Source organism: Camellia sinensis, chromosome 3 (assembly GCF_055761805.1).
Source record: "Camellia sinensis isolate YWXY chromosome 3, ASM5576180v1, whole genome shotgun sequence".
NCBI lineage: Eukaryota > Viridiplantae > Streptophyta > Magnoliopsida > Ericales > Theaceae > Camellia > Camellia sinensis.
Genome location: NC_138963.1, coordinates 29,196,342 through 29,257,954, shown reverse-complemented (window position 1 = coordinate 29,257,954; position 61,613 = coordinate 29,196,342). Strand labels below are relative to the sequence as shown.

The 61,613-nt window shown below is 37.6% G+C and overlaps 2 non-coding genes across 2 annotated transcripts; one reads left to right on the top strand and one right to left on the bottom strand.

Annotated features, from left to right (window-relative positions):
• Positions 1–1,675: 1,675 nt before the first annotated feature.
• On the bottom strand, positions 1,676–1,790 carry LOC114316547 (U5 spliceosomal RNA). The gene has a single exon (XR_003648228.2). It is a non-coding gene; the product is annotated as a U5 spliceosomal RNA (small nuclear RNA).
• A 22,962-nt stretch (positions 1,791–24,752) lies between these two features.
• Positions 24,753–29,623, top strand: LOC114283178 (uncharacterized). Its single transcript, XR_014363679.1, has 3 exons — positions 24,753–25,162; positions 25,266–26,081; positions 29,227–29,623. It is a non-coding gene; the product is annotated as an uncharacterized LOC114283178 (transcript).
• Positions 29,624–61,613: the final 31,990 nt, after the last annotated feature.

Here is a 61,613-nt window from a genome sequence, read left to right as displayed (position 1 = left end):
ATTTTTTCTGATCTTCCCACATGAACCCTACAAATTCTTCCCTCCTGCTATAGCACTAATAAGATCATGTGAAACCTTAAGAGATATTCCAGCCTCATCAACTATACCAAAATTCATACCCTGAGCATCACGTACATTTCTTCTGAGATGGCATCAAATGGGTACACTAAGGAAGATACAAATGGTGGTTGTTATCAAACTTTAAAACAATCCACTTTGACAAGTCCCACTTAAAATATATATGCATGAATGCATTACAATTTGTTCTTGTCTCACTTCGATTATTTTTTATCATCGTGTGCCATTTATATTTTCCCCTCTCTCCCTCCTTACAACAATCAAACTTTCTACTAGTCATAACATCATCTTTCTTTCTTTTGTTACAGTAATCTTTTCTAATGCTAAACCCCACAATTCTTCTATATTCATTGTAAAACTCATTTGCAGCTTCTTCTGATGGAAACTCCATACCAAAATATGGCGATTTATCCTTGGCCAACTCTTTTATTTCTTCGATGCATCTCTCAGGTCCACCATCATCAATTATAGCATCCTCCATTTCAACACTACCAAATATGAAGGGAAAAAAAATGAAACAAGAATTTGAGCAAAAAGCCATTAATTAATTTCAAATGCTGAGTAATTAAACAATTCAATGAAATCTAATAAATCAATTAATAATGTAAATTAATTAAAAGGGTAGCGGAGAGGGGGGAGAAATCTAGTACAGTGGCATTGGAAATTCATTGTGTCTAACTAGATTATAATATACAATTGCAAAATTATATTAGAATTAGTATATTATATGATATAGGGAACCCTTTGGTAGACACCCTTAACAATGTGAACCATATGCCCCCTTATTATATAATTTTTTGTATTTTTGTCACAAATGTAATGTTATTTTTTGTTGAGTTATGACAATTTATGATTAAAAAATTAAGTTCGTATTTTGTGGTAAGGTTATATTTTTTTTATTGAAACTTTTTTGAAACCATTAAATGCGTAACATCACCACAAAAATACATAATATTGTTGTAAAAATTTGTAATATTTCTACAAAAATACATAACATTGCTACAAAAAAATTTATTTATGAATTCCAAATTATTGTTACTCTTTAAAAAAATTATATAATATTTATACAAAAATACCTAAACATGTACAAACAAAAAAAATTACACAACAAATAAATTTTCTTATAATATACAATTGTGTTTCTCAATCCACTTACAGAAAAACAAACCAACCATTATACTTGTTGAACCACTAACACACTGTACAAAATAAAATAGGAAGCACATATATATATATATATATATATATATATATATATATATATATATATTTATATCTCTATATATATAGATACACATACCAGTTTGTTGAACAATAATGGTCCCTAAATCTGGCAAAAGGACGGTAAATCGAAGATGGAGAATACCGTTCAATCCGTTTAAGAGATGACAAAAATGTATAAAAATAAAAATAAATAACTAGTTGTTCAACTTCAACATACTGTAAAGCGGTGACCTTTTGCTTAAGGGGGACGATGGCCGATAGCTAGATTGTTTTGTTATAATAAAATAAGAATCAATGTAACCCTAAAAAAAAAATACAAAAACAGAAAAATGGTGTCGTTTCAATGGCATAGCGGACATAGCAGGGAGGGAATGATTACAGTGACCTCTCATCCCCACATATTAGCATATGCCACTAAATGCAGTGAGCACACAGTATTCTTGAGTAAAAGGCGAAAGAATAATACGCTTTGTGCTCATTGTGTGGTTACGTGCCTTCAATGTATTGCTTCAAAGGCTTCATATTGCAGCTCTTGCAGGGTGAGTCTTTCTTTCTCAATCGATGTGGGATTTTTTTATAATTATTTATTCAAATTACGTTTTATCAATATTTAAGTGCCCCATTGCACTTTGGAATTAATCTTTGACCCCGTTTGTTTTAGGAAATAGAGGTGGGACCCACTATATGTTGTGTTTGTTTTGGGAGATAGAGAGGGGATTCACAATCCCATGGGATTAAAGTGGGTCTTGGTGTTGGGATTGAGATGGAGGAGGTGGATATGGTATTAGGAAATTAGTCCCATGGGATTAGGTTTTTTTATTTTTATTTTTTTTACATGTTGGGAATTTTTTTTTAACATTAAAGTTTAATGTTTTTGTATTTTTTGTTAAGTAAAAATCATAATTTTATTTGTTTTAATATTTTATATTTCTTTTATGGGGTAATAATTTAACAATCCCCACATTAACAACTACCATCAAAACAAATACAATTTTACTTAATCCCCTCACTAACAATTCCCTCACTATCAATCAACTCACTATTAATCTGCCCAGGCCATGTTTGTTTGGCGGACTGGATTAGGTTGGATTAGCATTCCCATGACTAATAGTCCTAGGATTACGAATCCCTTTGGATTGTATATCATATCCTATGTTTGGATTGAGTTAGGATTATAAGGAGGGCCTAATAGTCTAAACTTTGGCTTAGTCGTCCAATTTATATCCCACCCCCCTCTCTGAGATTGAATAATCCATCGTATGTGAAATACCATATCCGGATGAATTTAATTGTTTAACCTAACATCGGATTAATAATTTTATTTAACTATTAGTCCAATCCCAAGCTCATGTCTACCCAAACAAACATGGCCTCACTACCAATTCCCTTCATTCTACTTCTGAAAACAAATAGGACCTTTATTAATTCCCATCTTGACTTGGCCCATTCTAGTGGGACAACTCCTCTGAGTACTAACATACACATTTTTTTTTTAGCCTGTAAGGTTCTCTATGTTTAGGATTAGTACTTTGTGATATTCAAAAAAAAAAAAAAAAAAAGAAAAGGATTAGTACTTTGTGTTCATCAAAGTTTCCAATTATCAATACTAAGTTTGATTAGTTCAACCCTAGTTAGCATAATTATCATCTAATTGATATTTAAACTAACAATTCAACCATCTCTATGACATTGTTTTGTTGTCGATTTTTCTTATGAAACTAATGCAAATTAATTTAGTTGGCTAATTTATATATATGTCAAATACACTCTGAAGACCAAATATATTTACTACTTCAAATTAAAAGACCTCTTGTTGCTACAATCCCCCTCGTTTATGACTTGTACATTTTGATGCGTCATCTATGAAATAATAAAAGTGATACATTTGTATAGTTGAGATCAAAATGTATAGGATTATAGATAAAAGGATAAAGTGATATTCACTAATAGTTAAAAATGTGAAAATGCATCAAAAGAATAAAGAATAGTTCCATTTGTACTGATCGTTTAACTGCATGCCTTGATACATTACTCGAGGGACATCTTATACCTTGAGCACTGCTCCTGTGGGAATTTATATGACCATTTACACTTCAACTCCCAATTATAGTTCAAATGAATGTGATCTCTATTTCTTAATCCCAAATGTTGGGCATTTTTTTTTCTTTAAATGAACCTAAATGAAGTTTTTTTTTTTTTCAATTATTAAAATGCAATAATGAGCAAGAACGCTTCACATAGCCCCCTGAAGACCAAGCTGCCTTTTTTTTTTTTTTGTCTTTCTAAATTTATAGTAAAGAATGCCATAAGTAAGTCAAAAATTCTATCTCCTAAGTTAAGCTAAGAAAATTTTATAATATAACTATAGGAGATCATCCAATTTTGGATGAAACCCTTCAAAAATTAAAGTATGCCACTAATCGCAATGAGCACACAGTGTTCTTAGTAAAGGTAAAAGAATAGTTCGTCTCTACAAGCATATAGTAATAGATCCCACATCAAGGTCCAACATACATTATTTAGAACTCATACCCACTTAAAAGCTTAAGCTTGTAAGTAGAGAATCCATCTAATATATATTAAGACATATCTCCTTTTACTCTTTATTCGATATAGGATTCTACCTTCACACACGCTCCAACATTTTTGATATATTGCTTCAAAGGCTCCATAATGTAGTTCATGCAGTGAGTTTTTCCTTCTTTGCCAATGTGGGATACTTTTTTTTTTTTTTAATCATTTATTCAGATTTTTTTTTCCATCTGTATTCAAGTGCTCCATTGGACTTTGGTATTAACACCATGTATCTTAATTAAATCCCAACTTGAGATTTGACCCCTAGTAGTACTTTTGTTCATCAATATTACCAATTATCAAATACTAAAGTTTAATTAGTTCAATATTAGTTAACATCATTATCATCTAATCAATATTATAAATTTACAGTTCAACCACTACAAGAAAATGCACCTTTGGCAACCAAAATTGGCGACTAGAAAAATTGGAAATGTGTTTTTCAAAGTTCCGATTTTTTCTTTAAAGTTTATGTTATCTGCATAGAATTTTACCAAGGCATGGATGTTAAGCATCCATAATGATGGGATTGTGTCAATTAAAATAGTGTGAGTGAGTTGTTTGATAGTTATAATGGAAGATGAACTCGATTACACATATCTACCCTTCAATATAAAAGTAAACCCTAGTAAGTATTGAAATTAAATTTTAACAATAACTCTCATATTATCATTTTTAAAAATCTGACAATAACTCTAAATAAATTGTATTTTTAATTTTTAAACATCTCTTAAAAAGCCATTTACTGAAATTAATCTTTTAATAATCAATTACATTCTAAAACATTTTTATAAGGAAATTTTATCTTTTGGCCCTGTATCACTGTTTGATCATCTGTGTGTAAATGTAATATATATATATATATATATATAGAGAGAGAGAGAGAGAGAGAAAGGGAATGAGGGGATGAGGGAGGAGATCAATCTTGATTGGGTTAGGGCTGGTTATGGTATTGGGAATTGCTGTGCACTTGAGGCTTTGGTAATTTTATATTGAATTTTGACTTTAACCTCTGTTTCATTTCATTTGTTCTCTTATTGAAGGGTTTTAATGCTTTGGTCTGCCTATTACTACAAATAATGAAGGAAACAGGGTTTGACCTAATATAAACTATGAAATCCTCACATTTCAATTAGGAATCCTTCAATTTCAGCAATTTTGTGTTGTGTTGTGTTCTTGCTAAATCGAGCCAGATAATTTAGACTTTATGACTTCTCAGTGAAAATTGACTTTTGTTGTGTATCTTCTTCAATTAAGCACCACTACATTGCAGCACAAAATGGATTGTAAAGACATGAGCTATAAAATATTTCAAAAACTTTTTGAATTTTTTTTTTTCTGTCTCTATTTTTGTGGATTTGAATCCATGTCATATGGATCATAGAAATAAAAGATCAAAATAATGTGGGAAGTTGTTGAGGCACGTCTCTCTCTTTCTCTCTCCCCTATTTGTGTTTGGCTATTAGTTACAAATCACATTCTTTTCTTTGACCTTTTTGAAATTCATTTTCTCATATTACATAAAAATATATATTTCTTTTATGTTTCTTAATATACATTCAAGGTCTGTTTCATGCCTTCTAGTAGTAAGTGATGTTTCTGTTTGCCAGCTTCTTGTAGAAGACAGTTTGATCTTGCTAACAGAGAGGCTATGGAGGAATCTGCAGAGTGGAGATTCAAATATGATGAGGAGATCAAGAAGGCTACCAAGTGTGCTCAGGAACTAAATGAGGTAATCACATGAGGTAATCACATTTCATGAAAGGTTCAATCCCTAAATCTCTGTTTCGAATCCCACATTTGGATACTGTTTGCCGACTAAACGTTTTGTAGCCAAAAAAAATGGGGAAAAAAAAAACCTTTTGCTACTAAAAGTTTTGTAGCCAAAAGAAAATCAAACATTTGGCTACTAAATTTTTTGTAGCCAAAAGAAAAACAACCATTTGGCTACTAAATGTTTTGTAGCCAAAAGAAAATTAAACCTTTGGCGACTAAAATCTTTCGTAGCTAAAAACAAAAGCTGAAGAATAAAAAATACTTTTGCTGACTAAAAATTTAGTAGCCAAAAATGTGGGAGTTTAGGCGACTAAATTTTTAGTAGCCAAAAATGTGGAAGTTTAGGCGACTAAATTTTTAGTAGCCAAAAGAAATACTATTAGCCGGCTAAAATTTTAGTAGCCAAAAAAGATTGACTTTAGGCGACTAAAATTTTAGTAGCCAAAACACCAATATTTGCTTTAGGCGACTAAAAAATTTAGTAGCTAAAAATTTTTCCCCGACTAAATTATTCGCTTTTGGCGACAAAAAAAATAGTCGGCAAAAATGTATTATTTAATTAATTTTCCAACCTGTTGGCGACTAAATGAAGTTTAGTCACCAATTAGCTTTGCCGACTACTCTTTGGCTACTAATTTTCCGACAAAAAAATTTAGTCGCTAAAGACTATAGGCGACTAAAAATTGACTCAAAAGTGAAAATTCTTGTAGTGAACCATATGTATGACATTGTCATATGTCGTCTGTTTTTCTTATGAAACTATTGCAAATTAAAAAATGATACCTACATTTGAGTCATTAATGATGGTTACATTGAGTAGTAATTAATACCTATAATTGAAGACGAATCTAATCATAACAATGGATGCAATGATAGACTTATAGAGGGCAAGAGGAGGCGATTGCCCTTCCTACGATTTCAAAAACTTTTGTTATTATTGTAATATTAATTATAATTGTCTCCCAATTATAGAAGTTCGCTCCCTCTAATTGTTTTTTTTTTTTTACAAATTTTAAGTGGTCATCCTCTCTTCATTTTTTAAAAAATTTAAGTGGTTGCTTTTCTATTTCTATAAAACATTGGATTAAAAAAAATTTAAAACATACAAAATATAATAAAATTAATAATTTACCATTGATAACAAGCCCTATTTCTAGATTTAAAAAAATGCTTATTTGTATACGTTTTCATCTTATTTTTGCTTTCTATGTATTGGTAGGAAATTGATATTGCAATTCATACTTCTTATTTAAAATTTTTGTTAATATGTATATTTTTGCCCCTTATGTGAAAACCCCGGGTCTGTTCCTGAATGGATGGGAACCAATATTATTTTGGGGCACAACATCATAATAATAAGATGGGTGAATCATGCTAACGGTCCTTATAATTTGGGACTCGTGTCACTTTATTCCCTAACCTTTTAATTGTAATACATTTGACCTTGAATTTGGAATCTCGTTTCAAATAAGGACAATTGAAGACACTATTGCTCTATTTTAACGGCAAAGTAGTCAATTTGATAAAATATAACTAATTTGACAAAAATAAGTATAAAAAAATAATTTTTGAATTTTTAAAAATTATTTCTGCCTACCAAAAATAAAATTATGTAAAAATAATAAATCTTTTATATTTTTATATTTTTTATTTTTTTATTAAATTAATCCTTAATATGTATTTGGATGATGATCATATAATGGGTTGTTGTTTTTGTTGATATTTTCGGATGGTTGTATTTTTTGTTAACAGATATTTTTTTATAATTATCATGTAATAGATTATTATTATGATTTTAATGTGTAATCGATATGTTTAATATATGAAATGTTTTTAGTTTTGAATTTTTTGATTTAATGGATTGGTTTAATAATGACATGAAAGTTGTCGCCATATTTGACTTTCAAAAAAATTGAAACTAATTTAATGAAAATAAATATCAAAAACATTTATTTTAAAAAATTATTTCAACCCTCCCAAAAGATAAAATTATATAAAAATAACGTGTTTTTTATTTTTTTTTCACCAATTTAATTTTTAATTCTTAGAATTTTTTTCTAAAAATAGATTCTAAAAATAAAATAAAAGAAAATTTTATAATAAAAGAAAATTCAGCATTATTCATTAAAAAAATGTTATTACATTTCAAATAATATACAAGTTAACCATACAAGTTAACTACTGGTTGAACTGCTAACCCCACCCCTTTCTTCTGTGGGCAAACCGAAACCCTGTGGCCCAGCAGACCACATCTGAAACAAATGATGCCCCTCTGCTTATTTTCCCCCGAACCCAAATCTGACACTGGAAGGGCAGTTCTAGCCCGTCCTTCCTGTTGCGAGTTTAAAACCCTCTGCCTCTTAAAAGGCCTACCAACACCCTGAGTCACAGGAGTCGCCGAGATGGCTTCCTCCCCACTCTGCCCCATTGCTAGCACTGCAGCCTCTACATGGGCGGCCGCCTCAACAAGCGCCCTATATCTTTTATGCCAAGACCCCGCTATCCTTACACGGATGTCGTCACGCAGCTTACTCTCAAACTCGAAACAACGTAAGTACTCCGTCTCCACCAATTCTGGAGCAAACCTCGACAGATTAGCAAACCATCTTTCGAACCGCACCAAAGGTGTAGTACCTTGGCGTAATTCCACAAATTGTTTCCGCAGCTCTTCCTGAGCGGAAGGAGGGAAATCGCAACTTCCTCGCCTAGGCATCCTAGTAAAAGTAACGGAGACACGTTAGCACACTCATACATGTGCCGAAGCTAAACACTTACATCCTAACACATGGATAACTGTAATTCACTCCACATAAGCACATAAACATGTAAGCACTTACGAATTTCATTTCCAGATAATGATAGTCCCGAGGCGTTACTAGAGTTCCGATCAGAAACAGCATTGATCAAGTGCCTTTCCAACAGGACTCCCAGAAACCCAAGGATCCAATCAACATCCAAGAAACTACATTCCATACCCAAATAGTCACATAAACATGTTATCACAAAAGTACATAACATTACGTCTAAGTCTCTAACAAGCGAGAGAAACCCATTGTGATACTAATCACTTCCCACGTACCCAAAGTATTCGAACCCGGTACGCTCTGATACCAAGTTGTAACGCCCTCAAAATAATAGCTTTAAACCCATTAAATAAGACATGCATTGATATTCAAAAGCTCCACATTCTTTCACTTAACAGAGTTTCATTACAAAAAGTATTACATGTTAACAACAAAAGCAAATGCCCTATGGGCTTACAGCTTTCCAAGTTAACACTTGGTTACAACAAAAGAGTACTAACTCGTTTACACATTAAGCCCTTGGCTTGAAGTTACATGTAATACATCAAAAGTAAAACAACTACACTATGTCCGCCTCTAGCCTCCCAAACTATGTCCTTGGAGGTGGCATGCTTCCTGTACCTGAAAATGATATTCCCATATAGGGTGAGCCACAGCCCAGTAGAAATACACTAAACCAACCATGAACAATGACTAAAAGATTAGCAACTGAGAGACGGTCAACACTGACACTTCCATTTACATCTCCCTACGTTTCCATGACAGCCAAGTCTATGTTACAATTCACTTTTCGTTTTTGTTCAACTTTGAGTTTGAAAACAAGGCTCAGTACTCTGACCAGAACATTTGATGAGATTATAGTTCATCACTAGAACACTTTCGAAATCCAAGGTGGATACACATTATTTTGTTGTATCAATAACACATAAACTACTCCCATACTTCGCAAACAATGATGATATACATTTTAGTGCTATATCAAATCAAACAAACTTTTCAATAGATAAGCATATGAGCTATATCACTACTACAACAGATAAGCATATGAGCTGTATCAACATTCCGATAGATAAGCATATGAGCTGTATCAACACTTCAACCGATAAGCATATGAGCTATATCAACATTCCAACAACCGGTTTAGAGGTACATCCCCCATCTTCCCCTAAACCATTAACCGGTTTAGAGGTACATCCCCCATCTTCCCCTAAACCGTGGAGTACATCCCCTATCTCCTCCCATACACAAGTAATGCATATAAACACAGAATCACATATGCAATCAATCAATACATAAAATTAATGTATTCTATCAACCGACATGCTCTATGACACATCCAATTGATTAGTTTTAGTTTGCCTAATCATCAAGCATTGTCTACAACAATCAACACTACCCTCCACCGGTAGCCCAAAGCAATTATTTCTAAGCAGGAAATAAATGCACAATGGATATTCAATCGACATTTCAATTCGGTGAGTGATAAATAATTCAACTACACCCTTTAACCCCATGCACTCCCAATCTCAGCAATTCCATTTCATTTCCTCATTTCCCACAATTAATTATCTCAATTAATTAAACAATGTAATTAGGTCATTTTCCATAATTACCATTACCACCCTTAGGTCCCATTTTCATCAATGATTCAACATTTATTCCATTTCTCTATACCAAACATGCATCTAGGTTTATTACAAATAAAAAAAAACCTAACTTTTGTAAAATAACACAAATGGCCCAAACTTTCACAATATTACCAAACCAACCCCAACATCTCAAATTACCAAAATTTAAAGACAAAATCCATAGAGAGGAGTAGGATATCCCTACCTCAAATTCAGAGCTCCAAGGGAGAAGATGAGTAAAAACTCAGAAGTGCTCCAAATCCCAAATTTCTCAGATCTCAACAAAGCCCTCGACGATCAACACACTTCTTACAAAGGCCCAAGGTGAGGAAAACACTCTAGGTAGATCAATCCTAAGAGAGAAGTTCGGTTTTAGAGTGAGGTGCTCTCCAATGGAGGTTTTGAAAAAGTAAGAGAGAGAAAGGAAATCAAAAAGTGATCAAAAAGGTGGTTTCACGAACTGATATAAAAGCAGGTCCGCTCGAGCGTACAACACCCCGCTCGAGCGTACAGACACAAGTTCACGCTCGAGCGTCCAAAGATCCGCTCGAGCGCCGGGTGCACTCTCCCAGAATTTTCTGCAGACGACCAAGATGCTGAGAGAAGGAAATTCACGCTCGAGCGTCCAAACTGACGCTCGAGCGGAGAGGCAACAACAAAATCCCGCTCGAGCGTCAAATCGCCGCTCGAGCGGAGAGACCAAATCCTGGGCAAAATTTCTAAGTTTTAAAACACGACCCACTTATTCCCAACCTGCCCAACACAACCCAAAATTCTAATTAAAAGAGTAAGGGATAGAAATGAGGATAAGATAACAACGAATCTACGGAACCGAGTCCGGATTATAGTTAAACAACAACAGGAAATACCGGGATCGCTATAACCTCCCCCCCTTAAAGAATTTCGTCCTCGAAATTAAAGATACATCAAAACACAAGGCCAAATGATCATAGAGCATTCAACAACCGAACCCCAAGGAAAGAAATTACTTTCAAAACAAGCCTCCGACTCACTCTACCAAGGGAAAGACCAACCAAGGGAACACATTCTAAATAACACCACCTTAGGTGCGCAAGTCTCAACAAACCAAACCTCCCCCGAAACAATTCATCAAAAACCGACTAGTGCTCCAAGCTTAGTCACTACTCAACAACACGACTAAAGCAAATCTTAAAGTAGATAATAAGAAAATATTTTCTTGTTCAAGAGGCATTTCCCAAAGATGTTTAAATTTTCAACGTTAACGTTCCAGGATAAATCTTGCATTTTCCATACGAAAACTCAAAAGCTTTGTAAACATTTTTCACAAATACGCTGTTACCCAAAACGCAGAGTTATCCACAATTTATTTGCCCAAAAGAGTAATCTGGAATTCTTAAAAAGAAAATCCTTGAATTAAATCAACTTTTCAACAACGCATTTAGATGACCCCAAACACTAGGAAAATTTTGTTTTCCATTTCTTTCCAAATTAACACTATCAACAACCATCACTCACGTAGTGATGACACAACCAACACGGAACACAACATTTCTATAATGATAATTAATAGAAATAACAACCGTACCATCAACACATAAGGTATAAGAAATTCATGGTTTTGCAATTTTATCCCGCCTCCCTTTACTTAACCACTTTATAATCATAAACACGGCTCAGAAATACACAAATGATACACATTATAGTGCTGTATCAACATCAAACTAGACACCATACATTCACAATGTATAAAAAGCCAGTCATTCACAATGATCAATCAATACATATATTAGATGTATTATTCCAACCGTCAGACTCAATGACAAAACATGTTCGATTAATTTCAGTTTTCCTTAATCAACATACGGAGTCTACAACGAACGAGACTAAACTCAAGGTGACCAATGCCACCCCAACACCCGATACCGACAAGCTGACTAGTCAACTCAATAAACTCTACACTCAGTAATCTACACACTGATGTGTTACTCAGACCACTAACCCCAACCACAGAGTTCTCTACACGAACCACAAATTTTGGAATCTCATCGGATTTCCTAAAATTTAACCGCCTCAACATTGCGTCTAAGGGAATCACCATCCCCCGCCATGGTTATCTAGCAAGCCTGCTCACTTCCTTGACCGAAGACCGACATGGTCAACCTCAATCACAACATCCCGAATACGAAGGACTACTTTGACCCACGCTATACTCATTACTTTAGAACACGAATTGCTCTTAATTCAAAGAATGCTGGCAGCATCCACTCATAACCCACACCCAACAATGGATAACCAATCACAATATGAACACTACCCCTATACAACCAAGGGGGTCACCACGGACTCACTATCTAGCAAGGCCCAACACACGAACCAGCATACAGGTACCATTCCCACTAACTCGAGATACAAATCTCACGTTCCCTCGAACATTCTCATATAGTCTTGCCAACACCGCGCAACTCTCGAAACCATCCCATCTAACACATTCAACCGTACTAGGCAAAACCTCCTTATTTTGCAAGCCCTCTTACTCCTACACCGAATCCTCCAATAACTCATAGGGTCCACTCGTTACTCCATATCTTACTTGTCACTCATCTCGAGAGTACCATCAAGAGGCCCGGCCTCCGTGCTAAACCACTAGTCCACACTACCGCTAGGCAACCATCATGAACCAAACCCCGACACTGTCACAAGTCGCCGATAGGGCTTCCAAAGATTCACTCTTCTAACTTTCCAGAGGGGTAAAAGTCCTCGCCTCCCTCGTCATTAACCCACATCTTCATTCGCAAACACCATACCACTGTGACTCCACCCACGGGTCACACTCTAACCATGGGCTATATACCCAATTAACGCTTCTGATAATATCCTCTGACTTGACCAGTGCTAAGGTACGAACTTATCACATTCAATCCAAATAAAGAAATTTGAAAACTTAGGGAGACATCCATTATACTACAGCCCGAGGTATAGTACCAGCTACTCACAACACATCGCTCTCGATACAACAATCACAACCTTATATAGGGATTGACATCCCTTCACTTGAAACGGCCAATCAGTACACCTGCAATCTTGACAACGTTACTTACCACGAAGGTACGAGTCCAACCTTGACAAAATTATGTGCCATGCCCCCGTAGGACACCATATTAAATACGTGTTACATCTAGTATTAATCGTACACTTCACATCCTCTCAAGTTCACTCGACAGTAGACCAAAAGCTATACCACGCACAAAACTTTAAATGGGTAGTACCCATGTAATTCCACACACTCGGCAAGTAAAACAGTTCTCGCTCCAATATTACCTTGGCTAGGACACGTACCCCTCGGTGGTTCTTCCAAATTTTGAAAACATGGCTCTCTAGCCCTCATCCTCCCCAAATCAAATCACAAGCATAAATTTTTTTTTTATAGCAACTTTATACATTAATAAAATTTTAGAGCTACGACATGCTCCAATTCACCCACTCTAGGGAAATTAACAAACAAAGCATATATGTATATATATAGATAAACAAACAGTTTAGATGTTTCAACCTTCCCAAAACACATTGGTTACACAACGGAACCCAATGATCACAAAACAATAATCCACTGATTACAAAACGGATTAGTCAAAACAAAACCATCCCATCAGTATTACTACTACTACCGTCCCTTGTTGGACCGCCGAAGTTGGTCATCCCCGAACATAAGGCAACCTACGAGCTTACAAGTCACGGACAAGAACCACTGGTATGCCCCCTCTGCCTACACCTGGAACAACTACAAACTTCCCTAGCTGGGGCTTGGGAACTCGACTCTACTGAGGCCCTCGCAATCTGGCCTGCTAGTCCCCCAAAACGATATTGTTCCTGCCCAGTCGAAAGAAACTGAGCCTGGCTAGGTTGCAAAACCCCTAAAGAAGCTCCCGACTGAGTACAAAAACGTCGAATATGACCCGGCTGATTACACACCCAACAGGCAGGCGGTGCCTGAGCACGAGATTGGTTCAGAATCTGGGCTGATGAAGACCCCAACAACTGCCTCCCCACTGAGCATTTAATCGGTCCAAAACCCGGCTGGTTGGATGATCCTGGTGGTACAACTACTGGTTGAACTGCTAACCCCACCCCTTTCTTCTGTGGGCAAACCGAAACCCTGTGGCCCAGCAGACCACATCTGAAACAAATGATGCCCCTCTGCTTATTTTCCCCCGAACCCAAATCTGACACTGGAAGGGCAGTTCTAGCCCGTCCTTCCTGTTGCGAGTTTAAAACCCTCTGCCTCTTAAAAGGCCTACCAACACCCTGAGTCACAGGAGTCGCCGAGATGGCTTCCTCCCCACTCTGCCCCATTGCTAGCACTGCAGCCTCTACATGGGCGGCCGCCTCAACAAGCGCCCTATATCTTTTATGCCAAGACCCCGCTATCCTTACACGGATGTCGTCACGCAGCTTACTCTCAAACTCGAAACAACGTAAGTACTCCGTCTCCACCAATTCTGGAGCAAACCTCGACAGATTAGCAAACCATCTTTCGAACCGCACCAAAGGTGTAGTACCTTGGCGTAATTCCACAAATTGTTTCCGCAGCTCTTCCTGAGCGGAAGGAGGGAAATCGCAACTTCCTCGCCTAGGCATCCTAGTAAAAGTAACGGAGACACGTTAGCACACTCATACATGTGCCGAAGCTAAACACTTACATCCTAACACATGGATAACTGTAATTCACTCCACATAAGCACATAAACATGTAAGCACTTACGAATTTCATTTCCAGATAATGATAGTCCCGAGGCGTTACTAGAGTTCCGATCAGAAACAGCATTGATCAAGTGCCTTTCCAACAGGACTCCCAGAAACCCAAGGATCCAATCAACATCCAAGAAACTACATTCCATACCCAAATAGTCACATAAACATGTTATCACAAAAGTACATAACATTACGTCTAAGTCTCTAACAAGCGAGAGAAACCCATTGTGATACTAATCACTTCCCACGTACCCAAAGTATTCGAACCCGGTACGCTCTGATACCAAGTTGTAACGCCCTCAAAATAATAGCTTTAAACCCATTAAATAAGACATGCATTGATATTCAAAAGCTCCACATTCTTTCACTTAACAGAGTTTCATTACAAAAAGTATTACATGTTAACAACAAAAGCAAATGCCCTATGGGCTTACAGCTTTCCAAGTTAACACTTGGTTACAACAAAAGAGTACTAACTCGTTTACACATTAAGCCCTTGGCTTGAAGTTACATGTAATACATCAAAAGTAAAACAACTACACTATGTCCGCCTCTAGCCTCCCAAACTATGTCCTTGGAGGTGGCATGCTTCCTGTACCTGAAAATGATATTCCCATATAGGGTGAGCCACAGCCCAGTAGAAATACACTAAACCAACCATGAACAATGACTAAAAGATTAGCAACTGATAGACGGTCAACACTGACACTTCCATTTACATCTCCCTACGTTTCCATGACAGCCAAGTCTATGTTACAATTCACTTTTCGTTTTTGTTCAAATTTGAGTTTGAAAACAAGGCTCAGTACTCTGACCAGAACATTTGATGAGATTATAGTTCATCACTAGAACACTTTCGAAATCCAAGGTGGATACACATTATTTTGTTGTATCAATAACACATAAACTACTCCCATACTTCGCAAACAATGATGATATACATTTTAGTGCTATATCAAATCAAACAAACTTTTCAATAGATAAGCATATGAGCTATATCACTACTACAACAGATAAGCATATGAGCTGTATCAACATTCCGATAGATAAGCATATGAGCTGTATCAACACTTCAACCGATAAGCATATGAGCTATATCAACATTCCAACAACCGGTTTAGAGGTACATCCCCCATCTTCCCCTAAACCATTAACCGGTTTAGAGGTACATCCCCCATCTTCCCCTAAACCGTGGAGTACATCCCCTATCTCCTCCCATACACAAGTAATGCATATAAACACAGAATCACATATGCAATCAATCAATACATAAAATTAATGTATTCTATCAACCGACATGCTCTATGACACATCCAATTGATTAGTTTTAGTTTGCCTAATCATCAAGCATTGTCTACAACAATCAACACTACCCTCCACCGGTAGCCCAAAGCAATTATTTCTAAGCAGGAAATAAATGCACAATGGATATTCAATCGACATTTCAATTCGGTGAGTGATAAATAATTCAACTACACCCTTTAACCCCATGCACTCCCAATCTCAGCAATTCCATTTCATTTCCTCATTTCCCACAATTAATTATCTCAATTAATTAAACAATGTAATTAGGTCATTTTCCATAATTACCATTACCACCCTTAGGTCCCATTTTCATCAATGATTCAACATTTATTCCATTTCTCTATACCAAACATGCATCTAGGTTTATTACAAATAAAAAAAAACCTAACTTTTGTAAAATAACACAAATGGCCCAAACTTTCACAATATTACCAAACCAACCCCAACATCTCAAATTACCAAAATTTAAAGACAAAATCCATAGAGAGGAGTAGGATATCCCTACCTCAAATTCAGAGCTCCAAGGGAGAAGATGAGTAAAAACTCAGAAGTGCTCCAAATCCCAAATTTCTCAGATCTCAACAAAGCCCTCGACGATCAACACACTTCTTACAAAGGCCCAAGGTGAGGAAAACACTCTAGGTAGATCAATCCTAAGAGAGAAGTTCGGTTTTAGAGTGAGGTGCTCTCCAATGGAGGTTTTGAAAAAGTAAGAGAGAGAAAGGAAATCAAAAAGTGATCAAAAAGGTGGTTTCACGAACTGATATAAAAGCAGGTCCGCTCGAGCGTACAACACCCCGCTCGAGCGTACAGACACAAGTTCACGCTCGAGCGTCCAAAGATCCGCTCGAGCGCCGGGTGCACTCTCCCAGAATTTTCTGCAGACGACCAAGATGCTGAGAGAAGGAAATTCACGCTCGAGCGTCCAAACTGACGCTCGAGCGGAGAGGCAACAACAAAATCCCGCTCGAGCATCAAATCGCCGCTCGAGCGGAGAGACCAAATCCTGGGCAAAATTTCTAAGTTTTAAAACACGACCCACTTATTCCCAACCTGCCCAACACAACCCAAAATTCTAATTAAAAGAGTAAGGGATAGAAATGAGGATAAGATAACAACGAATCTACGGAACCGAGTCCGGATTATAGTTAAACAACAACAGGAAATACCGGGATCGCTATAGGGGGGGTTTGGGGTTTAAATCTTTAGAAATCTGGAATAAAGCTGCCATTGCCAAGCACATATTGTTTCTCTTTTGTGGGGGTGAACAATCCATGTGGTGTCAATGGGTCAAATCTTACTTGCTCAAAGGCAAGAGCTTTTGGATGGTAAAAATGCCTAGTGCTCCATCATGGGTTTGGAGGAAAATTCTTTCCCTTAGACCTATCATTTACCCTCTAATTAAGCACTGTGTTGGAGATGGGGATAAGATTTTCTTGTGATTTGATAAGTGGCATCCCCTTGGGTCTCTGTGGGCTAAGCTTGGAGACCATATTATTTAGGGCGAATTACACTAACAATCCCTATAGTTTGGGATTCGTGTCACTTTGATCCCTAACTTTTTAATTGTGGCATATTTGACACTGAATTTTGAATCTTGTTCCAAATAAGGACAATTAAAGATATCATTGATAAATTTCAAGGGCAAAGTCATCAATTTGATAAAATATAAATTAATTTGACAAAAATAAATGTCAAAAGGATATTTTTGAATTTTTAAAAATTATTTATACTCACCAAAGATAAAATTATATAAAATTGATAAATCTTTTACACATTTATTTATTTATTTATTTATTTATTTTACTAAATTAATTTTTATTATTTTTTTGGATGATAATCATGTAATAGGTGGTTGTTTTTATTTTCATTAAATTAGTTTATATTTTTCTAAAAGTCAAATAGGGCAACAACTTTGATATCATTATTAAAACCAATCTATTAAATAAAAAAATCCAAAACTAAAAACATTTCATATATTAAATATATCGATTACACATTAAAAGTCTAACAACCACCCATTACATGATTATCATCTAAACACATAATAAAAATTAATTTGATAAAATAAATAATAAATAAATGTGTAAAAGATTTATCAATTTTACATAATTTTATCTTTGGTTGGTCAAAATAATTTTTAAAAATTCAAAAATAGTTTTTTGACATTTATTTTTGTCAAATTCGTTTATATTTTATCAAATTGACGATTCTACCCTTAAAATTAGGCAATGATATATTCAATTGTCCTTATTTGGAATAAGATTCAAAATTCAAGGTCAAATGTGTCACAATTGAAAAGTCATGGACCAAAGTGACACAAGTCCTAAACTATAGGGACCGTTAGTGTAATTCGCCCTATTATTTATGACTATGCCCTTGGCATGGAGTCTAAGGTCAAAGATATTGTTGATAATACTAGTTAGAGATGGCATGTTGCTTCTTCTTGGGAATTAAAGGAATTGATTAAGAGCACTCCTTCTACTCTTCATCCCAATAGTAGCCTAGATTCTGTTAGATGGCTTCCCTCTTCTGATGGGAAATTTTCTACAACTTTAACTTGGAATTATTTGAGAAAGTCTGGGGATAGAATGTCTTGAGCTACCATTCTTTGGGGGGCCCATAATATCCCTAAGGCTAGTTTTGTAACCTGAATGGCAATCCTTGGTAGATTGAATACTGGGGAATAGACTGAGATTGTTTGGCATTTCCCAATCTGCTGAATGTATATTTTGTAAGGACTCTTGTGAAAATCACAATCATCTGTTTTTGGATTGCCTCTTCTCTTTTAAAATTTGGACTTGTATTCAATCTAAGTTGAATGTCTCTTAGCTTGTTATTCAATGGCTGGGTATTACTCAACATGTGGCAAAATCTGCTAAAGGTAAATCTATTAGAGCTATTATTGTTAAGCTAGCTTTCACTTGTACTGTGTATCAACTGTGGATTGCTAGGAATAATAGAATTTTCATAAAAGAGATCATTCCTGAGGAGGTTGTTATTAAATGCATTGTGGATATTATTAGATTTCGTATGATGTCTATGACTAATATTACAAGGCATTCAAGTGACAACTGGTTCTTGAATTCTTGGAGGCTTCCCCATACCATTCTGAAGACCACACAACCATTGAGTGATAGGAGTTTAGTACCTGTGGGTTGAGTGAAAGAGCGCATAAAACTGAGGGATTATCTAATTTTGTTCATTTTTGCAGGAAATTGAGCTACTATATGTCTGCATTGAGAGTGTGAAATTACCTTAATTGAGGGTTGAGTGTTTGTGAGCAATATACACTTCTTGACCAACATTCATGACCACGTTGAGTGCTAAAAATTATATTTTCCTGTTGCTCTGTTTCTTTGCAGGTTGCATGGAAAGGATAATTTTTTAGTGTTGTGAGATCCTATATAGTGGGCTGAGTGTAGTGAGAATATATATTGTGTGTTTGTGCAAATATACAGTAACTGTCGTGTATTATCTGATGTCGTATAGCTGACACTTCTGGAACACATGTAACTGTCTATCTTGGACAGGGTCTGCTAAATTCTCGGAGCTGGTAGCAAGGAGGGTTGGTTGCTTTAGGCGCCACAAGTGTGAAGAAAACCTTCACTTAATTTGTATATATATGTTGAATTCGATATACTATGGTACTGTTGTTTCGGTGGATATTTTGAAAATCTTTTGTTGGCCAAATCTTACGGGCTACGTAAGGGATAGTCCTTTTTTGTCTCCTTTTTTGTATTAGATTTTTGAGATTATGAAATATGTTCATGGTCCACATACAGTTTGTAAGGGGAGCCTGAACACATTTAAGGAATCAAAATTTGTTTTGGAGTATGAGTTTAGTCTGCCTATTTGTGTTATAATTCTAAGTTATTTAATTGTTTGGTATATCTTTATCCATCCAGTTAACAGCTTTTGATTTTCCAGGTTCTATATTTATCTTGGTCTTGTTAGTTGAAGTTGCTTTTTGTCTCATCTTGTTCTCTTTTTGGAATGCCTTTTTAGGCTTTTTTTAGGCTGGTTGTTCTTGCTTGTGTAGTTGGGGTCAGGGCCTGGGGCATGCCCCTTGTATTTGTGTATATTTTTTGTTTTTAATTTATGACTTATTCATCCCAAGAAAAAAACAAAAAGACAAAAAAAAAAAAAAAAACATGCAAATTAACCAATACAAAATAAGTTGTATCACGACTTTGCCCTTGAAATGGACCATTTACAAAGAAAACATCTTTGATTGTCCTTATTTAGAATAAGATTCAAAAGTTAAGGTCAAATGTATCACAATTGAAAAGTTATGGACCAAAGTGACACAAGACTCAAATTACATAAACTATTAGTGTAATTCACCCTAATAAAATGTAACAAACTTTAATTTAATAATATTACTGGCTTCATTTTCACAATAACTCATAACTAAACACTACAAAAGTTAAAATTAAAAGACCTCTTGCTAGTCCTATTTATCCACTAATTAATGCTTGAATATTTAAAAACTTAATAATGGTTTACTTAATTAACATCCTAATATTGTTCCACGTGTCGAAGTTTTGAGCTACAAATTGGAGGTACTTACAATGGTGTCTAAACTAGGATTGATATTTCAACTGGTTCTGTCTTTTTCTTTTTTTCTATTTTTCAGGTACATTGGAAGGCTGGGAGAGTCAAACCCGTACAAGGTTATAACCACTGAGCTAATCTCGGTGACTAATTCAACTGGTTTGTCATTAATCAATAGAAAATCACTGAAAGTTTGAATTTTTTTGGTGTCAAAAACCGATTGAGCTGTTGCATTGTAATTGGATTATAATAAAATAGGCCCATCATTGTCCGATTAAACATTGCCAATCCATTTGGTTCTGGACCAAGATTCATTCTAAAAGATATAAATGCCAGAGGTGCATAAAATAAAACATTAAAAAGTGCAAGTCAACTAAGGCCGGCCATGGCCCGTTATTGATTTCATCTCTGTAAAAAATGTACAAGAAGTTAGTTGTTATGGTGATTTCACTAGAATGCTAGAGAGAGAGAGAGAGTTCTTACAATGGTGCATCCTAGGAGGGTGGAAGAAGGATTTGGACACACACCACTTGATATAGAAATGTATCATGATCATGATAGTTATCATCACAAGAATGAAGAAGCTAGGATTGATGATGTAGACCATGGCATGGGCAATACGAAAGAGAAGACGATCATAACTCAAGATGATCAGACAGTGGAGGAGGGGAAGAAGGATGAGCAACCACCACCAGGGACGATCATAAAGCCCAAGAGCAAGAGGGTTGCCACCTTAGATGCATTTAGAGGCCTCACCATAGTGGTAAGCCTGTTTGCTTGTGTGTGTGTGTGTTTTTTTTTTTTTTTTTTTTTTTTTTGGCCGGGGGGGGGGGGTTTATTATCATCTACATTTCTATTTTCAAGAGAAGAAAAAAAATGAAAGTTATACTCGTCATTTTTATTTATGTGTGAAAATTGTTTTCAATAGTTTAAAGATGACATTTTTTTTTTTATTGATACTGGGATATCCAGATTAAAACTTGACTTCTTTTTTTTTGTTTTTTCAATAGTTTAAAGGTTGTATCTTTTTTTATACATAAATTATATTTGCATGACATTACCATTCTTTAAAATGATTTGTTTTTGGAAAAACATTTTTCAAAAACAATGTCAAGAGAATGAAAACACAACCAAACACAAACGTGAACTTCTAGTATAAATGATTGATGGAATTACATATACAAACTCTTTATGATTGATGTTAAAACATGTTGGTTCATCCTAAAAAATAAAAAACGTAAATTCGATGGTAATTCTGTATTTTGACTCTTGCGTCATTTTAGTTTTGTTAGTCTTTGTAATTTTAATTAACTTAATTTTGGCCTTGAATTTCTGACATTATGTCAATTTGATCCAATTTATTACAACTCTTTCACTTTTTTTATAAAAAATATACACATAAGTATCATGTGTCATATTTTTAAAGAAAAAATGGGTAAATTACATTTACCTCCACTGAGGTTTCTGACAAATATAGGGACCTCCCCTGTGGTTTGAATAATTACAGTAACCTCTCCTGCTTTACTTGACAATGTCAAGATTCTCCCCTTCTGTCAAATTGTTCCAAACGGTGTTACTTTTTCTATAGTAAATTACCGTATTGCCCTTCCTTTTAAAATATTAAAAAATATTTTTGGGTTGGAGGGCAGGTTTGGAAGAAACAAACAATGTTTAGAATAGTATTTTTGGATTTATTTTTTAAAACTATTAAAAAATGTTTTAAAAAAATTATTTTTTTATTTTAAATATATAATTTTTATTTAAATATTTTAAAATTATTTTGTAAATATTTTAATTTTTTTAATTTTAATATTTTAAACTCAAAACACAACTTCTTACTCAAATTGTAACCAAACACATAACTCAAAACTTACTTCAAAATTATTTTCAAACCTCATAACCAAACACATAACTCGACACTCCATACTACTTTCAAAACTCTACACTCAAATCGTAACCAAACGCATATCAAAAAAAATTAAAATATTTAAAAATATATTTACAAAATAAAATAAAATATTTAAAATAAAAATTATATATTTAAAATAAAAAATAAAAATTTTAAAAATTTTTTTAGTATTTAAAAAATATATTTAACATAAGTTTGTATTTTTTTAAGTTTGTGTTTGGTTATGAGTACGTTTTGAAAATAATTTTTGAAATGAATTTTGAGTTGTGTATTTGGTTAAGACTATGAGTTTTGAAAAGATTTTTGAAAATTTCTAATTGGAATTGTGATTTTAAAAGAGAACCAAACATGTTTCTAAAAAAAATTCTTTTTTCGGAACATATTTTTACTCAAAACTCAATTCAAAAATTATTTTCAAAACTGATAACTAAACACAAACTTAAAACTCAATTCAAAACTCAAAACCAAACTTTTTCAAAAACTCTATTTTAAAAAAAAATTCAAAAAAAAATTATTTTATTTTTTAAAATTATTTTTAGAATCATGATTTGAGTGTGGAGTTGTATTTTTAGTTTTATGTTTTGAAAAGAAAAAATTTGTTTGGTTATAAATTTTGAAATTTTTTGAATTTATTTTTTTAGGGTAAATATTTTATATTTTAAATATTTATTTATTTATTTTAATGTGCATTGTATTCATACATCTATGTGTTGTATGGTTTTTTTAATATTTTAAATATATTTTTTAAATATTAAAAAATTTAAAAAATTTTATTTTTTATTTTAAATATATAGTTTTTATTTTAAATATTTTATTTTATAAATATATTTTTAAATATTTTAAATTTTTTTTGTTATGTGTTTGGCTACGATTTGAGTGTAGAGTTTTGAAAGTAATGTGGAGTGTCAAGTTATGTGTTTGGTTATGAGGTTTGAAAATAATTTTTGAATTGAGTTTTAAGTTATATGTTTGGTTACGATTTGAGTGTGAAATTATGTTTTGAGTTTAAAATATTAAAATTAAAAAAATTAAAATATTTACAAAATAAAATAAAATATTTAAATAAAAATTATATATTTAAAATAAAAAAATAATTTTTTTTAAACATTTTTTAATATTTTAAAAAAATAAATCCAAAAATACTATTCCAAATACTGTTCCTTTCTTCCAAACTTATCCTTCAATTCAAAAATATTTTTTAATATTAGGGCAATGCTGCAGATCCCCAGTTGGGGCAGACTCCCACCACCCCCACATACACGTGGGGGTCAGGGAGAAGATGAAAAAAAAAATAAAAATAAAAATTGGGCCAATTAGCACCTAGTGGGGGTGCTGGAGGTCTCCCCCAGTGGGGGTCTCCCCCATTTTCCATTTTAAAAGGAAGGGCAATAAGGTAATTTACTATAGAAAAAGTAACACCGTCTGGAACAATTTGACAAAAGGGGGGAATCTTGATATTGTCAGATAAAGCAAGGGAGGTTACTGTAATTATTCAAACCACAGGGGAGGTGGAGGTCTCCCCCAGTGGACTATTTGTGACGGTAAATAACCCATCGCAAACAAATATTGGTAAAACGGCGTCATTTTGATTGGTAATGTGTGGCATTTGTGACGGTTGAAATATGCCGTCGCAGTTTGTGTCCCGCTCGTTTGTATCCCATTCGCGGTCAAGTGTGCCCCAAAATCCTCAAAATCTGAAACCAAAATCCCTAAAATTCTGAAACCAAAATCCTCAAAATCCCTACTCGCATTCAGCATTGCCAGAGTGAATGAGGGTGAACGACGGCCTTCGCCGGAGCGACGAGTAGCAGTGACTATGAACGATGAGTGATGAGGGTGAACGACAGCCTTTGCCGGAGTGACGAGCAGCAGCGAGTTTCGTGCTCCAGATCTCACTCCACTCTCAACTCCCTTGATTTATGTCTCGCTTGACTTGAATCTCGATATAAAATGTCCAAGTTGGATGCTCGAAGGGACACCTCTCCACGGGACAAAAGGTAAGAAAGAAAAAAATAGTTCCATATACACTCCAATTTCTCTTCCCAAATTCCTAATTTACATGATCAATTTTTGATAAAATCCAGTAATTTTGTCACAGATTTAAGCCTTATCCAAAGCTCATGTGAATTGGGTTTCTGTTTTTTTTTTTTATATAAAAAAACTTTGTCCGAATTTGGGTTTCCAATTTAGGGTTTCTTGACCACTTTGTCTGTTGATGTTCTTGATAGATCATTTTACTCGTAGTGGAAAAGTGGTTTTGGGGTTAAAAGATTTGTGGGTTTTTTTGGGTACCAGTTTTACTGTTAACGTAAAAGAAGATAATCAGACATCTGGGTAAGGTCTGTGCAAAAATAATAATAAAATAAAATATGGGTAAGGGTTAGATCTGTTGAATCTGATTCTCAAACTTTGTAATTTGTTAAATAAATTGTTGTGAGTTACAGATCTGGGATTTTTTGGTTTTTATGTTCTGGATTTACTGAATTTTGTTGTTTTCTTCAACATCAGGATGTGGTGAATGGAGTTTTGAGCAGCTTTAGGTCAATAGACAGCTCAGATTCTTGGATCAAGATTATGTAAGTCTTTTTTTTCTTGGATCAATTCCGGTTGTATTCTTTTTTCACACACACACACACACAGAGTAAGATTATAATAAACTTTTTATCTAAGAGACTTGAGGCTGGAGAAGCTAAAGGTGAATCAAGATTCATTCTGGACGGTTTTCCTCAAACAATAAGACAAGCGGTGAGCACATTTTTTGTTAGAAATGATTTGTTTTCAAACTTTATTTCTTTTGCATTGATATGCTTTTCACATCATGTGTCTCTGTTTAGCAGTATGAGAGAAGGCAAAATGTGAAAAATATTTTGGGACCACTTGCTGTTTTTCTTTTTCCCGCAAAATTTGAAAAATGTATTATACATTTTTGATGTTTCATCTATACCACTTCAAAATGATTTTAAAACGACCTTTCAAGAAATGGAATAGATGTACCAGCTTATCAAAATCTTGTTATGTAACTTCTTAAAATTATAGCTTGATATTCCCACAATAATTACTGCAAAAACCTCATATAGTTGCTTTGATTACTCCTTTTTTTTATTTCGCTTTCAACAGACTTTTTAGAAGGTACACAGTTTAATGATTTGCTCACCAATAAATGGGTTTTTGTTCCACTTCTGTTGTTCAATGGAGTTGGGTTTACAATACCTGTATGTTTTCTCACAGGTATGATTCCAGAAATTCCATTTTAGAGTGGTCCATACTTCTCACTGATAACTCAAACCGCAGGTCAACATATGATGATGTTTCTTTTATTTAAAAACTAAAATTTATTGTGCATTCTACAATTTGTAGTGCTTGTTTGGTTTCTAACTTCATTTTGGAACACTTGGCAGTGGATCTATGGATTTTGTTGTCCCTCTAGTAGATGCATCAGTCTTTTTCCCGATGTCTGTGCGTTTTACTGCTGCAAGCACATTCAGTGAACTAAAGGTTTACTTCTCTTTTTCCATTTATAGTTGATTCATTCAATTCTCATCCAATAATAATGGCGTTGGTGTTGTACTTAATTTTGGTTGACATTTATATGCATTTATAATGCCTGCAGCATAGAAAAGGTTTCCTTCTCTTTTTCCATTTATAGTTGCTTCGTTCAATTTCCTCAGCCAATAATAATGGTGTTTGTGTTGTACTTAATTTCGATTGACATTTATATGTGTCACGACCCAAACCCGCCCCTATGGGTTTAGCACCGCAACCAGCCAGTAATCCGCGATTACCGAAGGCCTGCTTAACAGTTAAGACAGCAATATAGAGTATAGGGGCTGGCGGAAGCCAAAATAGTAAATAAAAGATTGCTAATGAGCTGTGACATTCTGAATGCAAAAAGACTTTTATGAACATATTCACATTCATAAGCAAAACATATATACACCATATGTACAAACATCCAGGTTAGGGACCAAATCCGTAATTAGCACAGTACAGTACAAGTCTTAAACAGTATTACAGAACAGAAGCAAAAGGGGGAACTGAGACACCCCAAAAAGCCCTGGCTTGGACTGACATGGAACCTCGAAGTGAGGCACGATGGTTGGCTTGACAAAAAGGGAGCTAACCCAACGCTCTTAACTCCGATCCGGTGCCTGGAAGCTAAAGCCCAGTGAATAACAGTTGTGTAAAGAGGTTAAGAATGAATGTCCTTTCAATCATTAAACAGTCATATCAGTCATTTAGTAACCATAGCAGTTATATGTGGTACATCCAATAACAAAACAGTACAGTAGGTCTTAACAGACCAAACAATCAGTTGATGGCCATCATAACAGTAACAGTAGTGGTTCCAAACTTAGGAACCGACAGAGATCTCTGTGACAGTAGCAGTAACAGTACAGTAACAGTAAGTTGCTAAGGATGCCACGAATATAGTTTACAAATAGGAAAAGCATTCATTCATTAAACAATAACATTTCAGTAAACAGAACAGTTGATCATTTAGAAAATATTCATAATTGAACATATCTTTACAATATTGTTACTCACAGAGCACTGGGCTATAAGCAGCTAATGAGCGTCCTCGGATGCCAACCCTACAGTTACAGAATGAACACACACTAAGTTATACACTTGGGTTTAATAACTTAACCCCTAACTTGACTCGGTGTGGTTCTACATCAATATCCTCATTAAGATGCCTTAAACATGGCCTAGGAATGCCTAGGATGGAAACAAGATGCAAAGATGCACTTTAAAACACTTTTCGAAATTTGCTGAAACAGGGGTCCATGCTCAAGTGTGGCTTCCTACACTCGAGCGGACATGCAGACAAAGGAGCTCCGCTTGAGCGTGACTTTCCTCGCTCGAGCGGACTAAAAACTCAAGCAAAAGTACTGAATGCACAAAAATCACGCTCGATGGGCGCTCGATCCACGCTCGAGCGTGAGACTCAGGTCCTCACTCGAGCGTGAACTCTCTCGCTCGAGCGGACTGCAAAACAAATGAACTTCTGGGTACACGCATTTCACGCTCGAGTGGAAGTACAAGACTCAGAGTGTACGCTCGTGCGTGAAGTCCTACGCTCGAGCGTGGGTCCAAAATCTGGAATTTCCAGATTGAACCTCCAAGCACAAACTCAACTTTTCAAACATCAAATCCGATCCTTTTGGGCTAATTTTCTACAAAACACTTTAAAACCCATAATATGACATCTTTCAAAGATCAATTTTGTAAAATCAAGCCCAAAGGTAAGTCAATTAATCACAAACTTCAACTCAAAATTCAAGCACATGAAGAACAATGCAAGACTCATACATGCATGAGTTCCCATGAACTCTTATGCTCTAAGACATGATAAAATGCAAGTTTGAGCTCAAGAATATGATTAATTCATGGATCAAAACCAAAATAGAAACATGCATATGAGAACTTCATGAAAATGACTTCAAAATTCAAGAATATGTACATCCATGCATGGATTAAGCCTCAATTTAACACTTCAAACCATAATTTGACTCTAACCTCTAATAATCCCATGAACCATGCAAGAACAACTCAAATGTACAAATGAGAGGATGAAATCTCTACCTTAGGTCTTGAATTCAAGGTATAGAGGCTCAAGTTTGCAAATGCTCTTCAAGTCTTCTAATTTTCCAAGCCAATCTAGGTGAACTCAATTTCTTCCAACTCTCTAGCTCACTCTCACGTTTTTGGTCTCTAGAGGAAATGAAGATGATGCAAATTGACATATAATCAAGTCTCAAGATGATTTATGAAAGTGGCCCACCAATGGCATTTTGGTAATTTACGTGAACTAATGTGATTTACATTATTTAATCTAATTTAATCATTCCAAATCAAATTTAAGTTAAAACTACCATAAAATCACATAAATTCTAATTAACATAAAATACCAATCGATTTTTGATTCGGTCGCTAATAAGACCTTCAATTCGCAATTCAAAAACAAAACACGAACAGATCATTTAGTAGTCAAACAGATAGAAATGCGTTTATAGACAATACACTCATGCAATCAGTTTAGGATTTCCTCCTAATCAATTACTTATCATATTCAGTCACAGTTTAGCAGTAATCAGAGGTGAGGGTTGTCACAATATGCATCTATAACGTCTGCAACATAGACTTTTAATAAGAATTAAATGCACCTTTCTTGAATGGTGAACTTGTATTAGAGTAGATCAGAAGGTAGCTGCAAAGTTGCACTAATTTAAAGCGAAGAACTCTTTAAATGTTTATTCTGATTTATGACTTCAATTGATGTTTAATTCAGTTTCATTTTGCATGAAACTAGTTCAAATTTCCAACTCATCCGGAAATGGTAGTCAGCAGAAATTGGAGAAATCGTCTTGTTTGCCATTATATGACAGATCTACAACATGCCTGGAATAGGGATTATTTGCCATGTTCTATAGCACGTCTGCTTGTGAAGTCATCTTGTTTAACCAACTAACTTTGTTTTGTTAAAAGATCTTGAAGAACATCTAAATGTGTGCTTTTCTTTCTTGGGTTCCACTTACCAGTTTGTTAGATTTTTGTGGAATAATTGTCCCTGTTTAGGGTTGATTTTGAAGCACGTTTATGACATATTTGTGCATGATGGAGCATAAATCTTTGGCAGGTGCTTAATGTCTTGCCGTTGAGAGGTGGACCATCGCCAAGGTTCGCTCAGAGAACACTTTTATCCACAGAGAATTACCAAGTGGTGTGACTTGTGTTTTAATATATAGGAAAATTGGTTGAGAAAGTTTTTAATACGATTTTGAAGACGTTTTCTTTTGGAGCTTGTGCTACTAATGAGACTACCATTAACTTCTTATTTTTTGGTTCCCTGTTTCTTTATTGCTCAAATTTTTGGGACATTGTGATACTGTGTAGTATTGGTCCATAGATATACTTTTCTGAATATGTAGCACAATGTGTTTCAAAGCTCATCACTCGGTCTAATGATACTGAAGTTGTAGTACAGGAACGACTCCGCATTTACAATGAAAAGGTAGTGCTTCATTCTCCCAAAATGTTCTTCACAAATGACACTAATATTGTCACAGTTTTCCTATTGTTGGAAAAGTAAACATCCATTTATGTCTTTGTTGCTAGAAAAATGTGAAGACACCTAACATTTTTGCAGGTGTGATTTTTCTTGTGTTAGTTTGAAGTTATGCTTCGGTAGAAATAAGAACCATAATAGTTGATTTGATGCAAGGATTTCTAATGGCTGCAAAGTGGGGTTCTCACTTGTACTAAACTTATTCCTGTTTTCCATTTTGGTTTATGGCTCACAAAAGTTCATTTATATTAAAGGTCTCTATGATGGGGATTTATTACATGCTGCTCAAAAAAGTTCAATAATATGAATACTGTGTGTGGAAATTATTGACTAATGGGTCTATAGTTATTACTTTTAAATACTTAAGGAAGTTAAGATGGATGAAAACACTTATGAGATTGTGTTTGTTGAAAATTGAAACTATAATTTTGTGATTTCAACTGATAATATCAATCTTGTTACAGATGAGTATGCTGAAAAGGAAATGAGGAAGTATATCAAAGCCTCACTCCCAGTTATAGAATACATAGATAAGCTGTATGTTTCAAGGAATATCAGCTTAGATTGGTAACTTTTTATCCATTCTGGAGAACTGTTAGATGAGAGGCTGACCTCTTGTGTGCACAACAGCTGCCAAGTTCTAGATTCATCCTTAAGAAACTTGAATTCAAGGTGTTGACGCCCAAAATCACCAAACGGCGTCGATTTAGCACGAAACTTGGCACACATGACCGCCTAGGCACAAGAGACTTGTGGGAGATTGTGCGTAGAAAAATGTAAACGGTAATTCTTATTCTATGAAATTTTATAAACAACACAAGCAGACACACCTTACTTAGTTTCTATGAAATCTGGTTCAAACTTTCTCAAATATCAAATGAAATAAAGTTTGTTATTCCCTTGAACTTGCTCATAGCACTTGTTTCCTCATATATGTCTCCTTGTCCGTGGCTTCCAAATGATATTACAAATCTAGAGAAAGGTGTTCTCTCATTTGGATCCCAAAGAAGAAAGGTTATTTTTTAATATGGAGTTGTAAGATATGGTATTGAAATTAAGGATATGGTATTGAAATTAAGGCATATAAGATTATTACTTCGGATCAAGGGTTAACATTCAGCATGTCACAGTTGGGGTTGTGGGCTCAAAGTTAAGGTCAGACACTTAGTGCAAATAATGCAAAAAGTTAAGTCTGTACCCAATCTACCCGCCCCTAACATCCAATGGGTACTGAACTGGGCGTACGTTTTTTACTTTGGTTGAAAGGTTTGTTTTGGGGTTTTAAATGTAGCCCCGATATTTTTCATGGTGAATGATCGCTGATAAGTATGGTATGGGAGTTTAAACTTTGCACTTGGACTTCTTGTTATCCTCCAAATCTTATTCATATGATAGATTGTTTAAATTGTTTTTAATTAACTCTGTTTGATTGCCCATTAACTATGTTCCAGTCATTTTCCATTTTGTGGTCTTTTTGTCAACAGTAGATTATCTAAGAAAAAGAATACCTATATTATTTTTCCCTTCTATCTACAATTAAATGAGATATAAGGAGATTATTAGAATTCTTTGATGCATAAGCTGTTTTGTAACACCCTCAAAATAAAAGCATTAAACCCATCAATTAAGAGATTCATTAACATATGAAATAACCATATTCTTCCATTTCTTCAGAGTCTTATTACATAAGTATTACATGTTAACAACAAAAGCAAAATGCCCTACGGGCTTACAGCTTTCCAAGTTAACACTTGGTTACACAAAAAGGAGTACTAACTCATACACTTAAAGCCCTTGGCTTGTATTTACATGTAATACATCAAAAAGTAAAATGACAACATTATGTCCGCCTCTAGCCTCCCAAGCTATGTCCTTGGAGGTGGCATGCTTCCTGCACCTGAAAATGATATTCCCATATAGGGTGAGCCACAGCCCAGTAGAAATACACTAAACCAACCATGAACAATGACTAAAAATATTAGCAATTGATAGATGGCCAACACTGATACAATCACATAAATCACATATTTATGTCATACGACTTATGAGTCCAAGTTCCCTTTCATTTTCCCTTTTTCAATGGATAGGCATATAAGCACTAACCACATTATCAACAGATATGTATAACAACAATATCCACATTCTCAGATAAGCAAATAAGCTATATCCACATTCTACAACAGATATGTATAACTACAATGTCCACAGATAAGCATATAAACTATATCCACACATCACAAAGATAAGCATATAAGCTCTATCTTCACTTCTCTAGACAAGCATATGAGCTGTATCTACGGAGTTCATCCCCTATCTTCTCCCAACACTATCCGGTTTAGAGGTACATCCCCTATCTTCCCCTAAACCGCGGAGTACATCCCTCATCTCCTCCTCTACACATAACGTATACAAACACAATGGTTCTATATACAATCACTCAATACATATAGTTAATGTATTCTATCAACCGTCAAGTTCCATGACACACTTCATTGATTAGTTTCAGTTTGCCTAATCATCATGCATTGTCTACAACAATCACGACTATCCTCCACCGATAGCCCAAAGCAGTTATTTCTATACAGAAAATAAATTCACAATGGATATTCAATCAACATTTCATTTCCTCATTCCTCACAATTAATTATCCCAATTAATTAAACAATGTAATTAGGTCAATTTCCATAATTAACATTTCAACCCTTAGGTCCCATTTTCATCAATGATTTAACATTCATTCCATTTCTCTATGCCAAACATGCATCTAGGTTTATTATGAATAAAACCCCAACTTTTGTAAAATTACACAAAAGCCCCAAACTTTCACAAAATTACCAAACCAACCCCAACATCTCAAAATACCAAAATTTAAAGACAAAACTCATAGAGAGGAGTAGGATATCCCTACCTCGAAGTTTGAGCCAAAAAGGAGATGAAGACTCGAAGACCAACGTGCTCCAAATCCAAACTTTTTCAGATTAAAACAAAGCTCTCAACGCCCTCTATCTTTTTAACAAAGGCCCTAGGTTAGATTCACACTCTAGGGAGATCAATTCTTAGAGAGAATGTAAGTGTAGAGAGAGAGGGTCTCGGATCTAGGGTTTGATCAAAAAGAAAAGGTGAAAAAGTGATGTTTAAAACGCTACTGTCCGCTGATATAAAACACGCTCGCTCGAGCGAAGCCTTCGTCGCCCGAGCGACCAGACACAGAAAACTCTCGCTCGAGCCAAGAAGCTCTTGCTCGAGCCAAAAACTCAAAAGTGCGCTCGAGCGAAAGAATACTCGCTCGAGCCAACAACTCAAACCCTCAGGTCTGTAACCACAAGCACGCTCGAGCGACAGACCTCTCGCTCGAGCGAAGAACAAACCAGACCGCTCGAGCCAAGAAAAGCTCGCTCGAGCCAAGAAACACAACTCTCAGGTCCAGAACCAGACGCCATCGCTCGCTCGAGCGAAGCCACTCTGGCTCGACCCACCAGACACAAACTCAACTCTCGCTCGAGCGACAAACTCTTGGCTCGAGCGAAGGGCCAAAAATCTGGGCAGCAACACTAGGCTCCCAAACACAACCAACCTGAAACAAACCTGCCCAACACATCCTATAACTCAATACGAAGTAAAAAGGATGCAAACAAGATAATAAACAACTACCAACATCCACAGACACATGTCCGGATCACTGTACAACAAGGGTAAACCCGGGATCGCTATATGTTTGGTAATTGATATACTTAATTTTGAAGTCATTATTTAAGATTACCTAGATTTCCCTTGCAGGTAAACAAACCATCAGTAATTTTTATTGATGAAATTGATGCATTAGCTACAAGGTATGGGTGTTCCTGTCAGTATCTTCTACATTTCTTGTGCTTTTTACTCGTGCTTTTTACTTATATGAAGGTCAGTGCATTTCTTCTCATTCCATCTCTTGTTTTAACTGTTGTGCAAAATAATTTATCTTCCTCTTCCATGTTTGGTTGTTGCAAATTTAAACAGTGGGAAAATCTTAATGGCTTGATGATTTTCCTTCTTTATTTTTATTTTGTTTTTTCTTTCTTTTGAACTTGCACAGTAGCTAAAGGAAAAATAAAAGTGAATGCATTGAAAAATAGACTTATGTTAGAAAATTGGTAGACCAAATCAACGGAGAAAACTATGCTACAGGTAATATTTGATACTTCCGTTTGGAACTCGAAGACAAAAGCACTCCTCACACAAAATGAATGAGGCTCTCTAAACTATTCAGGACCCGATTTCTCCTTTACATCAACAACCATACCAATGCACTTTCTTTGCCATTTTCTTCTAGTTAATGAACCCACCAGAAAACCTAAATTAAGGAAATGAGAAGTACATGATTCACTTTAGTATAAATAGAATCAAGGAGTACTTCATAACTACACTCCTTTGCTGCATATTAGGGGAAGTACATGATTCTCTTCAATTCATTCTATATTACTCTTTTCAAAATTTTGTTGAAGTGGCTTCAAACCAATAGATCATGGAGTTATTTACTTACTTATTGGAGCCGTTTCTTATAGACCAAGGCAAATTAAAAACCAAATGCATGAATGGTCATTTATGTAAATGGTATTTCAAATGTAAAACTAAGTACTACAATTTCAAGCACTAAGTCTTTGTTGATGGTACCATTTGGCTTGTCTATTATCATTTGGCTACTGAACCCATGAGTAAATATGTATTACAATATCTCTCCCATTTCTTTACTGAAAATTGCTCTTGAAGTAGAAATAATCCATTTTTATAATATCAGATAAACTGTTAGCGAAAGAGTTGCAGTGGGGTTTTATTAATTGGAGCATGTGAATCCATAGAATAATACCAATTAAGTTTTCAAACTTGATATTATCATTTTAAAGGGAATTTTTTATTAGAATCAGTACAATTATTTAGCCACATAGGAGAATAGAGAATGAATTTTATTTTATACTTGCTCGTTTTACAATCTTGCATATTATCATTCCCAATGTCATCATTGCCTTCTTTGCCTTTGAGGGATATTCTAATTTTAGAGACGGATTGGCACGAAACTTGGCATACACGACCACCTAGACACGAGAGACTTGTGGGAGAAGACGGGACTCCAATCGGGTTCCCAGTTTGGGAGTTAGAGCCGTATTTCGGTCTAGGCAAACTAGTTCCTTAAGAAACTTGAATTCGAGGTGTTGACGCCCCAAAGTCACCAAACGGGGTCGGATTGGCACGAAACTTGGCACACATGACCACCTAGGCACGAGAGACTTGTGGGAGAAGACGAGACTCCAATTAGGTTCCCGGTTTGGGAGTTAGAACCGTATTTCGGTCTAGGCAAACTAGTTCCTTAAGAAACTTGAATTCGAGGTGTTAATGCCCCAAAATCACCAAAAGGGGTCAGTTTAGCATGAGACTTGGCACACACGACCGCCTAGGCACGAGAGACTTGTGGGAGAAGACGGGACTCCTATTATGTTCCCGGTTTGGGAGTTAGAGTTGTATTTCGATCTAGGCAAACTAGTTACTTAAGAAACTTGAATTCGAGGTGTTGACGCTCCAAAACGACCAAACGGGGTCGGATTGGCACGAAGCTTGGTACACACGACCGCCTAGGCACGAGAGACTTGTGGGAGAAGACGGGACTCAAATCAGGTTCCCGATTTGGGAGTTAGGGTTGGATTTTTGTCTAGCCAAAATTATTTACTTAACTATGTTTGTAATTATATATTAGTTAATTTTTTATGTTTTTTTGTAATTAAAATATGAACACATAATTATATTGTCATTAATTATTTTTATTTTTTATTTTCAGATATTTTCTGAGTAGTAGTTTGGTTCTTGTGGAATGCAGGCGTGTGAAGATTGCGACAAACTTTTGTTTTTGTAACCCACGGAAGAATCATGACGAAAACTTTTATTTTTTATTTACGTTATTTAGATTTGTGAACAACATTATGTATGTATTATGCAACATTATGTGGTGGGATAATTTTGATGATGTGTTGTTATAAATGGAAGAATACTTTAATTATGGATGAATTTTTATTTATATACAGAAATTTTTATATTATCATATAATTATCGGTTTTTTTTTTTAGTTATTTTCATTTAATACAGGTAATTTTCATATTTTTAATAATTTTATTGCAGTTTTTTTTTTTTTTTTTTGAGACGGCACCATACTATCTCAAAAACATTTAGAACCAGGTTTTTTGCGACGGTAGTATAGCCATTGCCAAAGATATTGGCATTATTAATTAGTTGAAACAAAAGGGATTTAGAGACAGTATTCTTCACCGTCGCAAATAATGTTTTTAGAGACGGTATTTTTATCGTCGCAAATAACCATTTTAGCGACGGTATATTTGCTGTCTCAAATAAATATTTTTTGCGACGATATAAACCCCGTCACAAATAGCCATTTTAGCGACGGTACCACAGTGTCGTCTCAAAAACTTGAAATTTCTACACATTAATGGCGACAGTATTTTGCCGTCCCTAAAAGGCATTTTTGCCGTCGCCTATATTTTGCGACGGCGTCACACCGTCGCTAAAGGCCTTTAGCAACCCCCTTTGTTGCGACCCCCCTCTTACCGTCGCTAAAAGCCATATGCCGTCGCAAAAAAGCTTTTGCAACGGGGTTTTGGGAATTTGCGACGGTATTTTACCGTCGCAAAAAAGTAAATTTTTTGTAGTGTGAAGATAATAATCTAAAGCCTTGTTTGGCAACATCACTTTTTAGCTTAAAATTCAAAAAGTCACTAAAAAAATAAAAAAGTCAACAACTTACCAAAAAGTCAAAGATTCTCTTTTCTCTCTACTTTTTGCAAATCTTTTCGTAAAAAGCTAAAAGTCATCCCAAACATATTTATTTATTTTTTTACCTCATATTTTAGCTAAAAAATCAAAAAGTTATTAAAATAGTATGTTCCCCAACGAGGCATAAGTAGATTACATATTTGACTTATTTTGTATCTTAAATTTAAGTAGATTACATATGAGCTTGTAGTAGAGTAACTCTGCAGCGCCTACAATGATTAATATTAAGCGTTTTGTTTATCTTATGACTTCATTAAGTTATTAATTTCATGATATTTTGGAAACTTATTGAGCATTTTATATAATGCATATTACTCATTACTATGACATAACTATGTAACCAAGTCAACTTTACAGTCCAATTCAACTTTGAACCATGATGCTACTACAATCTAGTCAATCAGTCAACTTCACAGTTCAATTCAACTTTGAACCATGATGCTACAACAATCAAGTCAATGCCCAATTATAAGGGTTTGATTGGCATAGAGAACTAATACATGGATACTAATCAAGAAGAAGAAGTGAGCACATGGTCCGGTGTAGTGAAAAAGTAACCGTATCTTGGGGCCGCTACTCCAATACCCCGGACCTAAAACAAAAACAAAAATATGCAAAGCAAGTTCACCATTCATCTATCTTATGATCTCATAAATTTGGCTTATAGACTAATTCAAATATGCAATGAAGTTTGATCTTGATGTTGTAGAAAGTACCAGTGGTGAAGGATGCAGTCAAGAAAATAATCATAAGGACATTAAAGCTTTTTTTGGGGGGAATTATCTTGCAAGGTATTGAAAACAATTGAATGGCCTTAAAGGACGAGTAGACTACAAACTAAAAGGCAAAACGTGTCAACCATCAATTCTATTCAGGCCAAATTGATCGAGAGAGGACTAATTAGAAAATTTGCATGATGCAGGAGGATACTCTCATGCACCAGATGATCTATCTTATAGAGTTGACATGAAGCAAATCCGATGGTGCAGCATCCTCCATGTAACTCATATTCTTCCCCGTCATTCTTTTCACAAATATTTACCACTTGAAAATGATTTCAAGTAGCCAATTAGTGAAGATTTTAAATATGTGACATCTAATCTTTGACTTTAGATATCACAATTTAAAATAGATTACAACATGATTACCAATAATACTCATGTCTCTCAAGAACATGATAAATGACATTTTCCAATTAAAATACTCATGTCTCTCAACAACATGATAAATGACATTTTCCAATTAAAATAGATTACAACATGATTACTAATAATTTTCTAGGTACCAAGAATAACAAGTAACATGCCACACTGTTCTCAAGGCAATAAGCCCATTGAATCCAATATCGAACCAAGCGGGGTGGCAACCCAAGCATTTTCTCTAAGACAATCCAATTAAAGGTCACCAAGCCTAGCCTAGCCTAGCCTAGGTCTTTTCCTTACAATTGTTTAGCACTAGAGTCATCACGGCCAAACCCGAATTTGTTCCCTAGTGGCCAGAGTTACCACACACAGTAAAATAATTTCCCTGGACTTTTATATACAGATAGTCCCAATAATCAATACAATTCTGTTTTGCAAAACATGGTAGTTCACCATTATAAACATAAGACCATAACAAATAGTTTACAGTATGCCAGGTTCACATATATTTCAGAAATAATTTAATTTCCTTAATAATATAATAGTTTATCAAAACAGTTTAGTCCTTAAACAACAATTTAATTTTTTCAATAGTTCAGGGTAGGGGAACATTTATAAAAATATGTAGCATGCAACTACATACCTGAAAACGAAATAATAAAATCATCGAATAGAGTATGAAAGTCCAACTAGTGCCCTAAACCAAGTATGAAAACTACGCATCACTACTAATTTAAAAATACTAAAAAAATTAATAACTAAGTACCCCACACTAAAGCGCACTAACACAGCTCAAACCCCACTCACCGTTACTCTTAAATACACTACAACAAAAAAAACCTTTGGTGACAGACTGATTTTGTCTCCAAACATCAAATTTTTGTCACTAAAGTGATCTCCGACGAAAAAAATTTGTCACCACGTTCATGGCCTATACGTCGTCGCTGACAGTACCTAGTGACGAAAACTAGTTTCGTCGCCTATTTTTGGTTTTTGGCGACGAATTGTTTTGTCTCCGAATGGTGAATTTTTCGTCCTCTATAACATCAATTTCGTTCCCAAAACTAAATAATATTTTATTTTAATTGTTTTTCGCGACGAAATATTTCGTCACCAAATAGATTTTAGTGACGAAAGTTTTCCTCACCAACGATATGGATTAAGGTGAAAAAAAAATTCGTCACTAAAATGAGCAAAAAAGAAAATTCTTCAATGACAAAAAACATTTTGTCACCAAATATTTCAAATTAGCGACGAAATATTCAGCAAATGTGACGAAATTATTTGTTTGGTATTGTATCATTAGTGACAAAATTATTCGTCATGTTTTTTGCAAACTAATAGCGACATTTTTTATTTCGTCACTAATAAAAATTAAAATTTTTGTAAATGGAGGTACTATTTTCTTCTGAAATTTTTTGTTTTCAGTAACAATTCCCTGCGCATTTCAATAACCTGTTCAATAAAATATCTATTACAAATCAATACAGAAATCTGTTCATTTTCATAAACATCACATTCGAATTTCAGCACTATCCACAAAAATACAATATGAACTGCATGCAGATTATAAATATGTCTCCTAATATCCACAAAAAACGTCTACTAATATCCACAAAAATATAATATCAACCGCATGCGAATTACCAAACACATCTCCTAATATCCAACAAAAAATATGTCTACTAATATCAACAAAAATAAAATATCAAAGACGGATTACCCAACATGCCCTGTAATACCAACAAAAATAGACAATTTACAACCAAGCAAAATACATGTAAGGTAATATGAACAAAAACACAAAATGAGCTACCATCTGCCCTCCAAATTACCAAACATGTCCATATCAAATCTCGAATTTACAAAAAAATGAAACACAAAAAACAAAAATGCAAGTTAGACAATTATTATCGTATCCATAAAATATACAATTTCACATGCATTTTTCGAATTAGTTTTCAAATCGGGAGTCCCGCGCTAGTTCCGTAAGTTTTCACAACTCACATTGGTCCCACCCGAGGTGTTTGAGGTGTTCCCCGGGTCGTCTCATGGCTATTGCACGATTTTGGCCCCCGAATGTCTATTTTCAAGCTTCACCGTGAAAAAGTTCATTTTTGCACTTAGTTTTCAAACCGGGAGTCCCGTGCTAGTTCCGTAAGTTCCCACAACTAACATTGGCCCCTCCCGAGGTGTTAGAGGTGTTCCCGGGCCGTCCCGTGGCTGTTGCACAATTTTGGCCCCCGAAGGTCTATTTTCAAGCTTAAGTGTGAGAAATTGTATTTTTGGACTTAGTTTTCAAAACAGGAGTCCCGTGCTAGTTTCGTAAGTTTCCACAACTCACATTGGTTCCTCCCGAGGTGTTTGAGGTGCCCCCGGGCAGTCCTGTGACTGTTGCAGGATTTTGGGCCCCGAAGGCCGATTTTCAAGCTTATGTGTGAAAAAGTGCATTTTTGGATTAAGTTTTCAAACCGGGAGTCCCGTGCTAGTTCCGTAAGTTTTCACAACTCACACTGGTCCCTCTCGAGGTGTTTAAGGTGTTCCCCGGGCCGTCTCATGGCTGTTGCACGATTTTGGACCCCGAAGGTCTATTTTCAAACTAAACTGTGAAAAAAGTTCATTTTTGGACTTAGTTTTCAAACCGGGAGTCCCGTGCTAGTTTCGTTAGTTTCCACAACTCACATTGGTCCCTCCCGAAGTGTTACAGGTGTTCCCCGGGCCTTTCCGTGGCTGTTGCACGATTTTGGCACCAGAAGGTCTATTTTCAAGCTTAAGTGCGAGAAAGTACATTTTTGGACTTAGTTTTCAAACCAGGAGTCCCGTGCTAGTTCCATAAGTTTCCACAACTCACATTGGTTCCTCCCGAGGTATTTGAGGTGGCCCCCGGGCAGTCCCGTGGCTTTTGCACGATTTTGGGCCCCGAAGACCTATTTTCAAGCTTATGTGTGAAAAAGTGCACTTTTGGACTAAGTTTTCAAACTGGGAGTCCCGTGCTAATTCCGTAAGTTTCCACAACTCACATTGGTCCCTCTCGAGGTGTTTGAGGTGTTCCCCGGGCCGTCTCGTGGCTGTTGCACAATTTTGGCCTCCGAAAGTCTATTTTCAAGCTTAACTGTGAAAAAAGTTCATTTTTGGACTTAGTTTTCAAACCGAGAGTCCCGTGCTAGTTCCGTAAGTTCCCACAACTCACATTGCTCCCTCCTGAGGTGTTAGAGGTGTTCCCTGGGCCGTCCCGTGGCTGTTGCACGATTTTGGCCCCCGAAGGTCTATTTTCAAGCTTAAGTGTGAGAAAGTGTATTTTTTGACTTAGTTTTCAAACCGGGAGTCCCGTGCTAGTTTTGTAAGTTTCCATAACTCACATTGGTACCTCCCGAGGTGTTTGAGGTGTTCCCCAGACCGTCTCGTGGCTGTTGCACGATTTTGGCCCCCGAAGGTCTATTTTCAAGCTTAACTATGAAAAAAGCTCATTTTTGGACTTAGTTTTCAAACCGGGAGTCCCGTGCTAGTTCCGTAAGTTCCCACAACTCACATTGGTCCCTCCTGAGGTGTTTGAGGTTGTCCCTAGGCAGTCCCACGGTTGTTGTACGATTTTTGCCCCCAAAGGCCTATTTTCAAACTTATGTGTGAAAAAGTTCATTTTTGGACTAAGTTTTCAAACTGGGAGTCCCGTGCTAGTTCCGTAAGTTTCCACAACTCACATTGGTCCCTCCTGAGGTGTTTGAGGTGTTCCCCATAGCATCACTTGGCTGTTGCACGATTTTGGCCACCGAAGGTCTATTTTCAAGCTTAACTGTGAAAAAATTTCATTTTTGGACTTAGATTTCAAACCGGGAGTCCCGTGCTAGTTCTGTAAGTTTCCACAACTCATATTGGTCCCTCCCGAGGTGTTTGAGGTGGCCCCCGGGCAGTCCCGTGGCTATTGCACGATTTTGGGCCCCGAAGGCCTATTTTCAAGCTTATGTGTGAAAAAATGCATTTTTGGACTAATTTTCAAACCTGGAGTCCCATGCTAGTTCCGTAAGTTTCCAAAACTCACATTAGCCCCTCTCGAGGTGTTGGAGGTGTTCCCTGAGCCGTCTCGTGGCTGTTGCACAATTTTAGTCCCCAAAGGTCTATTTTCAAGCTTAACTGTGAAAAAAGTTCATTTTTGGACTTAGTTTTCAAACCGAGAGTCCCGTGCTAGTTCCGTAAGTTTCCATAACTCACATTGCTCCCTCCCGAGGTGTTAGAGGTGTTCCCTGGGCCGTCCCGTGGCTATTGCACGATTTTGGCCCCCGAAGGTCTATTTTCAAGCTTAAGTGTGACAAAGTGTATTTTTTAACTTAGTTTTCAAACCGGGAGTCCCGTGCTAGTTCCGTAAGTTTTCATAGCTCACATTGGTCCCTTCCGAGGTGTTTGAGATGTTCCCCAGGCCGTCTCGTGGCTGTTGTAATATTTTGGCCCCCGAAGGTCTATTTTCAAGCTTAATTGTGAAAAAAACTCATTTTTGGACTTAGTTTTCAAACTGGGAGTCCCGTGCTAGTTCCGTAAGTTCCCACAACTCACACTGGTCCCTCCCGAGGTGTTTTAGGTTGTCCCCGAGCAGCCCTGCGGCTGTTGTACGATTTTTGCCCCCAAAGGCCTATTTTCCAACTTATGTGTGAAAAAGTGTATTTTTGGACTAAGTTTTCAAATCGGGAGTCCCGTGCTAGTTCTGTAAGTTTCCACAACTCACATTGGTCCCTCCCGAGGAGTTTAAGGTGTTCCCCACAGCGTCACTTGGCTGTTGCACGATTTTGGCCACCGAAGGTCTATTTTCGAGCTTAACTTTGAAAAAATTTCATTTTTGGACTTAGATTTCAAACCGGGAGTCCCGTGCTAGTTCTGTAAGTTTCCATAACTCACATTGGTCCCTCCTGAGGTGTTTGAGGTGGCCCCCGGGCAGTCCCGTGGCTGTTGCACGATTTTCACCCCCGAAGGCCTATTTTCAAGCTTATGTGTGAAAAAGTGCTTTTTTGGACTAAGTTTGCAAACCGGGAGTCCCGTGCTAGTTCCGTAAGTTTCCACAACTCACATTGGTCCCTCTCGAGGTGTTTGAGGTGTTCCCTGGGCCGTCCCGTGGCTGTTGCACGATTTTGGCCCCCGAAGGTCTATTTTCAAGCTTAAGTGTGAGAAAGTGCATTTTTGGACTAAGTTTTCAAATCGGGAGTCCCGTGCTAGTTCCGTAAGTTTCCACAACTCACATTGGTCCCTCCCGAGGTGTTCGAGGTGTTTGAGGTGTTTCCCGGTCCGTCTCGTGGCTGTTGCACAATTTTGGCCCCCGAAGGTCTATTTTCAATCTTAACTGTGAAAAAAGCTCATTTTTGGACTTAGTTTTCAAACCGGGAGTCTCGTGCTAGTTCTGTAAGTTCCCACAACTCACATTGGTCCCTCCCGAGGTGTTTGAGGTTGTCCCAAGGTAGTCTCGCGGCTGTTGCACGATTTTCGCTCCCAAAGGCCTATTTTCATGCTTATGTGTGAAAAAGTATATTTTTGGACTAAGTTTTCAAACTGGGAGTCCCGTGCTAGTTCCGTAAGTTTCCACAACTCACATTGGTCCCTCCTGAGGTGTTTGATGTGTTCCCCGCGCCGTCCCGTGGCTGTTGCATGATTTTGGCCCACGAAGGTCTATTTTCAAGCTTAACTGTGAAAAAAGTTCATTTTTGGACTTAGTTTTCAAACCGGGAGTCCCGTGCTAGTTCCGTAAGTTCCCACAACTCATATTGGTCCCTCCTGAGGTGTTAGAGGTGTTCCCTGGGCAGTCTTGTGGTCGTTGCACGATTTTGGCCCCCGAAGGTCTATTTTAAAGCTTAAGTGTGAGAAAGTGCATTTTTGGACTTAGTTTTCAAACCGAGAGTCCCGTGCTAGTTTCGTAAGTTTCCACAACTCACATTGGTCCCTCTCGAGGTGTTTGAGGTGTTCCATGGGCCGTCTCGTGGCTGTTGCATGATTTTAGCCCCCGATGGTCTATTTTCAAGCTTAACTGTGAAAAAAGTTCATTTCTGGACTTAGTTTTCAAACCGAGAGTCCCGTTCTATGTCCGTAATCTCCCACAACTCACATTGATCCATCCCGAGGTGTTTGAGGTTGTCCCCGGGCAATCCCGTGGCTGTTGCACGATTTTGGCCCCCGAAGGCCTATTTTCAAGCTTATGTGTGAAAAAGTGCATTTTAGGACTAAGTTTTCAAACCGGGAGTTCCATGCTAGTTCCGTAAGTTTCCACAACTCATATTGGTCCCTCCCGAGGTGTTTGAGGTGTTTCCCAGGCCGTCACGTGGCTGTTGCACGATTTTGCCACCGAAGGTCTGTTTTCAAGCTTAACTGTGAAAAAAGTTCATTTTTGGACTTAGTTTTCAAACCGAGAGTCCCGTGCTTGTTCCGTTAGTTCCCACAACTCACATTGGTCCCTCTCGAGGTGTTAGAGGTGTTCCCCTGGCCGTCCCGTGGCTGTTGCACGATTTTGGCCCCGGAAGGTCTATTTTCAAGCTTAAGTGTGAGAAAGTGCCTTTTTGGACTTACTTTTCAAACCGGGAGTCCTGTGCTAGTTCCGTAAGTTTTCACAACTCACATTGGTCCCTCCCGAGGTGTTTGAGGTGTTCTCTGGGCCGTCTCGTGCCTGTTGCACAATTTTGGCCCCCGAAGGTCTATTTTCAAGCTTAACTGTGAGAAAATTTCATTTTTGGACTTAGTTTTCAAACTGGGAGTCCCGTGCTAGTTCCGTAAATTCCCAAAACTCACATTGGTCCCTGCCAAGGTGTTAAAAGTGTTTCCCAGGCCGTCCCATGTCTGTTGCACGATTTTGGCCTCCGAAGGTCTATTTTCAAGCTTAAGTGTGAGAAAGTACATTTTTGGACTTAGTTTTCAAACCGGGAGCCCCGTGCTAGTTCCGTAAGTTTTCACAACTCATATTGGTCCCTCCCGAGGTGTTTGAGGTGGTCCCCAAGCCGTCTCGTGGCTGTTACACGATTTTGGCCCCCGAAAGTCTATTTTCAAGCTTAAGTGTGAAAAAGTACATTTTTGGACTTAGTTTTCAAAGCTGGGAGTCCCATGCAAGTTCTGTAAGTTTCAACAACTCACATTGGTCCCTCCCGAGGTGTTTGAGGTGGCCACCAGGCCGTCTCGTGGCTATTGCACGAGATTGGCCCCCGAAGGTCTATTTTCAAGCTTAAGTATGAAAAAGAGCATTTTTGGACTTAGTTTTCAAACTGGGAGTCCCGTGCTAGTTCCATTAGTTTCTAAAACTCACATTGGTCCCTCGTGAGGTGTTTGAGGTTGTCCCCGGGCAGTCCCAGGGCTGTTGCACGATTTTGGCCTCGGGTGGCCTATTTTCAAGCTTATGTGTGAAAAAGTGCATTTTTCGACTTAGTTTTCAAACCGGAAGCCCTGTGCTAGTTCTGTAAGTTTTCACAACTCACATTGGTTCCTCCCGAGGTGTTTGAGGTGGTCCCCGGGCCGTCACATGGCTATTGGATGATTTTGGCCCCCGAAGGTCTATTTTCAAGCTTAAGTGTGAAAAAGGGCATATTTGGACTAAGTTTTCAAACCGGGAGTCACGTGCAAGTTCTGTAACTTTTCACAACTCACATTGGTCCCTCCCAAGGTGTTTGAGGTGGTCCCCAGGCAATCCCATGGCTGTTGCACGATTTTGGCCACCGAAGCCCTATTTTCAAGATTATGTGTGAAAAAGTGCATTTTTGAACTAAGTTTTCAAACCGGGAGTCCCGTGCTAGTTCCGTAAGTTTCCACAACTCACATTGGTCCCTCTTGAGGTTTTTGAGGTGGTCCCCAGGCCATCTTGTGGCTGTTGTATGATTTTTGACCCCGAAGGTCTATTTTCAAGCTTAAGTATGAAAAAGTGCATTTTTGGACTTAGTTTTCAAACCGGGAGTCCCGTGCTAGTTCCGTAAATTTCCAAAACTTACATTGGTCCCTCCCAAGGTATTTGAGGTGGTCACCAGACCGTCTCGTGGCTGTTGCACGATTTTGGCCCCCGGTGGCCTATTTTCAAGCTTAAGTGTGACAAAGGGCATTTTTGGACTTAGTTTTCAAACCGGGAGTCCCGTGCTAGTTCCATAAGTTTTCACAACTCACATTGGTCCCTCCCGAGGTGTTTGAGGTGATCCCCAGGCCGTCTCCTGGCTATTGCACAATTTTGGCCCCCGGTGGCCTATTTTCAAACTTAAGTGTGAAAAAGTGCATTTTTGGACTTAGTTTTCAAGCCGAAAGTCCCGTGCTAGTTCCGTAAGTTTCCACAACTCACATTGGTCCCTCCCGAGGTGTTTGAGATGGTCCCCGAGCCGTCTCATGACTGTTGCACGATTTTGGCCCCCGAAGGTCTATTTGCAAGCTTAAGTGTGAAAAAGTTCATTTTTGGAGTAAGTTTTCAAACCGAGAGTCCCGTGCAAGTTCCGTAACTTTTCAAAACTCACATTGGTCCCTCCCGAGATGTTTGAGGTGGTCCCCGGGCAATCCCATGGCTGTTGCACGATTTTGGCCCCCGAAGGCCTATTTTCAAGATTATGTGTGAAAAAGTGCATTTTTGGACTAAGTTTTCAAACCGGGAGTCCCGTGATAGTTCCATAAGTTTCCATAACTCACATTGGTCCCTCCCGAGGTTTTTGAGGTGGTCCCCGGGCCATCTTGTGGCTGTTGTACGATTTTGGACCCCGAAGGTCTATTTTCAAGCTTAAGTGTGAAAAAGTGCATTTTTGGACTAAGTTTTCAAACCGGGAGTCCCGTGCTAGTTCCGTAAGTTTCCAAAACTCACATTGGTCCCTCCCAAAGTGTTTGATGTGGTCACCGGACCGTCTCGCGGTTGTTGCATGATTTTGGCCCCCGGTGGCCTATTTTTAAGCTTAAGTGTGACAAAGTGTATTTTTTGACTTAGTTTTCAAACCGGGAGTCCCGTGCTAGTTCCGTAAGTTTTCACAACTCACATTCGTCCCTCTCGAGGTGTTTGAGGTGATCCCCGGGCCGTCTCGTGGCTGTTGCACGATTTTGGCCCCCAGTGGCCTATTTTCAAGCTTATGTGTGAAAAAGTGTATTTTTGGACTTAGTTTTCAAACCGGAAGTCTCGTGCTAGTTCCGTAAGTTTCCACAACTCACATTGGTCCCTCCCGAGGTGTTTGAGATGGTCCCCAGGTCGTCTCATGATTGTTGCACGATTTTGGCCCCCGAAGGTCTATTTTCAAGCTTAAGTGTGAAAAAGTGCATTTTTGGACTTAGTTTTCAAACCGGGAGTCCCATGCTAGTTCTGTAAGTTTCCATAACTCACATTGGTCCCTCCCGAGGTGTTTGAGGTGGTCCCCTAGCCGTCTCATGGCTGTTGCACGATTTTGGCCCCCGAAGGCCTATTTTCAAGCTTATGTGTGAAAAAGTACATTTTTGAACTTAGTTTTCAAACCTGAAGTCCCGTGCTAGTTCCGTAAGTTTCCATAGCTCACATTGGTCCCTCCTGAGGTGGTTGAGGTGGTCCCCGAGCTGTCTCGTGGCTGTTGCATGATTTTGGCCCCCTAAGGTCTATTTGCAAGTTTAAGTGTGAAAAAATGCATTTTTGGACTTAGTTTTCAAACCGGGAGTCCCATTCAAGTTCTGTAAGTTTCCATAACTCACATTGGTCCCTCCCGAGGTGTTTGAGATGGTCCCTGGGCCGTCTCATGGCTGTTGCACGATTTTGGCCCCCGAAGGTCTATTTTCAAGCTTAAGTGTGAAAAAATGCATTTTTGGACTTAATTTTCAAACCGGGAGTCCCGTGTAAGTTCTATAAGTTTCCACAACTCACATTGGTCCCTCCCGAGGTGTTTGAGCTAGTTCCCGGGCCGTCTCGTAGCTGTTGCACGATTTTGGCCCCCGAAGGTCTATTTTCAAGCTTAAGTGTGAAAAAGTGCATTTTTGGACTTAGTTTTCAAATCGAAGTCCCGTGCAAGTTCCGTAAGTTCCCACAACTCACATTGGTCCCTCCCGAGGTGTTTGAGGTTGTCCCAAGGTAGTCTCGCGGCTGTTGCACGATTTTCGCTCCCAAAGGCCTATTTTCATGCTTATGTGTGAAAAAGTATATTTTTGGACTAAGTTTTCAAACTGGGAGTCCCGTGCTAGTTCCGTAAGTTTCCACAACTCACATTGGTCCCTCCTGAGGTGTTTGATGTGTTCCCCGCGCCGTCCCGTGGCTGTTGCATGATTTTGGCCCACGAAGGTCTATTTTCAAGCTTAACTGTGAAAAAAGTTCATTTTTGGACTTAGTTTTCAAACCGGGAGTCCCGTGCTAGTTCCGTAAGTTCCCACAACTCATATTGGTCCCTCCTGAGGTGTTAGAGGTGTTCCCTGGGCAGTCTTGTGGTCGTTGCACGATTTTGGCCCCCGAAGGTCTATTTTAAAGCTTAAGTGTGAGAAAGTGCATTTTTGGACTTAGTTTTCAAACCGAGAGTCCCGTGCTAGTTTCGTAAGTTTCCACAACTCACATTGGTCCCTCTCGAGGTGTTTGAGGTGTTCCATGGGCCGTCTCGTGGCTGTTGCATGATTTTAGCCCCCGATGGTCTATTTTCAAGCTTAACTGTGAAAAAAGTTCATTTCTGGACTTAGTTTTCAAACCGAGAGTCCCGTTCTATGTCCGTAATCTCCCACAACTCACATTGATCCATCCCGAGGTGTTTGAGGTTGTCCCCGGGCAATCCCGTGGCTGTTGCACGATTTTGGCCCCCGAAGGCCTATTTTCAAGCTTATGTGTGAAAAAGTGCATTTTAGGACTAAGTTTTCAAACCGGGAGTTCCATGCTAGTTCCGTAAGTTTCCACAACTCATATTGGTCCCTCCCGAGGTGTTTGAGGTGTTTCCCAGGCCGTCACGTGGCTGTTGCACGATTTTGCCACCGAAGGTCTGTTTTCAAGCTTAACTGTGAAAAAAGTTCATTTTTGGACTTAGTTTTCAAACCGAGAGTCCCGTGCTTGTTCCGTTAGTTCCCACAACTCACATTGGTCCCTCTCGAGGTGTTAGAGGTGTTCCCCTGGCCGTCCCGTGGCTGTTGCACGATTTTGGCCCCGGAAGGTCTATTTTCAAGCTTAAGTGTGAGAAAGTGCCTTTTTGGACTTACTTTTCAAACCGGGAGTCCTGTGCTAGTTCCGTAAGTTTTCACAACTCACATTGGTCCCTCCCGAGGTGTTTGAGGTGTTCTCTGGGCCGTCTCGTGCCTGTTGCACAATTTTGGCCCCCGAAGGTCTATTTTCAAGCTTAACTGTGAGAAAATTTCATTTTTGGACTTAGTTTTCAAACTGGGAGTCCCGTGCTAGTTCCGTAAATTCCCAAAACTCACATTGGTCCCTGCCAAGGTGTTAAAAGTGTTTCCCAGGCCGTCCCATGTCTGTTGCACGATTTTGGCCTCCGAAGGTCTATTTTCAAGCTTAAGTGTGAGAAAGTACATTTTTGGACTTAGTTTTCAAACCGGGAGCCCCGTGCTAGTTCCGTAAGTTTTCACAACTCATATTGGTCCCTCCCGAGGTGTTTGAGGTGGTCCCTAAGCCGTCTCGTGGCTGTTACACGATTTTGGCCCCCGAAAGTCTATTTTCAAGCTTAAGTGTGAAAAAGTACATTTTTGGACTTAGTTTTCAAAGCTGGGAGTCCCATGCAAGTTCTGTAAGTTTCAACAACTCACATTGGTCCCTCCCGAGGTGTTTGAGGTGGCCACCAGGCCGTCTCGTGGCTATTGCACGAGATTGGCCCCCGAAGGTCTATTTTCAAGCTTAAGTATGAAAAAGAGCATTTTTGGACTTAGTTTTCAAACTGGGAGTCCCGTGCTAGTTCCATTAGTTTCTAAAACTCACATTGGTCCCTCGTGAGGTGTTTGAGGTTGTCCCCGGGCAGTCCCAGGGCTGTTGCACGATTTTGGCCTCGGGTGGCCTATTTTCAAGCTTATGTGTGAAAAAGTGCATTTTTCGACTTAGTTTTCAAACCGGAAGCCCTGTGCTAGTTCTGTAAGTTTTCACAACTCACATTGGTTCCTCCCGAGGTGTTTGAGGTGGTCCCCGGGCCGTCACATGGCTATTGGATGATTTTGGCCCCCGAAGGTCTATTTTCAAGCTTAAGTGTGAAAAAGGGCATATTTGGACTAAGTTTTCAAACCGGGAGTCACGTGCAAGTTCTGTAACTTTTCACAACTCACATTGGTCCCTCCCAAGGTGTTTGAGGTGGTCCCCAGGCAATCCCATGGCTGTTGCACGATTTTGGCCACCGAAGCCCTATTTTCAAGATTATGTGTGAAAAAGTGCATTTTTGAACTAAGTTTTCAAACCGGGAGTCCCGTGCTAGTTCCGTAAGTTTCCACAACTCACATTGGTCCCTCTTGAGGTTTTTGAGGTGGTCCCCAGGCCATCTTGTGGCTGTTGTATGATTTTTGACCCCGAAGGTCTATTTTCAAGCTTAAGTATGAAAAAGTGCATTTTTGGACTTAGTTTTCAAACCGGGAGTCCCGTGCTAGTTCCGTAAATTTCCAAAACTTACATTGGTCCCTCCCAAGGTATTTGAGGTGGTCACCAGACCGTCTCGTGGCTGTTGCACGATTTTGGCCCCCGGTGGCCTATTTTCAAGCTTAAGTGTGACAAAGGGCATTTTTGGACTTAGTTTTCAAACCGGGAGTCCCGTGCTAGTTCCATAAGTTTTCACAACTCACATTGGTCCCTCCCGAGGTGTTTGAGGTGATCCCCAGGCCGTCTCCTGGCTATTGCACAATTTTGGCCCCCGGTGGCCTATTTTCAAACTTAAGTGTGAAAAAGTGCATTTTTGGACTTAGTTTTCAAGCCGAAAGTCCCGTGCTAGTTCCGTAAGTTTCCACAACTCACATTGGTCCCTCCCGAGGTGTTTGAGATGGTCCCCGAGCCGTCTCATGACTGTTGCACGATTTTGGCCCCCGAAGGTCTATTTGCAAGCTTAAGTGTGAAAAAGTTCATTTTTGGAGTAAGTTTTCAAACCGAGAGTCCCGTGCAAGTTCCGTAACTTTTCAAAACTCACATTGGTCCCTCCCGAGATGTTTGAGGTGGTCCCCGGGCAATCCCATGGCTGTTGCACGATTTTGGCCCCCGAAGGCCTATTTTCAAGATTATGTGTGAAAAAGTGCATTTTTGGACTAAGTTTTCAAACCGGGAGTCCCGTGATAGTTCCATAAGTTTCCATAACTCACATTGGTCCCTCCCGAGGTTTTTGAGGTGGTCCCCGGGCCATCTTGTGGCTGTTGTACGATTTTGGACCCCGAAGGTCTATTTTCAAGCTTAAGTGTGAAAAAGTGCATTTTTGGACTAAGTTTTCAAACCGGGAGTCCCGTGCTAGTTCCGTAAGTTTCCAAAACTCACATTGGTCCCTCCCAAAGTGTTTGATGTGGTCACCGGACCGTCTCGCGGTTGTTGCATGATTTTGGCCCCCGGTGGCCTATTTTTAAGCTTAAGTGTGACAAAGTGTATTTTTTGACTTAGTTTTCAAACCGGGAGTCCCGTGCTAGTTCCGTAAGTTTTCACAACTCACATTCGTCCCTCTCGAGGTGTTTGAGGTGATCCCCGGGCCGTCTCGTGGCTGTTGCACGATTTTGGCCCCCAGTGGCCTATTTTCAAGCTTATGTGTGAAAAAGTGTATTTTTGGACTTAGTTTTCAAACCGGAAGTCCCGTGCTAGTTCCGTAAGTTTCCACAACTCACATTGGTCCCTCCCGAGGTGTTTGAGATGGTCCCCAGGTCGTCTCATGATTGTTGCACGATTTTGGCCCCCGAAGGTCTATTTTCAAGCTTAAGTGTGAAAAAGTGCATTTTTGGACTTAGTTTTCAAACCGGGAGTCCCATGCTAGTTCTGTAAGTTTCCATAACTCACATTGGTCCCTCCCGAGGTGTTTGAGGTGGTCCCCTAGCCGTCTCATGGCTGTTGCACGATTTTGGCCCCCGAAGGCCTATTTTCAAGCTTATGTGTGAAAAAGTACATTTTTGAACTTAGTTTTCAAACCTGAAGTCCCGTGCTAGTTCCGTAAGTTTCCATAGCTCACATTGGTCCCTCCTGAGGTGGTTGAGGTGGTCCCCGAGCTGTCTCGTGGCTGTTGCATGATTTTGGCCCCCTAAGGTCTATTTGCAAGTTTAAGTGTGAAAAAATGCATTTTTGGACTTAGTTTTCAAACCGGGAGTCCCATTCAAGTTCTGTAAGTTTCCATAACTCACATTGGTCCCTCCCGAGGTGTTTGAGATGGTCCCTGGGCCGTCTCATGGCTGTTGCACGATTTTGGCCCCCGAAGGTCTATTTTCAAGCTTAAGTGTGAAAAAATGCATTTTTGGACTTAATTTTCAAACCGGGAGTCCCGTGTAAGTTCTATAAGTTTCCACAACTCACATTGGTCCCTCCCGAGGTGTTTGAGCTAGTTCCCGGGCCGTCTCGTAGCTGTTGCACGATTTTGGCCCCCGAAGGTCTATTTTCAAGCTTAAGTGTGAAAAAGTGCATTTTTGGACTTAGTTTTCAAATCGAAGTCCCGTGCAAGTTCCGTAAGTTCCCACAACTCACATTGGTCCCTCCCGAGGTGTTTGAGGTGGTCCTCGGGCCGTCCCGTAGCTGTTGCACGATTTTGGCCTCCGGTGGCCTATTTTTCGACTAGTTCCATGTGTACATGTTGGAATAGTTTTCGACTTAGTTCTCGACTTAGTTTCATGCCTACATGTTGGAGTAGTGTAAATTTTCAAAGTAGTTTCCTAATTGGGAGCCACGTGCATATTTCAGTGTTTGTGATGTTTCTCGGGCTTTTACATGCATAGTTCACTATCTTAGTTGAAGAAAAATTTTCTACTAGATTAACATAGAAACATAATATACTAACCAAGAAGCTTGTCCATCAGAATCTGAACTTTCCCCACTCTCAAAATTTCCCGTGATACCTTTCTGCCTCAAACACTCGATGATACTTTCTATCTTCTTGCTTTGTTTTTTCTCTGACTTTTGAAACCTTGCAATTTGTTCATTTTGTTGTGCTATTTGCAGCTCGAGGCGTTGAACATAGTCATTATTTTCAACAGGTGTAACAGTTGTATTCACAGAAGAAGAAGGCCTCATACCGAGTTCTTTCACATAACCTGGCCTTGGCTGAAGCACCTTGACTGACAACTCCTCTGGGGTCAATGGGATCGCACTAGTCTGCGAAAGGTGTTCTGCTTGCATCTGTATCATGTTGTCCTATTAATTTGAAATAAATCAAACAAGTATTAGTTATTCTACCCTACACAGCAAAATAAATAATATTATCAAAATTGAAAGGCATTGCCTTGTACATACATAATTAACTTGGCTCTCCGATGAAACCCATTCATTCGTGTCCGAATTGTAGTGGATGGACTTGTAAAATTTTGCTAAATCGGGCACTTTGCCATTTGCAATTATCTGCTTCAGTTGTTTGTCAATGTTAATTCAATGATTTAAATAACAAATCCTTATAATCCAATAAAATAAATTAGTAAAACGCACCGAGCTGTGTATCCAGACCGGGATTGATTTTGATCCACATCGATGTTTTGTTTTCATTTGCATCCTATTATTCACATTAGCTGGTGATTGTTCCTACACAATTGAAACACCAATACAAAAAAGAAAAGATAACATTAGTAAGAAAAAACTTAATTTTTGACAATTAACATACATAAAACATTTTACCTTGAATTTTTTACTATTCCACTTGTCAATTATAGATGTCCACTGATTGAGGGTAACTCTTGTAGGTGGGTGGCTTCTCGCATAATCCTCCCCTCTTGCATCCTTAAGTTGATTGTATTGTTTGTGCAACTTATAAGTGAAACCACTCAATCGTCGACCAAACTGTGTGTCTAAAGCCTTGGCTATATAAGTCTGATTGCCTTGTAGATCAAACTGATCTTGCAAAATGAAAAAGAATTAAAAATTACAAAGAAACAGAGCCAAAACAAGAAAAAGTTTGTCAATAATTACCGCTAAGCGTGGGATCATCAGCTCCTTATCAGCAACATTCACGTTCTTCCACCTACGAACGCTCAGGTCTGGTAACTGTGTTCGAACCTCTATACCAATCTTGGAGACTATCTTGGAGGCGTTGTCTCCTACTGGTGCATGAAACTGTTCAGGTATAGGAACTAATATCTTCCCATCCTTCTCGACAATGCGATGGGCTGTATGTCGCGTGTCGGGCCACGACCACGTCTGTCATGTGATGTTGTAAGGATATAATATTAATTGAGTTAGTAAGTAAACACATGCAAGTTAAACCTTAAAAATAACTTTGCAAACTTACCAATGATGGTACATGCAGTCACCTCATCCTCAGGTTGCACATTATGAGGTGTTAAGGGTTGGGTACCGACCTCCTCAGTTGGGGGATCCATCCTTTCCTCTGGGGTGGGAGTTAATGGCCTTGAATGAGACCATAAACGTAGTCCTGGTGCCATCTGTTGTTCCTGAAAGAACATAATGAAACAGTGAAAACGATATTTAAAACAGTTAAAATATATTTTAAAGAAGATATGATGTGTAAGATATGTGAAGAAGAAATGTAAAAAGTAAAAGACATGTTCACACACAAATATAAAATAATGTGTATAATACCTCGCGGTCAAAGGAACCCAATGACTCATCATCATTGTCATCCTCACTCTCAGAAGGGTTATACTCAACATCATCATCTCCCTCAACCCTAATTCCCTTTTCCCTTGCAGTTGCACATTTGGGCTGAACCGCACTCCCTAAAGAATTTGTAATATTCTTCACTCCAAGATTGTTCATTACCTTACAGTTCTCCTTGATTCGCTTATTTCTTTGTTTCTCGTATTCTGTTAGCTTCTTAGTTCTCAAATCACCTAGTTTCAACCATTGTTTTTTGCCTCGAACCATTTTCTACAACTATATAACATAATTCAACTTTAATTGAAAAATATAGACAATGTCATCATGCACCATTACATAAAAGAAGAAAAAGAAAGTAACATAATCATATAAAATAAAAATTACATTAATTAATAACATCTGTTCGAAAATAAAGTGATATACTAAAAATTACACATCATAATCCATATCAGGATCCATATCAACATCAGGAATGTTATGGTCTTCATCTCCTTCATCATCTCTATTCTCTTCCATTATCGCATCTGATGACCCTTCTTCCGAAATAACATTGAATTCAACATCATCCCTACAGTATCGAACAATTGGGTCAATGTCAATTGGAACAACATCAGTAATGTTTTCTTGTTGGAACACATCATTATTTTCTAAAGGATCCAATAATTCTTCATCACTAGTGTCTGGAACATCAAAGACGCCCCTATGTTGCACCCTTTGTACGACATTCCAAGGTTCACCCAATTTGGTATCATTCAGATAGAAGACTTGCTTAGCTTGACTAGGTAGGATAAATGAGTCAGATTGGTACCACCGACTTGTGACGTCAATGCTAGTGCAATATGTATCAAATCGTATTGTTCTGTTTCTACCAGTGTTACCGGTGTTGTACCATTCACACTGGAACAAAACAACCTTTTTACCACATATGTAGTCAAATTCCAAAACCTTGCACAAGTGACCGTAGAAGTCATGCAATTTTCCTTCATGATCCCCGTGTGTAGGCACACCAGTCTGACTCGTACGACTGTTGTCTAGATCTCGAGTATGGAACCGGCTGCTATTGATTGTGCAACCTGAGTACTCTTTCACTAGCAAATCAGGACCATTTGCTAATGACCACAATTCATCAGTTGCCTCTAATGACTCTTCCATTCTCAATCTATTTATCTACAATTACATGTAACAAACAATAAGTAAATAATTTATAAATGCGGACATTTCATAAAACTTTAATTTTGTTAAAGTTGTAAATGTCGAAAAATTATAAATGTTTTACCCGCTCTTTGAACCACTTGGGAAATTCTTGTCGTTGTATGTGGGTTATATCATGTCCAGCTTGAGTTTGTAATAGATTTGTGTTCCCTACTCAAAAAAAAAAAAGTGATTACTACGTAGTTCCGCAATAAAGAAGCTAAGCATAAACATAATTCGATGAAACACATACTCCAAATACTTTTCAATCTCTGGGCTATTGTACAACACAAACCAATGAGCAATATCACGAATTTCTTGAGACATTTCAGCATCTCGTGTGATTAGACCAATTGGACGTGCAGTTTCTGTGAATACTATCAACCCTCGTTGACGTTCACCACGAGCTTCATTCCGTTCTGGTCGATTATACACGGTTTCAATCCCACCAACATACATTGAACAAAAAGTAATGCACTCTTTGACAATGTAAGCCTCGGCAATTGAACCTTCTGGTTGAGCTCGGTTGGTCACATATTTTTTTAATACTCCAAGAAACCTTCAAGAGAGATCGAATTAGGAGTATAATTACATATGCAACACACTTACGTAAATCTTATTTACAGGTATAAGTGTAAAAAAAATACCTTTCAATTGGGTACATCCATCGATATTGTATAGGTCCTCCAAGAATATCCTCACGAGGCAAATGAACAGCCAAGTGGATCATCACATCGAAGAAGGCTGGAGGAAAGATCTTTTCAAGCTTGCATAAAATGTGTATTATACGTTCCTCTAATTTCTCCAGTTCGCTCCGCCTTAGTGTCCTAGAGCATAGGTCTTGGAAGAAATTGCCTAACTCAAAAAGTGTTGTGCTAATTTCTTTATCTACGTAACCACGCATTCCAATGGAAAGAATTCTTTGTATTAGTACATGGCAGTCGTGGCTTTTTAGGCCTGTTAGTCTACCATTTCTTGCATTCACTGATTTGGATATGTTTGCCGCATACCCATCTGGATGCTTGACAGTTTTAAAAAATTCAAAGAAACTCTCCCTCTCTGCAGGTGTCAATGAAAAGATTGCTCGAGGCTTGACATATGATCCATCGGGCCGTTGTGTTAGCCATAGCTCTTTCCTTATACCCATATCTTCCAAGTCTAACCGTGCCTTGTCTGTATCCTTGTTCTTCCCATCAATGCCTAACATAGTTCCGAAAACATTTTCACTAAAATTTTTCTCCGCATGCATGACATTAATGTTGTGTCGAAGTTTTCGCTTCTTCTAATAGGGTAGCTCATACAAGATGCTTACCTTTGTCCAATCAGGTGCTTGATGGGGCCTTTTTCTATTACTTGGATGCTTTCCATATATGACACCTGCCACGTTGTCCAACTGGTCTTGTATCTTTTCCGCCGGCAACTCCAAAGATCTCTTCCGTTTCTCAATCTTACCATTGTAAGCCCTACTCTTTCGCCTTTCTAGGTGGTCTTCAGGCAAGTAACATCGATGGTTAGTGTACCCCGTCTTACTTCTTAAAGATTCAAAATACGGTTCATCATTGCAACTGTAACAAGAATAATGACCCTTTGTTCTCCACCTATATATGTCACCAAATGCAGGCCAATCATGTATTGTCCACAACAAAGCTGCATGCATTCAAAAAGTCTCATTGGTGGAGGCGTCGTAAGTCAATGCACCATTTGTCCATAAATCATTCAACTCATCCACCAATGGTCGCATATAGACGTCAATATCAATCCCTGGTTGCGATTCTCCAGGAATAAGTAATGACGTCAAAGAAAATGGATCCTTCATAACCAACCACGGTGGCAAGTTGTATGGAATGAGTATGACGGGCCACAAACTATAAGAGTTGTTCATGTTCCCAAAAGGGTTAAACCCATCAACGGCCAACCCTAGCCTCACATTTTGCAGCTCCAAGGCAAACTCGGGATGTTGTGCATCAAATTCCTTCCACTTATCACTGTCAGCGGGATGCCTCAATATCTCGTCGTCCACTCATTTGTCTTTGTACCATCTCATGTCCTCAGCCATCTTCCTTGACATGTACAATCTTTTCAATCTTGGTGTCAAAGGAAAGCACCGCAATACTTTATGAGGGATCTTCTTACCCCTTCCACGATTGATCTTGTATCTAGATGTCTTACAAGTCGGACATTTATCTAGTGTTGCATTCTTCTTCCAAAATAATACACAATCATTTATGCAAGCATGAATGAGCTCATATGACAAGCCCAAGTCACGTAGTATTTTCTTAGCTTCATAAGTTGACTTTGGCACCAAATTTTCTTTCGGTAAAAGTCTACTTAAAAACTCTAACATCATATCAACTGACTTATTGCTCCAATGATTTGTTACCTTCATATTAAGCAATCACAAACTTCAACAAAGTATAATTTATACAATTTGGGAACAGCTCGCGCTTGGCATCAATCAACAATTGATCAAAAGTTCTCACTTCCTCCCCTTGGGTTGTGTCAGTTGATTCCCCTCTTATTCGATCTTCCACTAAGGCTTCAATACCACCTACAATTTCATCACCATCAAGTCTCATCTCATCATCATGGTAAGCCTCGTTTGAAACACGGGGTTCCCTGTGCTGGTGTCATACAGTGTAAGTTTGCATAATCCCATATTGGAGCAAATGAATTTCCACATTTTGAAGATTTTGTCTACAAACATTCACACACTTTATGCATGGGCACAATAGATTACCATTCTGGTCTATAACCCACATTACAAATTGAAGAAATAACTTCACCCCATCATTATATGGTTTACTCATCCTTCCATCAGCCGTCTTACCTAGGGCAATCCAACTTTTATCCATGTCTGATCACAAATGAAAGATTAGGAACAATATAGTATAATGTAGACTTGTGTATTTATGAACTAATTAAATTGAAAAATTCAATAACAACTTCAGCAAACTTATGTCCAGATCTTTAATGAAGATTCTTATACAAGTTGCACCTACTAACCTAGGCCCCTTCTAAAAACATACTACCTAGTGCAAGAGCATACTTGATACTACCTAAACATAACATTACTACTACTACTACTACAGAGACCAAAGAGGCATGGCTTCTAATACATGTAATGCACTGCCACTGTCAAAAGGCCTAAAATATGCAGCCTATATATATGCAGCAGATGGGATTGAAATTGAAGTATCAACAGGTTGTATATATATAACTGCCAGATGAGATTGAAACATAACAGCCTATATATATAACAGGTTTCATATATATATGTATATATATATTTTATATGTAAAAAAATCTACAACCAGTGAGAGGGAAACCGAGGAATGAAAGATGGGGATCAACCAAAAAAGAAAAAATTGAGACTAACAGCACTGGTGTTCTCCAATTATAGTTATATTTTTAGGGCCATAAAGCCTCACTAGTGGTCCAATAAATAAAAAAACCATAGGAATCTACGTAAGAAACAAATCTCTTTTCTCAATAGACAATTTAACTGCTTTTAGTAAACTTTTTTTTTTTTAAATTATGATATCACAATAATCAAGTGGACTATATTTCTTATTTATTGCAAGTTTTTTTAACGTATGGTCACCAATGGCGTTTTAATAGGAAGTCGGATTAAATTTTGGGGGGGCCATCACATGAGTAATCAAATTTTGAAGGGTAACTCTCACACAGAGTGAGCTTTCCAAAAAAATTGGCAGCACTGGAATGAGTTTGGAGGAACCATTACATGGTATACAAAAAAAAAAAAAAGCATTAACATACTCTTCAGGTTAAATTGATTGTGCAAGAACTAAACCAAGACACCGAAGTAGCCAAAACTAACAGGTCATTAGAGAAGCTACTCCCCTCTTTTGGATAACAAAAACAAAATCCAATACCCCAATGATCAATATTGGCTGCAAAAGACTTCTCAAGGTTCATTGAATGTTAACCAAGAAATATATGTCAAATAAGCATGTGCAAGGACCAAGTTTTTGATCCCTCACTTAGACAAAAGTTCCTTGACATAAAATGAAGCATAATTCCAAATTAGAAATGTAAGAGTTGATTTCCATTTGTTGAAAATTGTTAATCTGACCTGTAAGGGTAAGTCACTGTGCAAAGATTACCTTAGAAAGGCAATCTACATCAGCACATAATATCATTGAACCACAGTGCACTCCTTCCACAAGGTCAAACCTGTAACAAAAGTCTTCACGAAACAACCACCCAAATTCCCCTGACCGACAATTTTATCGTGCCCTTAAGACATTCCATTTCTCCAATTTAAAATTAGGACTATTGCCAACCTGTCCTATTTTGAAAAACTCTCTCAATCATCAATGTGTTCATGTAAAAACCAGAAACAACCAAAGACTTGGCACTCCCATTTCTATCAATGATCCAACATTCATTTAAGATGGTGATACTGGTAAGCATGTATATATATACATACACACATACAATGCAGGTAGACATAATTATATTTAAATCAATGAAAAAGAATAGGGCAAAGCATATTTTCATCCATTTATAAATATGTAATAATATTATCTAAAAACGTGGACAGAGAGGACCATTATAAACTCAACTTATGGGAAAACTCCACTTATATTCTTTAAGCATCGAGAGAGAGAGAGAGAGAGAGAGAGAGAGAGAGAGAGAGACTAGCAGCGGTGTTCTCCGATCGGCACAGAGCGGCGGTGAGGAAAAGAGGGGCTAACAGCGGCTTTGGTGAGGGCTGTCGGTGGTAAGGGCTGTCGGAAATGGTAAAGCGGCGGTGGGTTGATCCAATGTGAGCAACGGCGGTGAGGGCCATATGTAGTATAACGTCTGTGTGTGCGTGTGTGTGTGCGTGTGTGAAATAGGTTTGAACCGAGAAATGATTGTGTGATTGAGGAACCGATTGTAACAAAACATTTTTATTTCCCCCTAAAATATTTAGTGACAAAATTATTTCTTCACCAAAGATAAAAATATTGGCCACAAAAATAGTTTTGTCACTAAATGATATTAAAATATCACCAAATTATTGGTGACAAAAATATATTTGTCATTAATAATTTTATAATTGGTGACAAATTTTTTCCTCACCAAAAGTCTATTAATTTTGGCGCCCTCCGAAAATATTAGCGGGAAAATATTTGGTGACAAAAAAAATATAAATAATGACGAAATATAATTTCGTCACCTATTTTTTTTATTATGATTTAGATTGGTGACGAAATTTTATTTTTATCTCTAAAAATGATACATTTGGAGACGAAATATGATTTTCGTCATTAAAAGATACATATTTCGTGACAAAAAAAAAATTCTTTATTAGTTTTCATCTCTAAAGACTATTTTTGTTGTAGTGATAATACCTAAGTTCATGTTCTTCAAGGTCTAAAATCACCCAAGACATGGGTTCAAATCGAAACTTAATTAAAAGTAATTTTAAGATAAAATAGAATTTTAAACAAGCTTTTCAAATCTATTCGCTAACTTTGAAAATTACAAAACCCACTCCACGCTATTTGAAAAATTCCAAAACCCTCCAGACATCAACTAAGATATCCTAAGTTTCAAAACCAATTGGTTTTACTTGATTTTCTTATCAAAATAATTATTTACAATTAATTATATCCAAACAGGTCGCTTTCTGCAGCACTTTAAAGAAATTAATGGTTCCCTTAGTATACAAGAGAAATCAATGCAAGAATAAAAATGAAATAAACTAGACTCGTAACCAGTTCTAATGATGCTTATTTGATAATTTTTGGATTTATACCCAAAGAGAACGACACTTTCGAAGGTACTGTTTTACACCAGTTTTCTAGACATATTTGAACGCACTAGTTAATATAGATTTTGACTCCCAAAATTTATGAGAAAATTCTTATATGCAATTCAATATGTAATTAATCTACTGTAAAAATTTCAGTTCAAAATTCATTCATTTGATATGATTCCTCGATTTTTAAAATTTGTGATTCTGTACAGAATTTTTTTTGAACTAAGAATTATACCCATTATTTCTCATCACCAAACACTTACTTGGCACCCAAACAACACACCCGTTTCTCGTATTCCTTCCCAACAGCAAGCAGATTACACACATGAACCATCACAACATATAGATATAATAAAATAGGACAATACCTTAGAGTTGTTGACCACCAATGTTGCTAAAAGTTTCTCTCCAATCTCTCTTAGCTCTCTCTCTC